The 71742-nt window shown below is 46.5% G+C and overlaps 3 protein-coding genes and 1 pseudogene across 3 annotated transcripts; 2 read left to right on the plus strand and 2 right to left on the minus strand.

Annotated features, from left to right (window-relative positions):
• Positions 1–4990: 4990 nt before the first annotated feature.
• On the minus strand, positions 4991–8068 carry LOC123398396 (probable serine/threonine-protein kinase PBL28). Its single transcript, XM_045092872.1, has 6 exons — positions 7502–8068; positions 7094–7392; positions 6765–6955; positions 5753–6223; positions 5532–5654; positions 4991–5410 (listed from the first exon to the last, which is right to left on the minus strand). Exons 2-6 carry the CDS (start codon positions 7161–7163, stop codon positions 5207–5209), a joined length of 1059 nt encoding a protein of 352 aa, XP_044948807.1. The 5' UTR covers positions 7164–7392; positions 7502–8068; the 3' UTR covers positions 4991–5206.
• Positions 8069–19913: 11845 nt separating this feature from the next.
• LOC123395591 (RING-H2 finger protein ATL48-like) lies at positions 19914–22239 on the plus strand. The gene is made up of 2 exons (XM_045090611.1): positions 19914–20104; positions 21851–22239. The coding sequence occupies exons 1-2, from the start codon at positions 19981–19983 to the stop codon at positions 22036–22038; spliced, it is 312 nt and encodes a 103-aa protein (XP_044946546.1). The 5' UTR covers positions 19914–19980; the 3' UTR covers positions 22039–22239.
• Positions 22240–22291: 52 nt separating this feature from the next.
• Positions 22292–22384, plus strand: LOC123400484 (annotated as a pseudogene).
• A 214-nt stretch (positions 22385–22598) lies between these two features.
• Positions 22599–31664, minus strand: LOC123395590 (CST complex subunit CTC1). Its single transcript, XM_045090610.1, has 16 exons — positions 30585–31664; positions 30366–30484; positions 30218–30292; positions 30037–30112; positions 29880–29942; positions 29506–29583; positions 29215–29415; positions 28250–28354; positions 27249–27509; positions 26813–27136; positions 26130–26729; positions 25969–26060; positions 24466–24661; positions 24173–24290; positions 23737–24065; positions 22599–23362 (listed from the first exon to the last, which is right to left on the minus strand). Exons 1-16 carry the CDS (start codon positions 31626–31628, stop codon positions 23198–23200), a joined length of 3846 nt encoding a protein of 1281 aa, XP_044946545.1. The 5' UTR covers positions 31629–31664; the 3' UTR covers positions 22599–23197.
• Between the last annotated feature and the right edge of the window lie 40078 nt (positions 31665–71742).

Genomic DNA, 71742 nt, shown 5'->3' on the forward strand with positions numbered 1-71742 from the left:
CTCCGTCTCCCCACTGTCGGAGACGTACTCGGCGCTGTCCACGCTGCCCTCCTGGCTGCCCTCCTCTTCCTCAGCTGGATTCCCATTCGAGACGGGAGAATACCAGTTGGTCCACTCCTGCACAAAGTACAGTCAACAACGTCAGACATCAGGCAGTGGTACAAGAAAAAGCGATAAATTTAAGAAGATTGAAAGCACTCGACAAGAGGTGCTCACCTCATTCGGAGGAGGATTATCGGCACGGAAGGGCTTCACCCGCCGGGCTCCTCTGGGGTTGTCGCATGCGCCTTTGATGTCGCGGACCCATGCTGTCACAACCTCCCCGGTCACGCATTCTAGATGAGTCCGAGTGGAGTCCTCAGGCCCCGTGTAGTGCCACATGGCGTGGTGTCGAGCTTGCACCGGCTGGATGCGCCGACCCAGAAAAGTCTCCAGCAAATCTGTGCCGGTGACTCCCTTGCGGACGAGATCTATCAGCGCGTCGACCAGAGGTTGGATCTGGATCTTTTCCACCTTCGAGAGTGCAAGCTGCCTGGGAGGAGCCGGTCGGTCTAGGCTGAAAGGTGGCAGCCCAGTTGCAGCATTCAGACAAGCGACGTCCTGGCAATAGAACCAAGTCGACTGCCAGTTCCTAACTGACTCGGACAACTGAAGAGGGGGGTAGCTACTTTTGGTTTTCTTATGGAAGCCTAAGCCCCCACAGAGCTGGAGGATATGGGTTTTGTCGTCCGACTGGATAAGTTTTTTGACAGTTTGGGACCTAGCGGAGAAGATGTACTTAAAGAGCCCCCAATGGGGGGGACATCCGATAAAGCACTCGCAAAGCACGACGAATGCAGCAAGATGGGCTATCGCGTTTGGAGGAAAATGATGGAGCTGCACCCCGAAGTGATTCATAATACCTTTGAAGAAGGGGTGGGGAGACAAGGAGAAGCCCCTGTACACGTGGCTGAGCAGCAAGACGCGCTCTCCCTCCTGCGGTGCCGGCTCCGTCTCGCCCTTCGCCGGCAGCCTCCACGACTTGTTGGCAATCATGCCTTGCTCCACCAGCTCCAGCAAGTCGTCCGCCGTCACCGTGGAGGGGAGGAAATCCCCCTGGATCCAACCCGCCGGCAGGGCCCGCTGTCGCCACTGAGCAGGGGCCGTCGCCTTCTTTTTCTTCTTCTGCGACTCGAGCTTGCTCGTCTGCCCCTTCGTCATGGTGAAGGCAGCGGATTCGCGGAGGAGGAGAGGAAGGAGGAGGCTTGGAGCGCGCAGGGAGCTACGGGAGAAGCGAGGCGAGTGCGAGTAACAAGGGCAACGCAACAAGAAATCCCTGCTGGAGAGGCTTAAATAAGTTTCCGACTGGGTCACTAACAGGTGGCCCTGAAATCTTATCCCCCGACCGGCTGCTGCGATATTAGTGGAGAAGATAAAGGCGCGGTAATCGAGGCGGCAGAAACTACTCGATGACGATGTCGTCATCCCCGCTGAGCGCGCGGCAACCGAAATTTGAGGATCCCAGAAAATCCGACGCTGTCAGCTGACCGGTCACATCGAAAGATTCCGCGGAAGCACTCGGTCCCTGACGGTTCGTTTCCCGGGTATATTCACTCGGATCACTGGTTGAGAGGATAAAATGGATCGAGGCAAACAACGCCAAAGTCACATCCAAACCAGTCGGATCCGTACTCCAGGCATCACTTCGTCGTTCCAACCCCGATCCATTCGGGGACTAATGATGGGGTTATAGTCCCAAGGTAGGGTCGTAGGCCTGCCCTATAGGTCCTACCCAAGGACTACCCTTCATAAAGGACAAGGCCCTTAGACAGTTCCGACTAAACTGAGGACCTCCCCTCATCCAGTCGGTGACGACTCCCCCATCATCCAGTCGGTGACGAGCATTCGGAGTGTATTAATCGTACCGACTGGATTCCACTCTGTACATCGTAACCTCCCTGGAGGGCAACGGTCATACGTTTTCTTACACCATTAGTAACGTAGGCATTTATTCGCCACTACTCCACCCCTGTCCACCGGACCGTTGTGAAGGGCAGCGCACTCAATATAAGCCGCCCTTCCCCACTGGTGCAGGGGTTGGCATTTACTGTAATCCTATATTCCACTCGACACTAAGCTCCCAAGAGCACTGAGACGTAGGGCTTTTATCTCCACCGTAGAGGGGCCTGAACTCATACAACCTTGCTGTAGCTAAGGCTCTGGCCATCCTTTCGTACCCTACACATCTACTGTCAGACTTATACCCACGACATGGGTAAACTCACGTCTCTCGATTACGACCAAACCCTCTCAGGCCGCCACATAGCTGTGATGGCTCCACACCTAAGTCCTTGCATGAGGACATGTGCCGTGACAAAACCATGACAACACTCCTACTTATCAAAAGGACTACGATTGATCCCCTATACTTGTGTGTCATTAGATCACCCCCCCCCCCTATCCGCAACCCACTCGTGCACATGCTTCCAAAAACTCTGTGTGATTGGGGATATAGACCATGTGAATATTTAGAATTGTATTGGTGATATGCAAACACGATGGCACAGGTTGCATGTGGTGCCCTTGGGCGGTCGCTGACGACTCAAAGGGAATTTTCATCTATTGCGAAGGTAATGTCCATCGAACAAGGGTGTTCATTGTTCTAGCAACAACGTACTTCATTGATAAGTAAGGGGTGCACTGGTGGTTCATTTGTGACATCTAGCACCAGGGTAGAGGCTCCAACGGTATCGTGAATTTTGCAGTATGACTCACGTCAGTATGGGATGGCAGTCATTGGATCCACGCCGAGACAGGGACAGAACCCTGAAGGTAGTCTCAATAGAGTACACGACCGAATGATATAAGATGGTGAGGCAGCCCTCACACAACGATGATCCCATGATATATGGATCACGCACAATGCTAGCAAAAAAGAATATAGGAAGATTTGAGTACAACACCGTACTACTCCCTAAGATACCTAAGCTCCACGATAACGTCCTCGGGAGGGATAATCACGCAATGTGGCACCACTGCCAAGTCCAAAACATACAAGGGTCTTCACGTGGAACCTTGACATGGATAGGAGCACCTCGACAACATCTTCACGAAGAGAGTGGCGCCCGTGGAGGTCACCGTCGGTGGTGCAAAAGAGTGGATCTTTAACTCAGTAGCTCCCCCATGCCATCATAACCATGCATATAAATGACATACCAGCAAGGAATTCAATATAATCTCATGAATAATTATAACATAAACCCACAATTCATCGGATCCCGACAAACACACCGCACAAGAGTGATTACATAAGATAGATCACCGCGGGATCGCGGTGATCATGGCAATGAAGAATATATATGTAGAGAGAGAGAGAGAAAGAGATAGACATCTAGGTACTAACTATGGACCCGTAGGTCTATAGTGAACTACTCACACATCATCGTGGGAGCAGCAAGGTTGATGTAGAGGCCCTCCGTGATCGATCCCCCCTCTGGCATGGCACCGAAACAGGGCTCTAGATGGTAATACCACGGAACAAAGACATGCGACAGTGGAAAAAGTATTTTGGGAGGCTCTCTGGGGTTTTGGAATATATGTGAATTTATAGGCCAGAGAACAAGGGCTGAAGAGCTGGGAGGTGGCCACAAGCCATCAGCGCGCGGTCACCCCCCCCCCCCCCCCTAGGCATGGCCTTTTGGCTTGGTGGCACCCTGTGTGCCCTCCGGTCTTCCTCCGAAGCTTCGAGGTCTCATTTTTGTCTAGAAAAAATCAACATAAAATTTTCGTGGTATTTGGAATTCGTTTGGTACAATATTCCTGAAAAGCCAAAAACATGCAGAAAATAGCAACTCGAACTTGGCACTAGGTTAATAGGTTAGTGCTTAAAATAATATAAATCAACAAGTAAATGCTTAAAAAGTATCCTAGAATAACAATATAATGGCATGGAACAAAAAAAAAATTGTAGATATGTTCAAGACGTATCATGAGGCACCTCGTGGAACCCGACGGGGTGGATCTGGGCAGAGCCCCTGCCGGTTGTCGCCTCCCCAGGACGAAACCACCATCGAGCTAGCCCTCCACGCCTGAGACGAAGCCCCAAAACCCGCCTCCAAGCTCGCCAGCGCACCGCTCCATCATCGCCCAATACTGCTGGCTGGCGTCGAGCCCCCACGCACGAAGAGGGGAACCCCCCCCCCCCCCCCCCCCCTCCCGGTGCGCGCGCCCCTCCAGCACCTGCCGGGACGAGGTGTGAGAGGGAGACATGGAGAGCAACTCTCATGGGTAGGATTTCCTCCTCGGACGCTTGAGGGGCGACTTGGGCGGGGAGGAAAAGGGAGCTCGTGTAGGACTAGTGTTAAAAGAATTAGAACCCGTGGAGGCAGTGACAATGGTCTAAGGTGAAAAGACGTTCCACCAATTTACTCGTATCTTTTTGTTGTGGTGAGGAGTGCTAGCGGATGCGACTATGCACATGACTATTCCACGATCTATCATCTATATGTTGATTAGAACGCTCATGTCCTCACCTTTGTTAATCGGGCTCAGCAAAGTCGAATTTGGGTTGTTAGCTTGTTGAAGACGGTGTTTACTTGTTGTTGTGTTCATATTTGTTGCTAGTTTCCACCATTAGGATCAGAGTCTTTGTCTAGGCTGTGTCAACAATGACACGAAGACGTTTATCTCATTTTGTAGACGTTGTTGTGGAAGAAGTAGACTCGGTTATATTTATTAATTTCATATATCTTTATAATGGTTCGACCGTGATTGGCTTTATTTTTAATAATTTACAAAATAAAATGACATGTGCTCGCAATAATACAGCCAGGGACACTAACCTTCTGTCCAAATCCAAAAGAATATGATATTAGTAACAAGTTGCTCCCTCCATCGATCGTTGACGACAGGGCAGATTTCTTGGGACACCGTTTTCTTTGGACATCACAAACTAAGCCCTCTCATTTCAGGACTTTGAAACAATCCTACTACTACCATCCACAAGAACGTCTAGCTCAACGAGAAGTTACTCTCTTCGATCCATATTAATTGCTGTTGATCTATTACAAAGTTGTACGTACTTAGGAGTACTAGATTATCGACAATTAATGTGAATCGGAGGGAGTACTAAAATTCTGTACAAATATCGCCATCCTCTTCCTCTTCCTCATGTAAAATCCCCAAGACTGAACCAAAGCAAAGATGCTCGGCCGTTCTCAAAACCTGCTCATATCTTCATGTTGGCGTACATGATGAGCTGGAGCTCCTTGACGCAGTCCTGCATGGCCGGCCGTCCGGCGCTCTCGAAGCAGACGCAGCGCGCGGCGAGGCCCGCGAACATGGACACCGACTCCAACGTGTACGACCCCTTGCCCATGTCCCGGTCCACCACCTTGCGCAGCTTCTTCCGGTCGCCCACCATCTGGTGTATCTGCAGAGCACGAGCCGGGCAGTTAGAATCAGCCGAGAGGGCCAGCAGCGCCGGGACGCCGGCGGGGAGTCCCGGACGATGCAGGTGCGGCAGCCGGCAGAGAGAGAGAGAGAGAAGATACCTTGACGATGAGATTCTGGTCCTGAGGCCCCTGGCTGAGATCGATGGCGCGGCGGCCGGTGAGCAGCTCCAGGAGGACGACGCCGAACGCGTACACGTCGCTCTGCAGCGTCAGCTTCCCCGTCTGCACGCGAGATGGAGTCCTCGTTAGTGCAACCAGTACCAGGAACCCGATCAGGACGGCGGATTCCGCAAAAATGGCGCAAGGGTCATGGCCATTACCAGCGCGTACTCCGGGTCGAAGTAGCCGAAGGTGCCGAGCACCCTGGTGGTGGCGTACAGGTCCAGGTCCTGCGGCATCAGCTTGGCCAGCCCGAAGTCCGAGATCTTGGCCTCGAAGTGGTCGGAGAGGAGGATGTTGCTGGACTTGAAGTCCCGGTGGACGACGGGGACGCCGACGGCGGTGGTGGAGTGCAGGTACGCGAGCCCCCTGGCGGCGCCCAGCGCGATCCGCAGCCGCTGCCCCCACCCCATCCTCACCTCGCCATGGATGCCGTTGAGGACGTCCTGCAGGTTGCCCTTGGGCATGAACTCGTACACCACGAACCGGTGCTTCCCGTCGGCGCAGTAGCCGATTAGCGTCACCAGGTTTGGGTGGTCCAGCCTGCTCAGGATGTCGATCTCCACCCGGAACTCCCGCTCGCCATCGGCCTGCTTCGCCGTCGGCAGGTCCATCTTCTTGATGGCCACAATCTTCATCGATTCACAACAACAAGAACACGTCGGTCATTTTCATGGTCCAAAGCAAAGCTCTCAAGAAACAATGTTGAAACTGTTGTACTGAAGTAGCTGGTGACAGATTTATCATTCAGTACTACTAATGATTTATCATTGGAATTAATTGGTGTTTGATCTTATTAATTTGACTGGTAGTTGGCAGATGCTTTTCTTGACAAGGATGCCATGAGCAAATGTCACACCACTCTGATCCTGGCTGTCTGCCGGACGTGATTATCACGTTCAGGTCAGGGGTGTGCGTCCTACAAACACTTAGATCAATAGGACAAATGCACACAACCAAAGAGGAAGTTCTCTTCCAAACAGAATCATTGGTGCTAACACTAATATAATCTGAAAAACGCACATAAAAAGCTAAATGACAAAAACGCCACATTCTTCTGAAATCAAGGGACGTATCTGCTTTCAGAGTGTTCAGACTCTGCCCATACTCGGTAATTTGAAAATTGTACCAAGAGACAAAACAAACAACAACATCTTCTGAAATTGAACGTACCTGCCCGTCTTTGAGAACGCCCCTGTAAACCCGGCCGAAGCCGCCCTTGCCGATGAGGTTCTTGTCACTGAACATGCCGGTGGCCTCCTCCATCTCCTTGAGGGTGAACACCATGGAGCAGCTGCGCTTCTTCGGCGCGGGCAGCGGCAGCGGCTCCTTCACCTGCCACAGCTCGGCCGTCTTGTACACCCCTGCAGAAGCAAAAAATCAGATGACCAAATTCCTCATGCCAAGCCTTAAATGTTACACTGAAGAAACAGATGATCATATACAGTGACAAATGACTATGCCGATAACAAAGTGAGAAGGAAACAAAGGGCTGCACTCACAAGGATTCAACTGGTCAAGCGATTTGCTTCTCCTCCTCTTGTTCCATGTGGAGACTATGTTGTTGAACATCTTCTTGCCTCTTGAGAGTTGAGATTACTGCCCGAAGCTTTCTGCGGTCTGCGCCTTCGTCGTTGTCGTCGCAACTTTTTTCCTTCTAACCAAAAGTATCCAATTCCAATATACCTTTCCTTGATCAATGGACTCAAATATATTCCTTGCTCCAGTCAGCCCAAGATACAGAGTCTCCCCTGCATCTCCTTTATAACAAAAGGCGCATGTGCTGGAAGAATGGCTGCCACTGCAAGTATCAGAAATTCAGAACCAGGCAGACAAATCAATCCCAGCGCCACCTAAAAGCAAAGCACATGATGAACAGGACAAGCATAACAACGGAGACGAGGCTGAACCTGAACCGGTCGAGAGACGACGCGAGGCTTCGTGGGACGGCACGGAGGAGATGGACGGGACAGAAGGATGAGAGGACGAGATCAAGGAGTGCGTGCAGTGCAGTACAGGCGTGTGGGATGGGATTCCGAGATAAAAACCTTGGAGATGGGCTGATCTCTTTGGAGTTACGTAGCTAGGAGACGAGACGCGCCACCTAAAGGCTCCTACTAGCGTTGGCAAAGAAGTAAAGGAATAGGCAGCAAGCAAGCATGCTTGGAGTAGCAAAGCGTGTGGAGGAGGAGGGTGCTTATGTGCCAAGAAATGCCCGAATCCAAATGGACGATGGGCCAGTGATCACTGGCCGATCAGCGGTGCGAGATTGCGATCAACTTTGCCGGCGAAGGGCGCGGCGAAGGCGGAAGCCGGGGAGCGGGAATGCGGGATTCGGGTGTCAGTTGTTTCTTGCAGCGGGGGGTGGATTGGAACTTGGAAGGAGGGTTCATTGGTTCATGGTTGGTGCATTGCAAAGAGGAAATGGTTGAGCGGAAAGAGAGCTTGGAGGGATGGTGAGTGATTGGGACATTGCGGGGGGGGGGGGGGGGGGGGGGGGGGGGGAAGAAACGCAAGGGCCTGATGGCGACCAGGGACTGAGGAGAGGGGAGGAGCGGTGGTAGAGGTGGCGGTGGTTGCGATGTAGCCGTTGCCAAAGAAGCTTTCTCTCCTCTGAACTCGTAGAAATCTTCACATGAATATAGTACTCGGTCATATCTCATATGCCACACCTTTTGAATCACAAATGCATATATAATAGTATTATTAATCATGAGCTCATATAGCTCATATAAGACCATGGAAGCATTGCAACCCAACTGGTTGATGGTTGTTATGTACTTTTGGCGTCAGTTAAAGGGGAGATTAATCTGATCCCAATCCTTGGCATGATTTTGACACGGTGAAACGACGGTTGGAGAGGGAGGAGTAAGTGTGCTGCTTAAGCATTTTATTTTCCATGCGCGATTTCGGTGATGGCAACGTGTTGTGGGGCGTTATAGGTGAGGTTTGGTGGTTGCCGAGGCTTCAGCGACAAATCACCAAACTTGCCACTTCTCGGAGAACTGTCAACAGGAAAACCAGAGGATTAGGCTAGTCAAGGCGAGCCCAAGTGTGGTTTGGTTGTGATCTTTGCATGGAAGTACATAGGGCCGGAACAACCTAGTGGCTCTGACGTGCTGATCGGTCATGTTAATAACGTTAGGTTTGGATGGATCTACCCATCTAGCGAGATGAGTTCCAGCAACCATATGTTTTAGCCGCTTGTCTCAAATCCGGCCTAGCATCATGTGCAAAGTTAGGTACTACCTACATCACATAATATAAGAGCGTTTTTTATATTAAATAAAGGCTATAATTACTGTCGAGAAAAACTATATATCAGTTTAAATTTTTTGTGGGGCTAAGTATCAGTTTACTTAAAAATATATAGAAAGCCTAGTCCGTAATTTTTAGAAAAGGAGGCTGAACACTGGCCTCTGCATTAAAATATCAATGCAACTTTTTTTATTAAATAATTCAACAAAGCCTTACAAAATAGAACAGCGATTCACCTGAAGCCATCTTACAAGTGTCGTCATACCTACAAGTTTGACAATGAAGGTAACCATGATCATGGTCGCTTGCCCTGGCTTTACATGTAGATACATCATTCAAACCGGAACACCGATTGAGTAGACTCTTAGCATGCGTGCGTGCACGCATACGCACGTTCTAAAAGTCGTCACCATCATCTTGCACGAAGCCATCCTCACAACATGAAACAACGCATAGACCATGGCCGGCCTATCGTTGACGTCACCACGATGCGAGATAACACCATCGCCCTGCACTCATCCATCAACATGAGTCTATCGTCGAGACCCCGCTGCGCCACGCCGTAGGGACTCGTCGTCTTTGACTCGAAAGAGACCACACCACTCCACCTCAGTACCCCCTCCGTTCATCACCTGTCCCAAGAAACAATGCCCACGGGAGTAAGAACGATGCCGCACTCTGTCATCGCCCGATCTGAAGTACTCGGATCTAGGGTTTCCTAGAGCAGCCCGGGCGAGAAATCGAGAATTGCATTAACGATGTCTTCCTCAAGATAACGACGCAAAGTCGGCCCGATTTTCACCAGCAGCCACACTTCCCCGAACCCATAGCCGTCTTGATCACCACCAACCACAAGGTCGGTGTCGCAGCCATCATCAGGAGCCGCCGCCCCGACTTGTGATCCGCACACCCCATAGGGATGCGGTTCTTTCCCATCTAGCATTGTCAACGCCAAAGAAAGTTTTGGCCGACATGCGCCTCATTTGATGAATTGGATGTTGCAGAACGTCGCATGGGAAACAAAAAAAATCCTACGCTCATCAAGATCAACATCTACGAGAGGGGGAGTGAATCTACATACACTTGTAGATCGCTAAGCGGAAGCGTACATAACACGGTTGATGTAGTCGTATGTCTTCACGATCCAATCGTGATCCGTCCCGATCTAGCGCCAAACGGACAGCACCTCCGCGTTCAGCACACGTGCGGATCAATGACATCTCCTCCTTCTTGATCCAGCAAGAGAGGAAGGAGAAGTAGATGGGATCTCAACCAGCGCGATGGCGTGGTGGAGCAATTCCAGCAGAGCTTCGCCAAGCATCTTCGGGACTGCGAATGAGGAAGAACGGGAGAAACGGGAGGGAGAGGGCTGCCTCAAGGGAGAGGACTTGATGTTTTCAGCCCTCCCCTCCCCTCCACTATTTACAAGAGGCAAGGGGTAGAGGGCGCATCCCTAACTCCTCCTCCAAGGGAGGGGGCGGCAGCCAAGAGGGAGGAGTCCTCCCTCCCCAAGGCACCTCCTAGGTGCCTTTCCCTTTAGGGTTTCCTATCCCTAGTGTGACAGCTCGATGCAGACGCCCCAGAAGATTCCCCTTTTCTTTCCGTTTTCGTCGTGTGGGTATTTTAATTTGTCGCATCATCATCGCATCATGCGCATCGTCAAGATTGCATCGGCATCTCCGTGTCGCCAGATTTGAAAACTTGCATCCGTTGTTAGTTGCTGGTTTTCGCCGTTGACCGTTCTGAGCCCGACCGCACTCGCGCGCGCCCGCGGCATCGTTCGAAACCCTGTTTTAAAAGTGAGCGCAAAACTTTCTCTGATCGAGCTGAAACTTGGCACGCGGTCGTGATTAGATATAGCTAGGCCGCCTGTCGAATTTCGTCGCGATCGGAGACCGTCTGGTACCCGAACGGTCGACCGTAGCGACACCGTATTTCGGTCTATCGTCGGACGTGTGTCGGTGTTTTAAAATTCGTTGCCGCGCCGCCTGTTTCCCCTCTCGTCTCCAGATATCAACACAACACGGCCACTTAGCACGTCCCATGTTCGGAATTGTTCAATTCCGACCGCGCGGTTGAAACCGGGGCGAAAAACTGCTAAACCTAGCCCCCTTTGCCTATTTAAGCACCCCTAACCTGCCCCTAACGGAAACCCTATCCCCTGCCTCGAAAACCGTAAACCACCTAACCCTAGCCTCAGCCGCCTCCACCTTCCACCTCCAGCCGCGTGGGCCTGCAAACCCAGATCCGGCCCGCCCGGGCCCGGATTGAGCCGCCAGCCCCGCTCGCCTCGAGCTCCAGATCACAGGTCCTCCCGATCCAGAGCCCCCTACCCCGCCTTCGCAGCCGCCTGCCACCACACCTCCGTCGAGATGCCGCCGTCGGCCGGTCACCGGCAAGCCGCCGGAGAGCCCCTCTTCGCCGTCGGCTACCGGTGCCCAGACGTTGGATCGCGTCGCCCTGCCCCGCCGCAATGCGCCTCCTGTCGGATCCGACCAACTGCTGGATCCCGCTACCCGGGCCAGCCTCGACCAGATCCAGTAGTCATCGGCAGCCCTCCACCGCCGGTCGTCGCGTCGTCTTGCTCCGTTGCCCGACCCCAGCCGTGCCGCCCTACGTCAGTGCGCCGGTCTGCCGCCGCCATGGTCGTACTCGAGCTGGAGGACGACAAGGCCAGCGCCGCCCCGCTCCCTGCCCCCAACCGTCGCATGGGCCGGCCAGCACCGGCGCCACGTGGCCCAGCTCTGCGGTCCAGCTCCGCGACCCACCTCCACCACCGCCGGCCTGCCCAGCCTCTCCACCGATCGGCCCAACAAGCCCAATGTGAGCTCTCCTGCGAGCCCCTCTAACCGTGCCCGAGCGTTGTGTAGTTAAGTTGTGCTCGCGCCGTGTTGATCCCATTAGAGGTTCGGCCCGTTAGTATTTTATTAGGTTTTCAGATTTATCATTTTCAGGGAAACGCTAGATTTTTAAACGCCCGTAGATTTTAATCCGTGCACGGGATCGCAGCGAATGATATATGAAACTTGTGTAGAATTCCGCGTAGATTTCGAATTACTAACTTGCATAATTATTTGAGGTAGTTTGAAGTGTCTAATGCATCATTTTGCGTGCTGTTTTAATAGGACACATCCCGTATTTAATTTTTGCGCAAGTCCGGATTGCTCGTATGCCTTAGATAAAATGCCCAAGTTTTAGGGACACCTTTGCCACATATTTTAGAGCGGTCGTTTGTATTTTTTCATGTAGGGATTGCAGGTAGTTTATTTTCCCGTGTATAGGTTATTTTCTCGCATTTATGTATGGCTTTATTTTGTGTTGCAAATCCCACATATTTTATGTGTTTCCGGGGTAGAAAAATCCATTGGATTTTTCAGTGAAATTAGTTTTAGCTTTCAAGTAAGTTAGTTCGTGCAATATTTTGCCATGTTGCCCTCTTGTTTAATTCGTAGGATTTATTCCGTGCTTCGTTTGAAGGAGGTGTCAACTAGAGAGTTGTTCTTGGGTGTTTAGTCTAGCCCCTGGTATTTTTGGTTGCAATAGAAATGCATGTTTAGGTGTGGTTTGATTGCTCTCAAGTTGCTAGAAATAGTGCTGATTTGGAGGAGCTGAAATATTTCTAAGTCTGGAATCTGTTATATTTTGTTGCTGTCTTGTTTTGCTTCTAGCTCGTGATCTGTAGTCCTTTTGAGGTTGGTCCAATGGAGTTAGTTGTAGCCCTTGTGTTTCTCTAGCATGCTGTAAATTTTCATGCCATTTGGAGTCCCGTAGCTGTAGGTTTTGCTGCTGTCAATATTGCTTCAGATCGAAAACTGTACTTTCATGAGGTGTAATTTTCACTAAGTCTGAAATAGTGTGTGCGATGCCATGTCGTGTCTTCTTTTCCTAGTGTTCCTTGCTGCCATGATAGTTGTTGTTAGTTGTTCGTAGTAGTTCTTCTTGCCCTCTTTCGTGCCAGGCCTTGCTTGAGATTATCGGAGTTGTGTAGCTCGTACTTGTGGGGCGTAGAATATGCTATGTGGCTGATTTTGGCAGATTGTAGAGATTTCTTGTTTTGCTCGTAGTTGTTGAACCGTAGCTCCGACTTGATCGTGTCCTACATGAAACTTGCTTAGAATCTCGTGTAGTTTCATTTTTCTCTTGCTGGTTGTTCGTTTTGAAGTGCTCGTGACCGTCGTTGCACACATATTGCATTCATGCCGTCATATCTTGTGGTGCTTGTATCTTTTGTTCCGTAGCTCCGTTGGAGATGTTCTTTATGTGTAGATTGCTTGAAATGACGCGTAGAATCACGTGATCCTATTTGTTTTGCTGTTTAACAACCAATTAAATGTGTTAGTTCAGATCTGGACAGAATTGTAAATTAACATGTGAGGTCGTTTCGGAGATGCTATAAGTCATTTCTGACCTCATTTAAAATGCCTAGATAGGTAGATTAATTGCGCTTCACCTCTTGCCAAGTTTAACCACATTTAATATTGCCGTGTATCTAATCGGGAGTGAACTAAATAATTCATATGTGGAGTTTCGTCAATATGCAACCCGTTGCATATTGAACTTCACTTAATGTGTAGTGTTTGATTGTGTGAATTGTCATGCCGTGACTTGCATGTATTCAACTGCTCATGCATCATATGTGTTATGCATCGTGTGGTGAATTCCGTGTGTTGATTTGTGTTTCCGGTTTTCCCCGTCTCGTTAGAGTTCCGCAAGCGTGTCGGATGTGAGGACCCGTTCGACTACGTCGGTTCGTATGCTTCACGGAGACATTCTTCTTCCAAGTGGGATCTCACGCAAGATGATCATTTCCCCAGATACCATTACTATCATTGCCATGCTAGTTTCATCGCCTCTATCGATTATGTCTCGTTGCCTACCACATGTTAAATATCAGCCTCTCAACAATGCCATGAATACCTTCAACCTGTTCGACCTAGCAAACCACTGATTGGCTATGTTACCGCTTGCTTATCCATGTTGTTAGCGTTGCTAGTTGCAGGTGCAGTTGCTTCCATGTGAAAACATGGGTTCCTTGTCATATCACCATATTAATGCTATTTAATTTAATGCACCTATATACTTGGTAAAAGGTGGAAGTCTCGGCCTTTCTAGCCTGGTGTTTTGTTCCACCTTTGCCCCCTTAGTTTTCGGCTACCGGTGTTATGTTCCATAATTGAGCGCTCCTAACACGATCAGGGTTGTTATGGGGACCCCCTTGATAATTCGTTTTAGATTAAAGCTGGTCTGGCAAGGCCCAACATTGGTACTATTTGCCCAACATAATAATTCTGTTAATTTGAAATGCATAGGGAGTTAGCGCTACCCGAGGAGTAATTCAACATAATACAGGGGGGCCAGTGCTGTTGGTGCTGGTCCAAAACTAGAGCCGTTTGCGGGGCCAACCCGGGGCAACTCGGGAGATTTCTATAAGGCCACCGTACGTTGTGCTTATCCGTCGTGTCCTCAGAACGAGATACGCGGCTCCTATCGGGATCGTCGACACGTCGGGCGGCCTTGCTGGATTAGTTTTACCTTTGACGAGATATCTTGTGCATCGGGATTCCGGTGATGCTTTGGGTAATCTCAGAGTTGAGGTTTTCCACTAGGGAATCCGACAAGATCGCGAGCTTCGTGATTGAGGATTTCTATGCGGCTTGTGGTAATTTATGATGGACTAGTTGGAGCACCCCTGCAGGGTAAAAATCTTTCGGAAAGCCGTGCCCGCGGTTATGTGGCAACGTGGAAAGTTTGTTTAACACTGGTTCTAGATAAATTGAAGTTAACTTAATTAAAATATGCCAACTGTGTGTGTAACTGTGACTGTCTCTTTCGTGAGTTCTTTCTCCGATCGAGGACACGGTGGGGTTATGTCTGACGTAGGTAGGTGTTCAGGATCATTCACTTGATCATCAGTAGCTCACGTCCGTTATGCGTAGATCTTCCCCCTCTTATCTCTTGTACTCGTAAGTTTAGCCACCAAATATATGCTTAACCGCTGCTGCAACCTCACCACTTAACCTTACCTCACCCATTAAGCTTTGCTAGTCTTGATACCTTTGGAAATGAGATTGTTGAGTCCCCTGTGGCTCACAGATTACTACAACACCAGTTGCAGATACAGGTAAAGGTTACTTGATGCGAGCGCGTTGATTGTTCATTCGGAGTTGCTTCTTCTTCTTCTTCATCGATCTATGATGGGTTCCAAGCCGGCAGCCTGGGATAGCAAGGATGGACGTCGTTCTTATTTTTCTCGTTTGATTTCGTCCGTAGTCGGACCCTGCTCTTACTCTTGATGATTATGTAATGTACTGATGTGACTCTGATGTAGCTTGTGGCGAGTGTAAGCCAATTCTATATATCTCTTCTTTTCAGTACATGTACTTGTAACGATATCCTTTCTTGCGACACGACGAGATGCGCTTCTATCCCTGACGAGGCCCTCGTGCCAAATTGAGGATAGGGTCGCATCTTGGGCGTGACACCTAGCCTCATGGGCACTTGGGGGCTAGCCCAACAAGGCTTGGACGCCTCCTTACAGCTCATCCACGTCCTAGGGCTGGAGGGACCCTTCTGGACCCCTCCGGAACCCTCTCGAACCTTCCGGAAGCTTCCCGGTACAATACCGGTAAAACCCAAAACTTTTTTGGTAGCCAAAATATGACTTCTCATATATAAATATTTATCTTCAGACCATTTCGGAGCTTTTCGTGACATTCGGGATCTCATCCGGGACTCTGAACAACATTCGGTCACCAACGTACATATCCCAATACTACTCTAGCGTCATTAAACGTTAAGCGTGCGGACCCTGTGGGTTCGAGAATCATGTAGACATGACCGAGACACATCCCCGGTCAATAACCAATAGTGGGACTTGGATGCCCATATTGGTTCCTACATATTGCACGAAGATCTTCATCAGTCAAACCACAATGCCAAGGATTCAATCAATCTCGTACGCGGTTTCCTTTATTCAGCGGTATGTTACTTGCCCGAGATTCGATCGTCGGTATCTCCATACCTAGTTCAATCTCGTTACTCGCAAATTTCTTTACCCCTTCCATAATACAAGATCCCATGACTAACTCCTTAGTCACATTGCTTGCAAGCTTCTTGTGATGTTGTATTAACGAGTGGGCCTAGAGATACCTCTTCGTCATACGGAGTGACAAATCCCAGTCTCGATCCATGCCAACTGCACAGACACCCTCGGAGATACCTGTAGAGCATATTTATAGCCACCCATTTACGTTGTGACATTTGATACACACAAGGCATTCCTCCGGTGTCGGGGAGTTTCATGTTCTCATGGTTATAGGAACATATACACTGACATGGATAAAGCAGTAGCAATAAACTAATACGATCAGATGTTATGCTTACGGTTCGCTCTTGTCCATCACATTATTCTTCTAATGATGTGACCCCATTATCAAATGACAACTGTGTCTATAGTTAAGAAACCTTAACCATCTTTGATCAACGAGCTAGTCTAGTAGAGGCTCACTAGGGACACGGTGTTGTCTATGTATCCACACATGTATTTAAGTTTCTGATCAATACATTATAGCATGGATAATAAACAATTATAATGAACAAGTAAATATGATAATAAGTAATTTATTATTGCCTCTAGGGCATATTTCCAACACCGGATCCGGTATCGTGTGATCATCGTCCTAAGCACTGCCACAAGGAGCCGCGTGGGCAGTCATCCCCAGCGGAGGGGACGCCACCACAGCGGTGTGGGAGCCACTACTCTAGGGTCCTTTGCAATGTTGTTTATTCTTTTCCTTCTTATTTGCTCCAATTTGCAAATTTCTATGAATAATTCTACAAAATAACTGAGGGATGCAACTGATAGGTGATAGATGAGGAGACTTATGCAAGAGTTTATGACATGTCGCAATGCCTTGCCCAATAGATTTTCCATGTAAGCATAATGTGTGTCGTCATGTTTATTTGGATCATTTGCTTCATTTGGACCATATGTTGTGTTTCAATTTGAATATGAATTTTTTTAGATACAGAGTTTGAAATTTTGTTGAAATGTTTGCATCATAAATATCAAGGTTTGAATTAATATATTATGGGGGTTTATGATTGCAAAAGGAAGTGAGAAATAGCAAAGTAAAACTTTCGGACACCCTCCCGAAGCCATGATCCTTTGGCAAATTCTTGGACGGTATTTTTCATAATGGATCAGTGTTGACATTAGGAACAATTTTTTCAATTTTTTTATTGCCTTTTCAGTTCATGAACCAAAAATGGATCTCACTCAATCTTTGAGGAACAAAAAAATTATCGTTATTTATGAGATGATTCACAATTTAAAGTTATCCTTTAAAATATAGAGTTGCTTATTACTATGATGATCCAAATTTTGTCTAAAATAAAATCTACTTTCATTTTTTAATCTTCTCATCAACATCCAAGCACATGTTCCAAGTCGCACATCCCTTTTTGACGGTGATGTGAATTTTAAGCGTATTTTTCATAGCATTCTAAAAATAGAGGAAAGCAAAAAATGCATGATTCAAGTGGTGTATCCACATGGTCCTATAGATTAGAACACTACATGAATTTGTATCAACAAGTTTTGACAACACAAAATAAACAACATGATTCTACCAAGAGATTTGAAAGCTTCTTTCAAAATAGAGTGGAGATAAATCACAAGGAAAATTTTCAAATGATTTCAATTACGCGTATCAAATGATCAACCTAGGAAAAATGACCAAGTATTTCAATTTTGAATCAAGGAACCCCCACGGTTGGGGTTTTCTAGATTTGAGACAAATGAAAATTAGCCACACAAAAAACTGTAAAGAAAAGAGAAAGTCATGCATTGTTGGGATGTCCATCTCCGCGTCCTAACCGAGCCACGGAAAGCTCCCGCGTCATGGCCAGGAGCTTTGGTGGAGGCAGCGATTGAAATTCGCGGTCTCGAACCTTGACCCACTCCCGAACCTCCACGACCATGTGACGCCCCACTCCAACCTACAATCTATTCAACATAGCATCCACATGGTGTTTTTTATTTTCCTTCTCCATCCATCCAATTTGTGAATTTCTATGAATAATTCTACAACCTAAGGAGTGGTGCAACTCGTAGATGAGGAGACTTGTGCGAAGAGTTTATGACATGTTACAATGTCTTGAGCATTAGAATTTCCATGTATGATCATGTTTTTCGTCATGTTTCTTTGGAATATTTGCTTCATTTGGACCACATGTTGTACCTGAATTTGAATATATTTTTTAATATTGAGTTTGAAATGTTTTCATCATAAATATCAAGGTTTTTATTTTATGGAAAAGCAGTTGAAATGGGGCTTGTGTTTGCTAAAGGATGTAAGAAATAGAAAAGGAAAACTCTTTGGGTATTAAGTTTTGGGATGGGTTTTATGACACCCTCCCAAATCCATGATTTTTGGCAATTAAAACTGGGATCTTTTTTTTAATGGATTAATGTTGACACTAGGAGCATATTTGTTTTGTTTTTTAGTTCATGAACCCAAATTGGATCTCATTCAAACCTTGAGGAAATTTATGAGATGATCCACAATTTATAGTTATCCTTTAGAATAATAGGGTTGCCTATTAGTTTGTTCCTCCAAAAGAACTTAAAAATCAATTCTACTTTAACTTTTAAATCCTCTCATCAACATTCAATCATCCGCATCTTCAGGTAAGATGATACAAGTCGCACACCTTTAAAGATGTAAATCTTATATTTCTTTCTTTCTTGACGATAATGTGAATTTTAAGCCCGTTTTTCGCATGATTCTAAAAATACAAGAAATAATAATTAAATAAAACACATCATTGAAGTGGTCTGTCCACTTGATCCTGTAGATTAGAACACCACATGAATTTGGATCAAAAGATGCTTGACAGCACAAAAGAAACAATTGAATCCTAGCAAGAGGTTGAAAATTTCCTTCAAAGTGGAGTGGCGATAAATCTTCAGAAAAAAAATTCAGAGGATTTCAATCATGTGAATCAAATGACCAATGTAGGAAAAATAACCAAGGATCCAATCCAAAAAAAATCCTTTGAATCAAAGAGCCCCACAGTTGAGTTTTTCTACATCCAAGACAAATGAGAATTAGCAACAAAAAAAGGGTAATTGTACTTGCCAAACGTTTGCAGTAAAGGGGTGGCAAGCAAACCATGTTTGCTGGTAGTTTTAGTTACTAGTAAGCATTGCACGTGTCGCACGAATAACCGTAAGAAGAAAGTGTTCCTTTGTCTTAAAATAATCGAAGTTCTACATTTATACAAAGTCAAATTTATTTATTTAATCAACTTTATAAAAAAATGATCAATGGACGCTACGGAATTTGCTTTCTCGCGAAGAAATTGTCATGTCTTGTGAAGAAACTGCCACCTCTCCTTACTCCCTCACAAGCCACAACTAGGGCCCTGTTTGGATACTCTAGCTTAGCTAGTGGTTAGAGTTAGTTTCTAGCTCATGATTAACCCTAAACTAACTCTAGCTAAATAGGTGTTTGGATGGAAGGGTTAGATTGACAATAGATGCATTTTATGAAAAGAGAAAAGTGATTTTTTAATGGACCCCAGGAGAACTAGCTCCAATTAGCATCTCTTGGTTGGTGGGAGAGAGAGAGAAAAATATTTTTTAATGAACCCCATGAGAACTAGCTCCAGTTAGCACATCTTGGGTGGGATAGTTTTTTGGGGTGGGTTAGATGCAACTAGCTTCAATCTAACCCTTATGTTTGGATATACTTTAGGGCTAGTTGAATCCAAACTAGCTCAAACTAACTCTATCCCATGGATCCAAACAGTGCCTAGAACTGACAGAAAATTGTTCGCAAATGCATCTTCCATGACGAACGTTCGTTAGCTAAGAGTGTCCAAAAGAAAAGAGAAGGGTCAAATCCCTCCGGGCTCCACCAGCTCGGTTGGTACGTCTGACGCCACATACGCGTTTCCCTTTCCCGACTAATTCCAAACAACCGGCACCCTCGGATCCCAATCGGACGGCCCTACAACCACCCCTGAGCATCCAAAGAGCGGCGGAACCCACCGGCGGCCTCCTGCCTGCAAACCGCTGTTCGGAAAAGCGTGTCGCCCTTCCTCCTTTTCCCCCCAGGCGACGCGAATGGAGAAGGTCTCCGGCGCCGGCGCCGCCGCAGGAAGCAGCGCGCGGCCACCGCCGATGCCGCAGCTGGACGACTTCCCGTTCGAGGGGAAGAAGGCCGTCAAGAACCCCTTCGTCCCCATCGGTACGCCCCGCGCGCGTCCCTCGCTGTGTTATAGGAGTGCCGGGATCGTGGATCGATCGATCGCCTCGTCGTAGGTTCGGCCGGGTTACTTTCTGGGTTCGGGGTCACGGGCGACGGGCCAGATTTTGAGTTCCTGTTTTACGATGTTAGGACAGCGATTGTTGGGATCTTTGGGCGGGGGTGGAGAGTGTGGAATCTATGGCTAATGTTCTTAAAAGATCGTTTGTGCTGTTTTACTGGTACTAGAGTTAAGAAAAATCTAGCTTCCCGTTCTTGGGCAATTACCACATTTCCCATTCCATGGTCAACGTACACGCTTCAGATTTATGGTGGATTAGATATAGACTAGAGTATTAGAGTAACTTCACCACTTCGGTATCAGTGTAGTAGATAACTTAAAATAACAATTAGTTCTTGGCAGATGTCTATGAATCACCGACTGATAATGAGAGTGTTGTAAATGTACAGAGTAGGACAATCATAATTTGTCATTCTAGATATGCATTGTGTGTATCAGCTGCTTTATTGGAAAAAGGAAAAAAAAAAGAACACAACACTTATATAGATCAAGTCACAGCATTACAATCGTTTTTGGCCAGCTCCAACACGCAGGGAGGAACTGAACCAACCAACACACCAGAACTGCTTTCTCTAGTACAGAACTTCGCAATTGAATGCGCTAGGATATTGCTGTGCTACGTCTCATGGGCAGTTTACCCTTTCTTGTGCTAATGCCTTTTATCTCGGTGAGGTAGTAGTCTAGATATGCTGAGCCCAAGAGTTCAGCTCAGCTGAACCAGCTCACTTCGGATGTGCGCCAAGAAAGCTGAGAAATGAACACAACACATGTCCAAGAGACTCGTGACCTTGATTTTTGGACGGTTCATATGTTTGTAATCTTATAAAGTTGGCTTCTCGAGTTCCTCTTTTTTCTGAGCCAGGGGAGAAGCAACTTGGCTTCTACATCTAATGTTCTTAATATGTGTAGCTGTGGAAGTATATCGTTACTTACTACTGTTACTAGGGTGTATCAGAAGATAAGCAATGGCCGTGTGACCATTGAACTATTTGGTGGAGATGAAATGAGAGAGGTGGGATAGTCAAGGGAAATCAGGCTCACTGTGCCAAAGATATACTATGAGAACTTCAGTCAATGTAGGACAGATGCAGTTGATATGATGTGCTTATGGAATAAAGAATAGATGTTTAAGGGGGCTTGTGCATTGCCCTGTGAATCACACTCCTCCTTAAGCATCATCTCAGTCATTCATTTTGAAGCTGAGATCTCCTTCAAAATTTAACGGGCCTAACTGCCTGACAGTCTATGGATTAGTTTGGCTTATATATGAAGCTGGAAGCTTCTTCAAGAGGTTGTTAGTTATAGAATACAGTAATTATATGTCAGATAGGTGTAAATGTATTGTTGTAAATGATTAGTTGCAAGTCCTAATAGCTTTCGAAACACTTCTGATCTTTTCATGTCTTGCTTTGCTCAAATCTAATTCAAAATTTCAAAATCTCATGTGAAGCTGCTTATTCTGGATCCTGCAATCATGTTTATTGTATGTATGTATGTGTCTACTTCCCGATTGAACATTAAGTAATAAGTATAACATTGCTTTATGTTTGCCCTTTGATGTGTGCTACTTATGCCAAAGCAAATGGAAACTTGGGCGGGGATAGACTACTAGGGGTGCTAATGTATCTATGTATAGCTTCAGTGTGTAACCCTACCTTCTATTTCAGGTGCATTGGTCACTGCGGGCGTCCTGACGGCTGGCCTGGTGAGCTTCCGGTATGGGAATTCTCGGCTGGGTCAGAAGCTGATGAGGGCCCGTGTGGTTGCTCAAGGTGTGACGGTTGCTCTGATGGTCGGCAGCACGTACTACTACGGCGACCAAATCAAGCTGTTCAAGAAAGAGTCTACCCCATGAACTTGATGAACTGGATAGTGATTTGTGGTGTACGAAAAGATTTATTCTTATGTACTGGAGTATCACCTAGGGCTCTGCTGTTCGATTGCCTCCCGGTCCTGGGGATTAACTATTGTCATTCACGCTTGGCATGTGGTTTCTAACTAGAAGTAATTTTGGCTCAATCTCCAGGCTAAAGAATAAATCTTTTTCTTTGTTGAATCCACCCCAGTTGTGTTACTTGTTGTGCTATGCAGTCAGGTATTTTTCTCTTGTTCCTCTGGGGGCATCTGGTTAAATTGGAATGATAGAAGATTAACATGTCCCCTGCACAGGGATGATACGCATAAATGTTTTCCTCATCCTGCCCCGCAGCTGAAAATGATGGCATGACATTAATGTGTTCTTTCTGTGCATCATGGTGGTGCGGAATGAAAATCATCACTAGGTTCGCCATCACTAGTAGGAGTTCCTTTGTTGGACCCAGCCCTTAGGAATGAGCTGATGAGTAAATTGGAGGTAGTGATGAACAATGCATTGATATCAATTATATCAGCAAAATGGAAGAAACACATTCACCGTTAAAACAGAAATTAAAATACAGATGCTCCTTCATTCGCTGCACGGTACACCTCAACTTCACAAAGAAGTGGTTCCAAACGATATAACTGGCTGGCACTGATGCTCATCGCATCCACACTTGAGTGCAAAGCGTGGATAGAGTTACCCTGACAATGAACATAACAAATATCCAACTATGCAACAGTTCATTTGCCATAATAATTTGGCAATTGTCATCCCGACTATACAAAACACTTCGCTAGCAGCAAAAGAAACCCTCCCCGTGGGAGCTCATCAAATGCCATCTTCCAAACGACAAAACAGATCCGCACATATGCACAAGCCTGAAGAATGGAATAAGCTTTTACATAACCCACCCATCTGTCAATTCAGTCATATGCCACCCTCCCACCAAAAAGAATCATCTATAACTTGCATGAGCACATGGTTCTCCATGTATACTTGCAGACGGAATATGCAGCCCAGAATATGTATCACCAGACTGGAAGTGACCACCCAGATGGGCAAAATACAGGAGATATGACTGGGTATTGACCCAGTGGACTGCTCGCCCCTCCTGTGTTCTTGACAAAATATTACGAGGAATCTGGGTATCTCTTCACTTGTCTAAACTGGCATACAGTCTCCGGGCCTCTTCCAAAGGATCCACTTGAACTATTTCACTAACCCAGAAATTCTGCATGTCATGCGCTGGATATACATCAGGAAGTTCCACATTTGATCCATTTATTGCACTTGCATCGAGGGCTGATGCGATAACATTCTGCAGAGGTGTTAAAACTCATTAAACGGCATTCATTCCAGCAATCCTAGAAGAGTAATAATAGATTCTCTCGTTCAACACCGCTCCGAGCAACAAATGCAGCGACTTTCTAGGTTGTTAGGAAGACAGACCATGCAACATATAATAGCATCTGGCGTTACCAAACTAATTGATGCATATAAAAGTCGCAACCAACAGACTGGTTACACAAACAACACTTTCATGTTCCTAGAGTATAATGGTGCACAACAATTCTAGTAGTACAATGTCATTATGCCTATATATCATATTGTTTGTTTGCTAACAACATATGCAACTAATGAAAGCTCAACCAAAGTTCTAATGTTCACTTGATAAAAGAAACATGAACTCACCAGAGTTCCGTTCCGACAGGCATTGAGGACGATAAATTTCAAAAGTTCCTCTTCCAGGCTACTTAAGACATTACCAACATCAGATAATAATTCTAGGTTCCGACAAGAGATGTCGGGAGGAATTCCATAGTTTTTCACAATGACTTTTTTGTGCTTCTTCAACATCTTTTCTAGGCAAGAACCGAGAGTATGTTGTATTTTTGCATTGTTTCTAGCTTTTGAACACTTCAAATTAACAGAAGCATCTAGAATGGCAATTTCCTGCAGTCTAAGCAAAAGTTCAGCCCTTGCATCATCGGCCCAGCAACAGCACAAAGATGTTCCATTATCTGTTAAAAAGCAGAATATGTTATATAGATGATGCCTTTGGATAAAATAACAAATTTGATTTTATTATAATGTTGCAGAAATACTTGAGTTGGCCTGCTCCTCTTACCGACAATAAACCCAGCTAGTGGAACTTTTACTTTTGATATTTTACCCCGGTTAACTGATTTCGAAATTTGAGAATCATTTAAACAACTGTCCAACACCAAGAAATGGACGGTAGATACCTGTATTAACAAAAAAGAGATGTCAAGTGCGAGAATGATTTGAGCATGAATGTCACAAACAACATCTGAACTATAATCATTAAGTGCTTATCAAACGTCAATGCGCCCAACAAGGTTAATAGGTGGAGCAACTGAGACCTATACATGGGCAAAATAAAAGCAGAATATAACCTACCCTGCAGTGGAATTGCATGGGCGTAGAGTCTTTAAAATGCTTCTGATGTGAGAGCAGACAAAGTGAAGCTGTGCTCAGTGAACCATCCTTTAAGCCATCAGACATGAGTTGGGAAGTGGCACGTTCTCTGTTCACTTCAATATGACCAATGGATGTAACTTCAATGTATGTTACTGGGGTTAAAAGTACTTCACCGCTGCAGCCGGAAAACAAAAATTTAGACAGCAAAAAATATGTCTTCAAATTTGCAGGACACAAAGTAGGTTGCGGCATTTCTTAAGATTCAGTTTCAATTTAGCACAATGTGGACAGGCCATCATCTCTATTATGAGTAATAGCAAGATGAATTAACAATTACAATTGCTTCCTCTGTTCACTTTTATAAGGCGTTGTAGACATTTCAGACAGCGTGCAAAACAGTTCAATTTCAGTTGTCTAAAACGACTTATAAAAGTGAACGGAGGGAGTATAATTCATCACATTTAACAAGAAACTTGATAAATTAACTTGATGTGTTTGGAAGAATAATGTACCAAATTATTTTAGCAGTTGTCGATAAATAGGTCTTTTACACTAAAATTCAGGTCAGGCCTCACATTAGCTAGCTGCATATCAAGTTCCTGCATATAGCATTTCCCATTCTACACAGATTACTTCCCTTACAAATAATGAAAAGTAAAATGATTGGTTACCTAATGACCACCTTCGCAAAAACCAAATAAAAGATGCGTCCTTTTCTACTGGTAATAGAGCACAACACCACTCTACCAAGGACATCTTCAGCTTAACCTCTAGTAGAAATCATGCAAATGCAGAAGGCCCTTTTTTTGTCATCCAAGTCCCAGCGTCAAATATACAAGCAAAAGATATAACTAAGGGCCTGTTTGGGACTGCTTCACTCCATCAAAATCAGCTCCGCTTCATCAAATCCACTTTAGAGCAGTTTCATATAGGAGTTGCAACCATTTCAAGAGAATGTTTGGCTCTCATTTAGCTCCAGCTTCACGGATGGAAAATTTGGTGAAAAGGATCTATTTGATTGGATGAGAGGTAAGAAACGAAGGGGTATCCACTTACTGGTGGCAGTGGTGGGTAATTTTCTTTCAACTCCAGCTTCTATAATTCTATGGAGCACCTCCTAGGGAGCTTCACAAAAAACAAGGAGTTGGACCCCAGATTCTAGTTTTTTTGCGGAGCGGTATATCGTGGAGCTACCCCGTTTGGCTTACGTTTTCTAGAGCGGAGCTGAATTTTCTGGAGCAGAGCAGTCCCAAACAGGCTCTAAGACATTTTGTTTACAACTAACTTAACACGAAAATGAAATATAAGATTTAGACAGCTCAAAATATGTCATTTCAAATTTGCAGGACACAAAGCATGTTTCAGCATTTCTTACGATCCAGTCACAATTTAACATTATGTGGACAGACCATCAGTACTATCAACATGATAATGAGATTTAAAATTTAATAGTAAACCAGTAATTAAAGGAGCACAACACACTGTGTCAAGAGGACGCGGTGGAATGTCACTGCTGCCCCTGGTCCTATGCCAATGGGATAACAATGTTTGCTTAAGTATCCAGAGAGACGCACCTGCAATGACTGCCATTAAATTGAATGCCAAACTAAGTACTAATTGAAAATTATAACCTAGTCACTTACAGTTTGATTATCATCAGCAACATGGATACATATACTTTGCTTGTCGTTACCAGGCACAAGTCTTCGCTCCTTACAGTCATGTGGATGGATATTTTCTACTTTCCCATGTAATGATATTAAATCTCCTTGAACAAGTTTTTGACTTTGCAAGTTAGAAGAACCAAAAGACTTTTTATGCATCATAATCTCAATGCATGAAGAGACACTAATAACTTCAATTGAGTAAGAGCCCAATCCATTCAATACATAGCACATGATGTCATATACTTTCCTCTTTTCGCTAACTGCTTCACAATAAAAATTCAAATGAAAATCCGAATATTGACAAAAGTCATTCCACGACTGTAGTAATTTTATCTCATTGTGGAAGGTATTTTTGGATAATGGCTCATCCATCCCCAATGAAGAAACTCCGGTAGACTGATCTACGGTACCCTGCTTGACATTTATATTGCCATTAAAGGTAATAGCAAGGCTCCAAATTTTATCTTGAGAATCCAGCGAAATTTTACCACCTTGAAAACATCCACAGCCTTTCACGGCAAACCTCAAACTATCAGTGGGGCATTCAAGAAGATAGTAGCCACCAATCCGCAGAAACTGTTGTTTGATCAGTAATTTAGTAATTGTAGCTATATATTAAGGTTAAATGTTGAAAGCAAGCTTCATCATAAAAACTATACCTGATACTTAAATGAACATCCCTCCTTGAACTCCAATAAGATCCTTGATGTGCAACCTTGTTCTTCACCAACGGTATCAATTAGAACAGTACCATCTGACCCACAGGGATAGCTAGACACAAGATTGCCAGAAAGACTGGTAGTTCCGAAGCTTAGGGAGCATGGAATGTGACATGGTTTCTCCATAGTCACTTTTGAATCAGAACGTGAACGAGTGCTTGCCATTTTAAAGCTCTCGGCATCTTGATCAGCAAACTTTAAATTGTATGGCACTATCACGCCCTCAGCATACAGGCCAGGACCTGGCATGTTCCTATGCTGAAACTGCAATAGCAAAATGACATAATGAGAACAGAGTCAATTAGTCACTAATTGTGGGCATGATGATGCTAAAAACGCCAAGATTATCAGCAGAACGCAAAAGAAGTTTACTCACATTATTGACTGCGGGAAAAATATGTGACACTTTCAGAAGGTGGAACAGCCTGGCGGAGTTATTAGTTTGCAAAGGAATTTGCGAGGGAGGGCCAATGTGGTTTAATTCACTCCAGTGCACTATAAGATAGATCTTGAGATGATGCACTCTTTTTCGGTATGAGAGCTGCTGAAACACAGCCTTACAGGATAGTGGATCAGCAACACCATAATGATCTAGGTATGCCACTGGGCCTTCAAGAGCTAGTTTGCAATCATTTATCTGGGTGGCAACAGGATAATCAGAATGCTGAACATATGGCACAACAAAATGGTTGAGAACAATGTTAAATAAGCTAGTACAGTATGTAGTTTATTTAGCACAAAGCAGAACACTTAAAAAAGCCTAACAAGCTCAAAAGGCTAATTGACTAATTGTGGAGGAAGACCAGTAGCACCATCTCTGCTACACTTTTTCATTTCAGTTTACATAAATGTGAGAAAAGTTAGTACAGCAAACACAAATGCAGAAACCGTAAATGTTAGGAGTTGCTGAGAAATTTTGTATGAGTTATTCTGCCATACTGTGCAAGACTTTTAATTTATAAAATTATATAATCTTGTGAACATGAGGTTCCCATCAAACTGTAGATGCTGTTCATCTCAGTTTACTGGCAACACTGTGTAGAGAAAATTAAACCAACAAATATGTGCCAAAAAAAACTCCTAGAGCTTGAATGCCTTGACCTTGATTAGGCAGGTTGACGCTTCATGATTTCCAATGATATTACAACAAAATCAAAATCCCATAAATTGTATTTATACGAGTTATTCTGTACAGAAACGAATACTAAAAAAATTGTACAGAACAGAGTTTTATTCATACCATAACATGTGTCGTACTATTTCTTAACAGTACTGACAATTTAATGTTAATTTAATGAAGCGAATTGATAACTGAACTGAAGTCACAGCATGCATCACTTTTTTGTGAAATGTCGTACAGTAAATTATGACAATCACCTCATAGATGCCATTCATGCAAACATTTGGCGGAAGATCAGGTATAATAACATCTATACATCCTGTGTCATCAACCAACTGCAGCCTCAATGGCAGTGAGGATATCTGTATGCATCAAAGACACGGTCAGCAAGTGCATCAAAATCCAAGATCTTAACATTAGGTCATGAAACCGAGTAATCTCTAACTTCTGCAGTAAATACAATTAATAAAATTAACTTGTTTTTTTTCCTTGAAGAAGACCCGAAGTGCGTGTCCTTTTGCATTACAAGAAAGCATCAAGATGACATGGGTCTTACAACACAACCAAAGAAAGGAAAAAAAACAGCAACAAAAACAAGCCTAGGCTAACCAAAACGAAAGGCAAAAGAAAGCAGAAACGATGAAACCGTAGACCTAGAGAGTCCATCTACAAGCCACGTCTTTATTTCAGAAAGCTTTGTGGGAAGTTGAAACTGAAAGACATTTACCATCTCCCAGCCGTATACTTTCAAAAGTCTAAAAACAAAATGACACTTGGCAACATGGTACCCTCAAATCAGTTGACATAATCTGTTTATAAACTTGTCTGCATGCAAATCATATTCAATAATAAGCCGGCAAAAGTAAAAGCATCTGCCAACAATAATACATGGATAGTTTATGACAAGCTTCTAGGATGCCACAACAAATGCAAAATATGAGTGTTCATCTATCTAAATAAATTGATTGAGCGGGTTTCCACCTCCAATTGGTGACATCAATTTTACTTCTGGTATGTTACAAGGACACTGGAAACAGACTCTTGCAGAAATGTAGGGAAAGGCTGCGTACAATAGACCCAAAGTGGTCGGACCCTTTCCCGGACCCTGCGCAAGCAGGAGCTACATGCACCGGGCTGCCCTTGATGTTACAAGGACAGATGGACTGAATAAAAAACAATGTGATTATTTTTGAAGAAGATGCCATAAAATTTTCAAAATAACCTTCATGCATCCCACTAATACAAGGCCCAGATCACCAGTTGAAATTATCCTTCTGCTAGTAACAGGATGGGAAACCCCACCACATAGAAACTTGTTAGATCCCAGGTTCTTGCCCAGTTCTTCCGCGTCATTCCAAAATCTGAGCATCATTGATATCCACAATGATTCCACCTTGCAGATAAAATTGGCGAAGGGTATTGCCTAACCAAAAATAATTGGCAAGTGAATAAACAAAACCAAAACAAATTTATTTTCATGCATACCGCGAACAATAAAAGGAGAAACTATTACCAATTTACAAGCTTCCAATATTGATCCTGTGCTTGAACCGCCACAATCATGATTGCAGAATTTCATAAGGAAATCATGCTGCGCAACCAGATTCAGGTAAGCAATTCACACGGAAAATAGATTTTGAACAATGAGAAAGGATTCCCGAAAGACGTTTATTCTACATATTCTATATATGTTTCAGGGGGAAATATTATGGTGAGACTGAAAGGCTAGTAGAGCAAATATATATTTTGTCGAGGCAATAAGAAAGGTTGACTAGATTACTTTACACTGTGAAACAAACAGCTGTTATGCACATGCAAAAATGAGCAACACTACATCATTTACTCGTTATTTGAAACACATCACACATGTACTGCTAATGAGCTTGCCTGAGGTTCGAAACCCTTTGAAGAGGGAACTTTAGCAGCATAGGTATGAACCAATCCTTGCTTCTGTTGATACCTTGCAGTTCAAGAGATTAAGTTAAATAAATTAGCAGGAAATACAATGGGGTAATATATTATTTACTCCAGTTAGCAAAGTTACATTTTTCGAGCCCCAGATCTCTTTCTTGGAATCTAACTTGAATTTCTGTTTAAAGCACGATGTCAGAAGTAACATCCTGGAAAATGATGGAACAAAAGATGAGCATACCATGAGAACAAATATGTCCCTTTTCAATCAGGTAAGCATATCATGGAGAAGTAGAACTATCAAAAATTCATACCAAAATTTACCAGGCAGCTCCAAAAAGTTAATAGACTTGTCCAAAAGACCATTATTCTCTGCCCTTGTATGACATCTGCACCAACAGCAAAAAATGTTGAGTGATGCCAGTAACATAAGATACTGATATGCCAAAAGTCATATCTTACTTCGAGTCCACCACGGAGAAAGCATTTACAGTAATGCTAGTTTTACTGCATGTTCCAAGTAGAACAACTGTCGTCCAAGCAAAATTTAGACGAACCACTCGAAATTTCTTCACAGAGATCTACAAAAGAACCAGAACAGTCACACGCTGGCATTTAAAGCTATTTAATCAAAAAGTGAAGAAATTGCAAACCAAGGTTCAAAACAAATTAGCAACATACAACAGCGCCAACTCGAAGAGAATGTGACGGCACAAGCCGCTTATCATCAATTAGCAGCCACGCGGTCTCATCCAGCTCAACCAACATACCCTGCATGTAGATTCCAGAGACAACCCCAGTGTACACTCCACTGCACTTCCCTGGCAACTCATCCAATGGTGGAACGCCCACATAGGATGGGCACCATGACACCATTGTTTCAGTTGATGACACCAACATGGTGTACGAGCCCTTCTTCCCAACGGAGACCATTTTTTTCTTCAGCCCCGTGACAGAAACCGGCCTGCCAATCAGTCGTGCCAGTACGGGCCGCCACCTGCTTGCCAAATCCACAAAGTATACGAACTTCTCCATCTCAAACTTGTGACCGCGGTGAGATTCTGGCTGTGATACCTTGCACTGGCGGCACCCACAGCACATCATCTCTGCTATGAAGCCGACCAAGTCACCCTTCTGTGTGGCATGCGGCACACTGAACACCACGCTCACCGACCTCACAACCCCAAAAATGCGGCCGCGGGTGGCTAAAGCAGGCTCCGCGTCCACGGAATTAAGCGGGATCGCTGTCAGGAAGCTAGGGCCGGGGACGGGGACCGGACCAGGAGCATCTGCCAGGCACCATCGGACTGCCTCGAGCACGCCGACTTCGTGCTGGCGGACGGGGGGAAGGTAGTTCCAGGCGAGGACGAGGATCTCGCGACCGATGGCGGCGGGGTCGAATTCGAGGAGGTAGCAGCAGACAGAGGAGGCGGAGGAAGGGTCCGAGAGGGACAGGCAGTGGTTGCGGCAGGCGTCGGCGGAAGGGAGGGAGAGGGTGCCGGCGAGGAGGACGGGGTGGGGGATTGGCGCGAAGGGGGCGGTGGTAGGGGCAGGATTCGTGGCGGAGAGCTTAGGCTTTTTGCGGGGCTGCGAGGTGGTGGCGGCGGGGAAATGAGAGGGAGAGGGGGAAAGAAGGGAGGATGCACCAGTGGTGGGGCGGCGGAGGCGGAGGAGGTCGGCGACGGCGAGCCGGCGAGGGGTGGATGCCTCCGGCGGCGGCTCCATGGTTAGGGATTGGGACTGGGAGGGGTGTGGGTTTGGGAGGGAGGGGAGATGAGTAGGCGGGAAGTGAAACCGAGAACGAGAAGTCGAGTGGCGGTGTGGGGCCCACTTGATCGTGGGTTGACTGGTCAAATGAGCTGGGCCTCGCGTTCACCTTCGACCTTCCATGTACGCTACCGTGTGGAGGATCGCCCATTTCTGCACACGGAGGTTAAAGTTGGCCAGATCCGGCCTGGCTTGTTATCAGGGCGGAGACGGGGGACGAGCAGGGGCCTGCCCTCCCTCCTCCAAACAATCGACAAAACCTGAAATACCTAATGTATATTTGATCAATATATACTAGTATGTATGTATTTGGTCTCCTCTATCAGTGTCCATATCCAAATCCTGGTTCCATCACTGCTTGTTCAAGACTGCGAGCCGCGGTGCAAACCAGTAGGTTGGCGCATGCTCGTCGAGTTTTCTATGTGCGGCTTCGATCATTTTGTTTATGGTAGTGTTTGCTTGGGATTGTGCTGCTACTTGGCGTTGGTGGCCTCGGATCCGGGGATTGTTGACGGAGGGGCCGACTCCGGATGAAAATCATGCATCGACTCGGTCGTGGTCGGCGGTAACGGCACCCTAGGGTGTCGTCTTCCTTCTTGAAGGTATCGTCGTGGAGTCGTTTGTCCTTCCTACCATATAGCGTGTGATCTCTGGGTGAACACCTAAGATCACGCAGTGCCTGATCGGGTGACGACAGTGACTTCAACATCGTTTCCTCTTTGAAGGCGTCACGTTGGAGATCCCGACGATAGGTTCTGATGATGTTCTCGATTGAAGGTGGAGTGTGGCTTTGTGATGCTGTTGGCGGGTCTTTTTTCTTTCTTTTCTTTTTTGCGCTCCCTTTTACAGTGCTTTCCTCCTTAGAGGGCTCTTGTAAAATCTTCTTTTGATCAATGAATTTGACAGTTTTGCTGCTGACATTCGAAAAAAACAACTTCTTTTCAATAAAAGATTAAAGGAAATCGTTTATCTCCAGCCGGATGATAATAGGGACACTTACGTCGCCTCGTCCTGGCAATGCGTGTCGTGGGTGGCGTGTCTCCATCGTTTTCCTCGTCTCCCACCACTCACCATTGAAATCTTATCTCCTTGTCGGAATCCACATCTCCTTCCACCGACGCAGCAACAGAAAGCCTTCATCGGTTACCGGCCCATCGACGGTAGCCACCACTGTAGGAGCTAACCAATCACCGGCGGATCTGCAGTGCAGTAAACTACACGCAGCCCGTTGAGCCGGAGCCCGTCGGCGCTACGTTGGAGCTCCGTCGGGGCTGCAATGGAGCTTGGCCGGAGTTGCAATGGAGCTTCGTCGGAGCCGTCAATGTTGTGTTGGAGCTCCGTCAGAGTTGCGATGAAACTCGACTGGAGCTGCGATGGAGCTTCCCCGGAGACGCAACCGCTGTGTTGGAGCTCCATCAGGGTTGCACTGAAGCTTGGCTGGAGTTGCAATGGAGCTTCGACGGAGTGTCGGTGTTGCGTTGAAGCTCTACCAGATCTGCTCTACCAGATCTGTAATGGAGCTCGTTGGACGCCCTCGATGCTGCGCTGGAGCTCCGCCGGGACTTCAATGGCGATGTGTTGAAGTTGTCACGCTCGCTGCTGCTATGATCCAACGGCAACTAGCACGCTTATCGAAGGGCTGAATAGGCGGATGATTTCTCTAAAATAACATTCGGTTGATTCGTAGTAGCCCCAAAGATTAAATCTACTTATTTATCTATTCATCTTCAATCACGACGGTACAACCAATATACTCTCAAAAAAATACATACAGATTCATAGCCCACCGGCAACGACTACAAGAACTAAAGCAAGCCGAAGGCGCGCCACCGCCATCGCCCCTCCCTCGCCGGAGCCAGGCAAAACTTGTTTTAGTATTCAATAGAGAAGTCGTCGTGTTAAGGCCCCATGGGACCAGAGCACTAGAACAACAACTGTCACCAATGAAGAGTAGCGTACATCGAAATAATTCAACCTGAAGACACACGAACGTAGACAAATGATGAACAGATCCGAACAAGTCTACCAAATATAGATCCACTGAAAGCACATCTCTGCACGCCCACCGACGGTGCTAGACAAACCACCGAAACAGGGGCTAGGCGGGGAGAACATTTTTCCATCTTCATGGAGCCGTCGTCATCTCGCTTTCTGAGCATAACACAAACCCGAACAAAGCTTAAAGTAACATCTAAAAATGGAGCCCTCTCACCGACTAGGGTCGGGATCCACCACGCCTCCATGGCCCTAAGGCCACCGGAGACGAGGCAGACCAATAGTGATGCTGGCGGGAGGCGAAGAAACCTAAACTTGGGAGAGGAGGCGGCGGCCACGTGAGTATTCTTTACTAGCAGTAGAGACTGTACGTTGCAAATGGAAAAGTAAATATCGCATGATGCTAACCCAATAACCATGAGTAAGACCTAAATAGGTGTTGTCAAGACGTATCTCTTGGTATAAGATGAGAAATCTGTTTTTTTCATGCAAGATTTTGCTGAGGCGTGCATGCACTATTATCAACGGTTTATTTCATCTTCAGTTCGGCTTTGATGAGTTGTTCATTGCATTTCGGGATGGTATTGGTACGAAAGAAAGATGGATCATGCGCTATTGATTAAGATTGCACCTTAAATAGAATTTCAAGATTATTTAACACATAAAATAACATCATATTCATGTTCTACACGTTTTCTAATCGAATTTCATATATACCATGGTAAAAATGGAGTTAGGGTTTAAAAGATATGAATATTTTTAAAAGGTATTATTTGTTCTAAATGGACTGCAGGTTAATTAGAGAGATAATAGGGGATTTCCGTTAAAATGAAAAAATAATCCCTTTATATCACTTAACGGTGGAGTGAGGATTATTTACCAAAAAACAAAGGGTTTTTTTGTAAAACAGGAAAAGACGATTCATTTTGTCATGAGGTTGGGTACAAAGATTGAGCACAAGAGCTGAACTAGGGTTTGAAGATGAGATGGTGCTAGTGAAGATGTTGATGAAGATAGTCCCCCCACGATGAGAGGAGTGTTGGTGATGACGATGTCTTTGATTTACCCCTTCCAGAGCGAGGTTTCCCTAGAGGAATCGCTTCACCGAAGAGCAAAGGTGTTCCGCCTTGAGACAACGATAGTTGGTCTCGAAAGACCGCTCTCAATTTTTTCTAGGGTAGATGGCTTCATATAGGAGAAGATGGAGAACAATGGGCCTCTGTAGGACCCAAAATCCACTAGGGCGGGGAACGTGTGACAGCCTGAGACCGACGGCCCAGAAGATTCCCCTTTATTTCCGTTTCTGTCGTGTGATTATATTTCGTTCGTTGCATCATCGTGTAGTTTGCATCATGGCATCATGCATGGCATCATGTCAACTGTGTTTTGTCGGTGTTGCTTGTTGCTCCGTGTTGTTGGGTCTCAGTGCCTTGTGAGTGGCGTTGTCTTGTTGGAGTGATGAGAGTGGGTGCGTGAGAGCCACCTCAAACCCTGTTGCACCGTGGACCTAAACCTTCTCTCCCCTCTTATTTCATTTTTTTTGGGGTTGCGTAAAAAAAATTCGGTTTCAACCCCCTTTAAAAATTCGTCTTCTTTTAAATAAAAGTCCTTTTATTAAATGTGGGGCAACCCCTTGGGTTTCCTTTATTTATTTTTCCTTTGGTTATTTTCTGAAACAGTCTCATTTCTTTTCTCCTTTAAAGAGCCTTTATTTTAGTCTCTAAATAAAAGGGGTTTGATTTTTATTCTTTTGTAAGAAAAGGGTTTATTTATTTCTTCAAAGGTTTTAGTTTTTATTCGTTTAAAAATGCCAATCTATTTTAAAGTTGGGGTGTATTTTTAAAGGAGTTTAAAAAAGGCATTTTTTATTTTGTTTAAAACCTTTTTCTTTTGTGTTTGTTGTCTGATTTATTTATTTTTTTAAAAAGAGCAAAGAGTGAAGGGAAGGGGCCAGGCCCAAGCCTCCCGGTAGCCTAGCACAGGCTCTCCCCAGCCCCCGACCCATCTCCCCCCGCGCCGTCGTTCTTCCCCAGCTGTCGATCCCCTTCTCCTCCCTATTGATCCCCTCTCCCTCTCAGCCCCGCCGTCGCCGTTCCATCCAAGCCCCTGCGCTGCAACTCCCTTGCCCGACCGCGCAGCCGCCCGCCATGGCCCCCGTCCTCCTGCCGTGCCCGCCTGCGCTCCCCGCCGCCTGCACTCCCCGCCACCGCGTCGCGCCCCCTCGGCCTCGCCTCGGCTGGCCTCGAGCTCGCCAGTCCCTGCCGAGGTGCCGTCGCCAGGAGCTGCTCTGCGCCTTGCCGAGTAGCCGCTCTAGGGCCCCGTGGCCTCCTCCTTCCTCCCCGTCGCCCGCCTACGCCCTCCGGCAGCGCCGCGCGCCGTGGTTCCGTGCCGGTGCCCGGCCTGCGCCGCACCGCGCCGCCTTGGTCCCGTGCGGAGCCGCCTGCTGCGTGTGATGTGCCGTGCTGTTAGTGAAAGGATCGATATGGTTGACTAGAGGGGGGTGAATAGACAACGACCACTTTTTAATTAATCTTAGCAAGTTAAGGTAAACAACATATGGGTTCACAAATATTATGACAATGAGGTGAACCCTAATGGAGCTAACAACGAGAGCTATTAAGACAAGTAAGATATAGTTAACAACATAAGCATACACAAAGTGAAGGTTAGAGATAACCACAAGTGGAACCGATGGAGACGAGGATGTGTTACCGAAGTTCCTTCCCTTTGACAGGAAGTACGTCTCCGTTGGAGCGGTGTGGAGGCACAATGCTCCCCAATAAGCCACTAAGGCCACCATATTCTCCTCACGCCCTCGCACGATGCAAGGTACCGTGATTCCACTATAGGTGCCCTTGAAGGCGGCGACCGAACCTTTACAAACAAGGTTGGGGCAATCTCCACACAAAGCTTGGAGGCTCCCAACTAGACCACGAAGCTTCACCACAATGGAATATGGCTTCGAGGTGACCTCAACCGTCTAGGATGCTCAAACACCCAAGAGTAACAAGATCCGCAAGGGATTGGTGGGGGAATCAACTTTTCTCTTGGTGGAAGTGTGGATCTAGGCCTTCTCAACCAATCCCTAAAGAATCAACAAGTTTGATTGGCTAGGGAGAGAGATCGGACACTTTTGAGCTTGGGGCGCAACAATGGAGCTTAGGAAGGTAAGAGATGAGGTTCCACAGCTAGAAGAACCCTTTATATAGTGGGGGGGAATCAGACCGTTTTCCCACTATGTGCCCGAGCTCCAGCGGTACTACCGCTGGCTGCAGCGGTACTACCGCTGACCAGGGGCGGTACTACCGCCGACTAGCGGTACTACCGCTGGCCCCAGCGGTACTACCGCTGGCCCCCTGGTAGTGCAAAAGCACTACCCCCGCCAAGAAAGTCTTCGCAAAAAGGTCCGTCCACGAACAACCGCTAGGCAGGCGGTACTAAGCTCCTGGAGCGGTACTACCGCTGACCAGGGGCGGTACTACCGCCAGCCAGCGGTACTACCGCTAGGGCCAGCGGTACTACCGCTGGGGACCATTTTGCAAGGAGGAAAGAAACACAGTGGCGGGGGCCGCTCCAAAGATGAAGGTAAGGAAGAATATGTGAAGTGTGCGCGTGCAAAGATAGATTCCACCCAAACCTTTCCACTACGGTTCCCCTCTTAATAGTACGGCTTTCCTATGACTCAAAAGAGAATCGTAGAGAGCGTCGTGCTTCCGTTCCATGAATGAGGAGGCGAGTCATCTTGTGCCGTTGACGTGTGTTATCTGAAACCTTAACACACACGGTTAGTCCTTTACGGTACTGTCATCAATCACCAAAATTACTTAGGCATAAACTATGCCCCAACAATCTCCCCCTTTTTGATGGATTGATGACAATACCGGATTTGCACAGAGAATAATATGAGAACAAAAAGATAGAGATATATGACAATACGGGGCATATGACTCACAGCATATGATGGAAATAAATCTCACATAAGTTCATGTCTCACAAACGAAAGCAAACTAGAAGCAAACCAAGTTCGAAGCAAATCACGAAAGAAAGCAAAGCAAAGTTCGACTCTGAAAGCAAGTAAATCCAGCTCCTAGACTCTCTCCCCCTTTGGCACAAGACACCAAAAAGGGGCACACCTAACGCCACAGGTGGTTACTCCTCATCCTCAGCATCGCTAGACTCGTCGGTACCCTCCTGATCGTCCTGCTCCTCCTCTTCCGCCTCATCGCCAGACCACTGGTACCCTTGAGCCTGCATCCAAGTAGCCTCTGGAGTGATGTCGTCCTCTGATCCGCTGGAGATGTCAACATCAAGAGTCCCTAGAACACGCTTGTGCCTCTGGCGGCTCTCCTTCTGAGCCACGTGCGTCTGGTACTGACCCTTAGCCTGCATACAGAATAGAGTCTTCATCTTATCCTGCAGTTTGATGGCCCAAGATGGCATGGCAGAAGAGCTGGACTGAGAGGCGGTTCCTCTGTCAGCAGCAGTCTCTGTGTCAGTATCCATGTGCTGAGAGGAAGTTGATGGGTTGGCCCATTTATCCTTGACGCGAAGCTTGACAGGGTCATGCACAATGTAGTCAGACTGAATGTAGAGCTCCTCCTGCGGATAAGTATCTTGCCACTTCTGACGAATATAAGCGAACAGATAGGGCCCGTAGATGGGAACCTTATGCATTATGATGCAGTTCCAGAGCTCCGTGAACATCACATCAGAAATATCAAGAGGGGCAGACTCCTTAGTCATAGCCTCCTCACAGAGCAATAGCATCTCAACCAAAGAGCCATGAACCTCGTCGAAGTTACCAATGCGAGGGAAGAGGGTGTTGCGGAAGATCCGATGCATGATGTCCAAATGCTTGGGGAGCACACCCTTCCTCACATAGAGTTTCTGCAGTCTGTCCTTGGCTGGGGGCCTATCAGTGGGGGCTGCAGCATGAGGAGGCAACCCAAGTGGAGTGTCAGCTCCCTGGCACTCAACCTTGAGGAATGCCATGAATTCACGCCAGGTACCTGTCATCTTCTGAGTCCTAGTCATCCATACCATAGAGCGCTCTTCATCAGGAGAGAAGTGGACCGTGACATAGAACTGGGCAACAACAGTGGGGTCAAAATCTGTCTTGAAAGTGATGATGTCCTTGATGCCCAGTTTGTCAATCAGAGAGAGGGCATCACCAAAATAGTCCAGGTTCCGCTGAAGATGAGCAAGGTCAATCCATTGAACAGGGACATAGTTCTTCTTGAAATGCATGACAATATCACGGTAGATCCTGCAGTGATCCTTTGCCCAAACATGGTCAACATTCTTGATCACAGCCTTCTCTTTGAGATAATGGTTCTGAGTGCGGAACCGCAGAAAGTCCTTGGGGGGCATTGTGCGGACATTGATCCCCTTGTCCTTGCTCGCGGTCTTCTTGAAGGAATGCCTTTTGGGTTGCAGACCTGAAGTGGCAGACCCCTCTGGAGCTTCTGGGTTGCGATAGTGCTTTGACTGTGTGTCCCGTGGGGGGGTTCGAACGGCGAGAACCACCTGTGACACAAAACACACAGCGAAAAGAAGCGACAAAAAGAGTCAAGGCAATGAACTAGACAAAGCAGAAAAATAAACACTCATTGCCAAGCACATGAAAAGAATGCACAGTGAATCCTCCTGGCGGTAGTACCGCTACCCCTGGCGGTAGTACCGCTGGGGGTCCTAGCGGTAGTACCGCTACCCCTGGCGGTAGTACCGCTGGGGTTTGATTTTCAGATCTAACAGATAAAATAGACCTCATGCATAGGGCTACACGATTTTTACGAGGGGTATGAGATGTATATGAACACTAAGAACTCCACCACAGCCCTACTCACAAGAGGATCACAGGTATCACCGAAATAAGTACATGCCTAGGCAAGAGAGAGCAAGTTTTAGATCTAATCCAAATATAGTTCAAGTGCTTGATCTAAAACAAGTAAACCTAGGGCATGGCAAAATAATCAGCAACGATTCATAGGACCTACACTCCCCTCAAATATCTCCTTCATGCCATCCAAGAACAAGGCACAAGATCAAAGACATGGATCCAATCCCCCAATGCTCCTAACCCTAGAACAAGAACATCAACCAATAGAAGAAGGGGAGGAGCTTTACCGGGATTCATGGCCCTTGGAGGAGGAAGGAGAAGTGGAGCAACCCCTCCAATCCAACGGAGAGAAGGAGCTCCACGAAACGAGATCAAAACAGGGGGATTTCGGGCTAGGGGAGGGAGGAGTCGCGAGGAAGAAGAAAGAGCCTGGGAAAAACGGGCTCCCCCTCCTTTATATAGCCCAAGGGGTATGCGCCAGCGGTAGTACCGTTATGGACGTAGCGGTAGTACCGCTGGATGCAGCGGTAGTACTGTTGGGGTCCTGGCGATAGTACCGCTCCCCCTTGAGACAGCCCTAAAAATTTCCTAGCAGGTCGTGTTAGATGGGAATCCTGGCGGTAGTACCGCCATCCCTAGCGGTAGTACCGTTGGGGTCCTGGCGGTAGTACCGCTACCCCTGGCGGTAGTACAGCTGGGGTCCTGGCGGTAGTACCGCTACCCCTGGCGGTAGTACCGCTGCAAATGTCACAACGCGGTCTAGGATAAGAGAAGAATTTGGGCAAATGACAAGTAAGTAAAAAGATATAGCACCTATAAATATGTACTGACTTGTCATTGTATATTCTTTCTTCTATACGAAAGAAAGGTGGGAGGGGCGGTGGCCGAGGCCACCTATGTTTGAGACAATGGTATGACACCGCGAAGAATTATCCTTGGGTTCATGACCAATGCTCGTCTTTGAAGCACAAGTGCCATTTGACAATGGCTAAAGTGAAAGACTAGATTGATTTATGCATAATGGGGGGAGGGAAAGTTCATTGAGAGAACAACACTCCCCCTATGTCCATGCCTACATCTAGACCAAGATGGAATACAAAGTGAGGTGCAACATGCCTAGTTTCAATCCACATTACTTGAATCAATGATATTTAGCTCATGCCTTAACTCCCGGAACCTTGCTTCATCTAGAGGCTTAGTGAAAATATCTGCAAGTTGCTCTTCAGTGTGGATGAAGTGAACCTCAATATCACCTAGCTTGATATGTTCACGAATGAAGTGATGGCAAATACCAATATGTTTGGTTTTGCTATGTTGCACTGGGTTGAGGGAAATCTTGATAGCACTTTGATTGTCACATAGAAGAGGCACTTTGTCACAAGTGACACCATAATCCTTTAAAGTTTGCCTCATCCATAGCAATAGAGCACAACAACTTGTAGCCGCCACATACTCAGCTTCGGTGGATGATAAGGAGACGCAGTTCTGCTTCTTTGACGACCAACTTACCAATGAGCGACCAAGGAATTGGCATCCTCCAGACGTTGACTTCCTCTCCACACAATCTCCTGCCCAATCTGAGTCAGAATAGCCAACTAGATTGAAGTTTGCTCCTTTGGGATACCGAAGGCCAAAGTTTGGGGTATGAGCCAAATATCGAAAGATTCGCTTAACAACCATGTAATGGCTTTCTTTTGGTGCGGATTGAAACCGTGCACATATCCCTACACTCAACATAATATCCGATCTAGATGCACAAAGGTAAAGGAGGGATCCAATCATGGAGCGATATACCTTTCGATCCACTGCTTTACCATTGGGATCACTGTCAAGCTTGCATCTTGTTGGCATGGGGAACTTGACCGGTTTGACATCTTCGAGCTCGAACCGTTTGAGCATGTCTTGAGTGTACTTGGCCTGTTTGATGAATGTCCCTTCTAGACCTTGTGTAATCTCGAACCCGAGGAAGAACTTCAACTCTCCCATCATGGACATCTCAAACTTCTCAGTCATTAGTGCAACAAATTCTTCATTGAAGGAAATGTTAGGAGAGCCAAAGATAATATCATCAACATATAGTTGGCATATGAACAAATCCCCTTTAACCCTCTTAGTAAAAAGAGTGGGATCTATCTTCCCAATTTCAAACCCACGATCTTGTAACAACTCAGTAAGATACTCATACCACGCACGTGGGGCTTGTTTAAGGCCATAGAGTGCCATATTAAGTTTGTACACATGATTGGGGAGCTTGGGATGTTCGAATCCCGGGGGTTGTTTGACATAGACCAACTCATTCAAAGGACCATTAAGAAAGGCACTTTTCACATCCATTTGTTGTAATTTGAAGTTATGATGAGAAGCAAATGCAAGCAACATGCGAATAGATTCTAGACGAGCAAAAGGGGCAAAGGTTTCACCGTAGTCGATACCCTCGACTTGGGAGTAGCCTTGAGCCACCAATCTTGCCTTGTTTCGAATCACAATCCCATTGACATCTTGCTTGTTCTTGAATATCCATTTGGTCCCGATGACATTATGTTCCTCCGTTGGCCTAGGCACTAAATCCCAGACTTGGTTGCGCTCGAAGTTGTTAAGTTCTTCGTGCATGGCCATAAGCCAATCCTCATCATCGAGCGCTTCCTGTACCCGTTGAGGTTCACAATACGAAACAAACGCGTGATGCTCACAATAATTCCAAATCTATTGACGGGTGGATACTCCCCTTTTTAAACTGCCAAGTACATTCTTCATAAGATGTGACTTGACTCTCAGCTTGTTCGCAGTCTTGGCTGCTCGACGCTCCAAGAGTTCTTCATTAGATAACGGGGGAGCATCGACTTGTTTCCTTTGCTTGCCCTTGCGTCTTGAGCCAGCTGTTGGTGCTCCAGAAGGGAATTGTGAGACAGACTCCTGATCATCTTGTCCTTCGACTTGAGCAGGTTCACTAGTTTGTTCTTGTATTTGTGGTTGCTCTTGATCTTGATCCTGTGCTTCTACTTGGTCTGGATCTCGGGGTTGCACTTGATCTTGATCATGAGCAGGTTCGGAGTCTTGGGGTAGTGCTTGAATATCCTGAGACACATCATCATTGTTGGGCAATTTATCTTGACCTTGAGCTTGTTTATTTTGTTGAGAGTCTTCTCTTTGTTCATCGGAAGCATGTGGGGCTTGTGGAGGTGATGGCTCCACTTGAGTAGAGCATTGTCCTTCTCCTTCGGCCACAAGGGGTTCCTCAATGGGGAGTATTTGACCAATCCCCATTCTTCTTATGGCTTGGGGAGGAATTTCATCACCTACATCACAAAGACCACTTTGCTCCACTTGGGAGCCATTATTTTCATCAAACTCTACGTTACACGTCTCCTCAATTAGTCCGGTGGAGTTGAGGACACGGTAAGCATGAGAGTTTGTAGCATAACCAACAAAGATACCCTCATGTGCTCGAGAATCAAATTTAGCTAACCGTGCACCTTTCTTAAGAATGAAACACTTACAACCGAATACCCGGAAGTACTTGAGATTGGGTTTGTTTCCAGTTAGAATCTCATACGGAGTCTTGTTCAAGCCTTTGCGGATGTAGAGCCGATTGGATGCATGACATGCTGTGTTGATGGCCTCTGCCCAGAAGTTATATGGAGATTTGAATTCTGCCATCATTGTCCTTGCAACGTCTATCAAGGTCCGGTTCTTCCTTTCTGCCATGCCGTTTTGTTGAGGGGTATATGGTGTAGAATATTGGTGTTTTATTCCCTCATCACCTAGAAACTCATCTAAGGTGTAGTTCTTGAACTCGGTGCCGTTGTCACTTCTAATCATCAAGATCTTTGCTTCATGTTGACGTTGCGCTTCATTAGCAAAGTTGATGACCGTTTGTTGAGTTTCACTCTTCTTTTTAAAGAAATATACCCAGATATATCTTGAGTAGTCGTCAACAATTACTAAGCAATACTTTCTGCCTCCAAGACTATCAAATGATGGAGGACCAAACAGATCCATATGGAGAAGTTCCAATGGCCTCTTAGTGTAGATAAGAGTCGTTGGACGATGAGCAGTTTCATGAATCTTTCCTTCAATGCAGGCACTGCAAACACGATCTTTAGCAAAGCTCACATTTGTTAGTCCATGAATATGGTCCCCTCTCAGAAGACTTTGCAAAGATCTCATATTGACATGAGCTAAACGGCGATGCCAAAGCCAGCCCACGTCAACTTTAGCCATTAAACATGTCGCAGTCTTAGTGGGTCGCTTTGAGAAGTTCACCACATAAAGACCATTTTCGACATGTCCAACATAGGCTACTTTAAGAGTCTTGCTCCTCAGGAGAACCACAGTATCAAGATTAAAGAATGTGGAAAAACCCATAATTGCGAGTTGACGAACCGAAAGTAAATTGTAGGCAAGTGACTCAACAAGCATGACCTTCTCAATAGATAAATCTTTAGAGATGACCACCTTACCAAATCCCAATACCTTTGAAGAGGATGCATCGGCGAATTGGACATGGGTGGGCATAGATGGAGAAGGATGCACATCCACCACTAAGTCCTTGCTTCCGGTCATATGATTTGTTGCTCCACTATCGAGCAACCATGACACCCCCCCCCCCCCGGAAGCAAACTCCTGCAATAGATCAAGGCTTGGTTTTAGGTACCCATTTTTTAATGGGTCCTTTCATGTTAGAGACAAGGGTCTTAGGAACCCAGATAGCCCATTCAATATCCTCATCATAGGAACCAACAAATCTGGCATAAACATGCCCATCACTAGCACAACATAAGACATAAGAAGAATTGAATTTGTCGGTTGTGTTAGTAGGAATGGTTTTGCCCTTCTTGAGGTTTCCATAGTCCACCTTGTTCCTGTTCACCTTTTGAGTCCCCTCACCCTCTTTGACAAAGATGTCCATGAGGGTGGGAGATTGTTTGATCTTGTTCCTCCTTTTACCTTTTGACTTGGAGGTAAGTCCAAGTCCCTCCTTTCCTACAACACCCTTTTGAGTGCTCAAGAGGTCGTTCAGACTCTTCTCACCTTGTATGCATGCCGCAAGGCCCTTCTCAAGTTTCTCCTTTAACTTGGCATTTTCCTCCACAAGATGTACATGCTCACAACAGGGGTTAGTGGCACAAGCATTATCAATTAACACAAAGGGAGGGCAAGTAGAGATCTCCTTGGTAAGCTTTGCTTGGAGTTGATCATGAGACTCTTTCAGAGAGAAATGAGCACCTTTCAAGACCTTGTGGGCCTTGTCAAGTGTGTCAAACTCCTCTTTGAGTCTGTCATGCCCAACCCCAAGAGCATACTTTTCAGACTTAAGCATACGAGTAAGAACAACATCATGATCTAGTTTCTTTTGCATTTTAGCGCAGTCATCGTTATATGACTCCTCAAGAGCCAAACGAAGAGTGCGCTCCTCTTCTAGAGCATTAAATAATTCGGAAATTTCATCGGCATAGTCACGACTGTGTCCCTGAAGCTCGGAGATGGTCTCCTCATGAGACTCAATGAGGTCAGTGGCCTCACCCAGTTGTTCCAAGAGAGCAACAAAGTGCTTCTTGGGTTCTCCCTTAATAGTGCACATAAACTTGTCTAGATCATGCTCATTAAGTTCCCCAACATCACTATCTTCAACGCAATTTAACAATGAAGGGGCAGAAGCAATGTTGGTCTTAATGATGGGAGTTACCTGATTGATACCTTTTGCCATGAGGCACTTGGTGATGTGCTTCTCGTTGGGGGCGTTGAAGAGAGAGACCTTCTGGGGAGAGGTAGTGGCAATAGCAACAGTTGCCGTTGCCACTGTATCATCATCATCACCATCATCATCTGAAGGATACTCTTCAAGGGCCACCATCCCTTTTGGGTGAGGTTTCTTCACAAAGTTGTTCTTGATTGGAAATGATTTGGTTTTGTCTTTGCGAATGAGCTTGCCTCCGTTGTCTTCCCTTTTCTCATAGGGACATTCGGCCACGAAGTGACTCACGTTACCACAGTTATAACATGTCCTTACTCGTTGTTTGGGTTTGAATCCACTCGAGTTGTTCTTGGTGAAGATGGGTCTTGAGTTCCTATTGTTGCCCTAGAATTGCCTTGATGCAAGAGCCATGTGCTCATGATAGGCATACTTTGTGTCTTCAGGGCAGCCCTCCTCTTCCTCATCATCTTCTTCTTCTTCAAGCATTGCTTTTACTTTCAACGCAAGGTTGGGTGAAGTTTTCTTTGATCGAACACGAGCAAGAGCATTGTCGGCTATTTCGTTCATGATTGACATTGCAATAAATTCATCCAACACCTCACTGGAAGACAAGGAGTGGAAGTCTGGCCGCTGACGAATGACAGATGACATGGCTTTGTTGAAAGGCATGATGGCTTTAAGGAACTTGCGCTTGACCCATGTATCATCCACATCCTTGCTCCCATGATCCTTGAGCGCCACAGCAATAGCAGTCACCCTCCGATAGAGATCACGAGGGTCCTCGTCTTCCTTCATCACAAACTCATCGGCCTTATCAAGTATCACTTCATAGTTGGATCGTTGAATGCTTGAGCTTCCCTTGTACAACACCATAATATGCTCCCAACTATCCTTGGCCAAGGTGAATGGACGCAAGTGAGGAAGATCTTCAGGTGGCACTGCAGGCTGGAGAATAAACAAAGCAGAGTGATTGTATTGATTGTCTGCATCTTCTCTTGGAGTGAGGTTGCTTGGATCATGAGGATAATATCCTTGCTCGATGATTCTCCACAAGTTTGTTGATCTGTGATTCAAATGAGACTTAATAGAAAATACCAGTTAGCAAAGTCACCTTTCACAAGCTTAGGAGGAGGACCAACAGGATTAAGACGAGGTGCGGGAACGGATCCTCCATAGACCATGGGGGTGGAACTGAGGCATATGTTCCAGTCCCATCCTTTTCGTGAGATGAGGAAGGTCGCATACCTTTAGCCGCTTCCTTAGAGGAGTTGGCCTCCGAATCGGTGACGATGGGTTTAACCACTATAGCCGGTTCGGGTGAACTTTTAAATCCCTCAATTAACTCTTTAAGCATGGTCTTGACTTCGTTCGTCAAGGACGTCTTGAGGGCGGCCATAGCCGTATTCAAGTCGTCCCTTGTGACCGAAGTCAAGTCCATGGCCTCGGGTTGCCCATGGTTAATTCCCTCTTCGTCTTCCATACTCTTCAGGTGGTTAAACCCTTAATAAAGAGACGCGGCTCTGATACCAATTGAAAGGATCGATATGGTTGACTAGAGGGGGGGTGAATAGACAACGACCACTTTTTTAATTAATCTTAACAAGTTAAGGTAAACAACATATGGGTTCACAAATATTATGACAATGAGGTGAACCCTAATGGAGCTAACAATGAGAGCTATTAAGACAAGTAAGATGTAGTTAACAACATAAGCATACACGAAGTAAAGGTTAGAGATAACCACAAGTGGAACCGATGGAGACGAGGATGTGTTACCGAAGTTCCTTCCCTTTGACAGGAAGTACGTCTCCGTTGGAGAGGTGTGGAGGCACAATGCTCCCCAATAAGCCACTAAGGCCACCATATTCTCCTCACGCCCTCGCACGATGCAAGGTACCGTGATTCCACTATAGGTGCCCTTGAAGGCGGCGACCGAACCTTTACAAACAAGGTTGGGGCAATCTCCACACAAAGCTTGGAGGCTCCCAACTAGACCACGAAGCTTCACCACAATGGAATATGGCTTCGAGGTGACCTCAACCGTCTAGGATGCTCAAACACCCAAGAGTAACAAGATCCGCAAGGGATTGGTGGGGGAATCAACTTTTCTCTTGGTGGAAGTGTGGATCTAGGCCTTCTCAACCAATCCCTAAAGAATCAACAAGTTTGATTGGCTAGGGAGAGAGATCGGACACTTTTGAGTTTGGGGCGCAACAATGGAGCTTAGGAAGGTAAGAGATGAGGTTCCACAGCTAGAAGAACCCTTTATATAGTGGGGGGGGGGGGGAAATCAGACCATTTTCCCACTCTGTGCCCGAGCTCCAGCGGTACTACCGCTGGCACTCCAGCGGTACTGCCGCTGACCAAGGGCGGTACTACCGCCGACTAGCGGTACTACCGCTGGTTGCAGCGGTACTACCGCTGGCACTCCAGCGGTACTACCGCTGGCCCCCTGGTAGTGCAAAAGCACTACCCCCGCCAAGAAAGTCTTCGCAAAAAGGTCCGTCCACGAACAACCGCTAGGCAGGCGGTACTAAGCTCCTGGAGCGGTACTACCGCTGACCAGGGGCGGTACTACGGCGAGCCAGCGGTACTACCGCTGGCTGCAGCGGTACTACCGCTAGGGCCAACGGTACTACCGCTGGGGACCATTTTGCAAGGAGGAAAGAAACACAGTGGCGGGGGCCGCTCCAAAGATGAAGGTAAGGAAGAATATGTGAAGCGTGCGCGTGCAAAGATAGATTCCACCCAAACCTTTCCACTACGGTTCCCCTCTTAATAGTACGGCTTTCCTATGACTCAAATAAAGAGAATCGTAGAGAGTGCCGTGCTTCCGTTCCATGAATGAGGAGGCGAGTCGTCTTGTGCCGTTGACGTGTGTTATCTGAAACCTTAACACATGGTTAGTCCTTTACGGTACTGTCATCAATCACCAAATTTACTTAGGCATAAACTATGCCCCAACAGTTAGCCTGCCTTGTGCGGTGCCCCCGTTCGCTGTAGCTGTTACCTTGCTGCTGCGTGAGTTGCTGCGATGGTTGCTGCTGCCTGAGTTGCTTGTGTGTTATTGTTTGCTGTTGCGTTTGCTGCTAGCCCGTTTTGCTTGTGCCGCTTCCGTTTGCTGCTGCTGTAGATGCTATAGACTGCTTGCTTGCTTGCGTTTGCTGTTGCTAGTTGCTGCAGGTTGCTTGCTGCTAGTGCTAGTGCTAGTAGCTTGCCTGATGGTAGTTGCTTGCAGTAGTTGATGTAGCTGTTGCTGTATGCTTGCCATTTTGTTGCTAGCGATGCCTTGCTGGCTGTTGCCGACGCATCGTGCTGCTGCTTGTGCCGATGCTCTTGCCATTGCGTGCCGTTGTGCTGCTTGCTGGCTTTGTTGTAGATGCCAGTTAGATGTAGATGCTAGGCCAGGTTGCTAGTTGCTGGCGGTTGTCTGCTTTCGCTAGCCGTGTTGCTGTTGCGTCGCCTGTCGTCGTCGCATGCACCATCCCCGCCGCCGTGGAATCGACAAGACCGTGTGTACAACTACGTCCTCGACGACCCCTGGAACATGTTCGACAACCGATGCGAAGACCGTGTATCGACGACAAGAGAACGACTACCGTCGACGAGACCCGAGTACCTCGACTTCCAGGACGTCCGCTATGAACCGAACCATTCCGATATGCACGCTTCAAAGGTATACCGATGGAACGTGTCGTGACCATGTGCATGTGATGTATGAGATGTATGTATGTTTGCACCGTATGTTCGACCGTTGCACGTTGTCCCTCTTATGTTGTGCCCGACACATGGGAACCCGGTAGCGGGATCACCCCATTCTTTGTTTAGCTTCCCGCACACGCTCCCTATTTCGTTGGCATGATATCTCGACGAGTTATCGGGATAGGAACGTTGGCGTGGCTTCGTTTCCGTCTTGCCGCCATGGTTCCCTCTCGCACGTCGTGGCGACACATGTTTCTTTCTCCTCTTGCCGTGGTGTTGAAGAACTCGCATGCATGACGCATTCATGGCATGATATATGTGTTGCATGTTTCTTGTGACGTAGCTCCGATCTATGCTCCGCGTGTTAACCGTCTAGGATGCCTTGTAGGATCACCGCTTCACCCCTTGCCATGTTAAAAACATTTAATCTTGCCGGTAAATTAACGGGAGTGAATTAAATAATTAATCGTGGAGTTTTGTCGATATGTAACCCGTTGCATGTCGAGCTTCACTTAATGTGTAGTGTTTGCGTGAGGTGATTTGCCATGCCATCCCTTGCATTTTAACCTAATCATGCATCATATTAGGGTGTGCATCATGTCTCGCATTTGTCGTGGTGAATATTTGTGTTGATGTTTGTTTCCGGTTTGCTCCGTCTTGATAGAGTTCCGCAAGCGTGTCGGAATGTAAGGACCCATTCTACTGCGTGGTTCGCCGACTTCTCGAAGTTGTTCTTCTTCCAAGCGGGATCTCAGGCAAGATGACCATTTCCCCAGATACCATTACTATCATTTCCATGCTAGTTTTATCGCTTCTATCGATTATGTCTCATTGCCTACCACATGTTAAATATCAGCCTCTCTACAATGCCATGATAACCTTCAACCTGTTCGACCTAGCAAACCACTGATTGGCTATGTTACTGCTTGCTTAACCCTGTTGTTAGCGTTGCTAGTTGCAGGTGCTGTTGCTTCCATGTGATAGCATGGGTTCCTTGTTATATCACCATATTTAAATGCTATTTAATTTAATGCACCTATATACTTGGTAAAAGGTGGAAGGCTCGACCTTTCTAGCCTGGTGTTCTGTTCCACCTTTGCCCCCTTAGTTTTCGGCTACCGGTGTTATGTTCCATAATTGAGCGCTCCTAACACGATCGGGGTTGTTATGGGGACCCCCTTGATAATTCGTTTTAGATTAAAGCTGGTCTGGCAAGGCCCAACTTTGGTACTACATTTGCCTAATCACCTAATAAAATTGCATAGGGACTTTCCGGACCCCGAGGATAATTTAATCAACCCCCGGGCCAGTGCTCCGCATGAGTGTTGGTCCACCCACCTAGCAGTCGGCGGTGCCACCTCGGGGCAACTCGAGGTTTGGCTACCGTCCACTATGCATAGACGGTGTGTCCTGAGAACGAGATACGCGGCTCCTATCGGGATCGTCGACACACCGGGTGGCCTTGCTGGATTAGTTTTACCTTTGACGAGATATCTTGTGCATCGGGATTCCGGTGATGCTTTGGGTAATCTCATAGTTGAGGTTTTCCACTAAGGAGTCCGACAAGATCGCGAGCTTCGTGATTGAGGATTTCTATGCGGCTTGTGGTAATTTGTGATGGACTAGTTGGAGCACCCCTGCAGGGTTAAATCTTTTCGGAAAGCCGTGCCCGCGGTTATGTGGCAACGTGGAAACATTGTTTAACACTGGTTCTAGATAACTTGAAGTTAACTTAATTAAAATATGCCAACTGTGTGCGTAACCGTGACTGTCTCTTTCGTGAGTTCCTTCTCCGATCGAGGACACGGTGGGGTTATGTCTGACGTAGGTAGGTGTTCAGGATCATTCATTTGATCATCAGTAGTTCACGTCCGTTATGCGTAGATCTTCCCCCCTCTTATTTCTTGTACTCGTAAGTTAGCCAGCATATATATATGCTTAGCCGCTGCTTCAACCTCACCACTTAACCATACCTCACCCATAAAGCTTTGCTAGTCTTCATACCTTTGGAAATGAGATTGCTGAGTCCCTTGTGGCTCACAGATTACTACAACACCAGTTGCGGGTACAGGTAAAGGTTATTTGACGTGAGTGCGTTGATTGTTCATTTGGAGTTGCTTCTTCTTCTTCTTCTTCATCGATCTAGGATGGGTTCCAGGCCGGCAGCCTGGGATAGCAAGGATGGACGTCGTTCTTCTTTTCTCGTTTGTTTTCGTCCGTAGTCGGACTCTGCTCTTCTTCATGATGATTATGTAATGTACTGATGTGACTCTGATGTAGGTTGTGGCGAGTGTAAGCCAATTCTATATATATATATCTTCTTTTCAGTACATGTACTTGTAACGATATCCATTCTTGCGACACGACGAGATGCGCTTCTATCCCTGACGAGGCGTCGTGCCAAATTGAGGATATGGTCGCATCTTGGGCGTGACAGAATGTCACATGGGAAACAAAAAAATCCTACACTCACCAAAATCAGTCTATGGAGACTAACATCTACGATAGAGGGGGTGCATCTACAAACCCTTGTAGATCGCTAAGCGGTATAACGCGGTTGATATAGTCGAATGTCTTTGCAATCCAAATTGCAATCCGTATCGCGATCCCATCACGATCCGTCCCTATCTAGTGTCGAACGGATGACACCTCCGTGTTCAGCACACGTACAACTCGATGCATTCTCCGCCTCCTTGATCCAGCAAGCGAGGGCGCAAAGGCAGATGAGTTCTCCGACAGCAAAACAACGTGGTGTGGTAGTGGTGTGTGACAGCCCGGTGCCGACGTTCCAGAAGATTCCCCTCTCTTTCCGTTTTCGTCATGTCATTTATTTTATTTGTCGCATCATGCGCATCATCGGCATTGCATCGGCATCTCCGTTGCCGCCCGTTTTCAAAACTTGCATTCGTTAGTAGTTGCCGGTTCTCGTCGTCGTCCGTTCTGAGTCCGACCGCACACGCACGCGCCCGCGGCACCGTCAAAACCCTGTTTTTTTGAAAGTGCGTTTAAAACTCCCTCTGATCGAGGTGAAACTTGGCATGCGGTCGCGATTAGATGTAGCTAGGCCGCCTGTCGAATTTCGTCGCGATCGGAGACCGTCTGGTACCCGAACGGTCGCCCGTAGCGGTACCGTATTCGGTCTACCGCCGGACGTTTGTCGGTGTTTTTAAATTCGTGCCGCGCCGCCCATTCTTCCTCTCGTCACCGGATATTCCCTCTACACGGACGCGTACCCATTCCCGCGTTCGGAATCGTCCGAATCCGACCCCGCGGTTGGATCCGGAACGAAATTCCGGTTAAACCGAGCCCCCCGTTCGCCTATATATAGACCCCGTCTAGTTTTCGGACAGCCACCCCCCTAATCCTCCTCGGGATCCGCGCCCTAACCCTAACCCTAGCTGCGCCGCCCCACCTCTCTCTCCCCTGCCGGCGCCGCCGGGCCCGCGAGCCCATGCGCGGCCCGCCCGAGCCCATCCGAGCCGCCGCCGGCTCCTTGCAGTCCCTGCAGCCTCCCGTCAGCCGCCTCGCTGCCGAGCTCCTCCCTCGGTCCCGCGCAGATCCCGGCCGCCTCCCGCGTCAACTGGCGGCCGCCGCCATGGCCCAACCCCGGCCGCTGCTCGCCGAAGAGCCGCCTCCCCGAGCCGCCTGTCTTGAAGAAGACCCCGCGCCTGTAGCTCCATTGCCCGTCGCCATTTTGCTCGCCAGCACCGCCGTGTGCCCCGGCCGCCTCCGGGAATGGGCGGATCCGGTGATCTCCGCCGTGGATCCGGCTCCTCCCTCCGTTCTCCGGCCTCTCCGCCCGGTCTAGGGACCTCGCCGGCGCTGCCCCTTCTCTGGAGCGAGGAGGACGATGACGCTCCCAGCACCGTGGCCGTGACCGCGTGGGCCAACGCCAGGAGCGCCGCGGCCCAGGTGGCCAGCAGCCGGCCCAGGCTGCTCCTCCCTCCCGCGGCCCAGCTGCCGCCTGGCCCAGCTCCACCAGCGGCCCGAGAGCCCCCCAAGGTGAGCACTTCCCCCTTCCTCTATCCCTCGCCTTGGCGCGTATTAGATACCCTGCGCCCATGCACTATTCGGCCCGGTGGGCAGATTAAGCCTGTCAACCTTTTTTTTAGGTTTTCGGATTTTAACTTAATTTCAGGAATTAGACGAATATAGTTTCGCCCGTAACTTTTGTTCCGTTAGTCGGATCGAGGTGATTTTTATATCGTTTTGGGGTAGCTTCGCGAGTAGAACCCGATTATCCAACGTGCATATTTATTTAACGCTGTTTAGAGTGCCTAATGCCTCGTTTTACGTGCTGTTTAACTAGGATCCATTCCGTAGTTAATTTTCGTGCGTATCCGGATAGCCCGTATGCCATAGATTTAATTTCCATGTTTTAGGGACCATATTTCCGCGTATTTTAGAGCGGTCACTCGTATTTTTCCGTGTAGGGTTTTGCGGTAGTTTATTTTCCCGTTTAGAGGTATTTTCTCGCATTATTGTGTGGCGTTATTTTGTGTTGCAAACCCCACTTATTTTATATGTTTTCGGGGTAGAAAAATCCCATGGATTTTTCTGTGCAATTAGTTTTAGCTTTTGAGGAAGTTAGTTCGCGAGATATTTTATCGTGGTGCCCTTTTGTTTAATTCGTAGGTTTTATTCCGGGCCTCGTTTGAATTAGTTGTCAACTGGAGAGTTGATCTTGGGTGTTTTGTTTAGGCCCTGGTATTTTTAGTTGCAATAGAAATGCATGTTTAGGTGTTGTTTGCTTGCTCTCAAGTTGCTTGAATAGTGCTGTTTCGGAGGAGCTGAAATATTTCTAAGTCTGGAATCTGGTATTATTTTGTTGCTGTCTTGCCTTGCTTGTATCATGTGATCTGTAGCTCTTTTGAGGTTGGCCCAGTGGGGCTAGTTGTTCCCCTTATGTTTCTCTAGCATGCTGTTAAGTTTCATGCCATTTGGACTCCTGTAGCTATAGGTTTTGCTGCTGTCAATATTGCTTCAGGCTGAAAACTGCACTTTGACGAGGTGTTATTTTCACTAAGTCTGAAATAGTGCGTGAGATGCCATTTTGTGTCTTCTTTTCCTAGTGCTCCGTGCTGCCATGCTAGATGTTGTTAGTTGATTGTAGTTTTGCTTTTTGCCCTCTTCCGTGTCATGCCTTGCTTGAGCTAATCGGAGTTGTGTATCCGTAGTTGTGGGGCGTAGAATATGCTATGTGGCTGATTTTGGCAGATTGTAGTGTTTTCTTGTTTTGCTCGTAGTTTTTGAACCGTAGCTCCGATTTGATCGTGTCCTACACGAGACTTGCTTAGAATCTCGTGTAGCTTCATTTTCTCTTGCTGTTTGAATGTGTTGAAGTGCTCGTAGCCGCCGTTGCACACATTTTGCATTCATGCCATCATATCTTGCGGTGCTTGTAACTTTTGATCCGTAGCTCCGTTGGAGATGTTCTTTACGTGTAGGTTGCTTGCCTTGACGCGTAGAATCACGTGAACCTATTCGTTTTGCTGTTTAACAACCAATTAAATGCATTAGTTCAGATCTGGACAGAATTGTAAATTAACACGTGGGGTCATTTCGGAGGTGCTATATGTCATTTCCGACCTCACTTAAAATGCCTAGATAAGTAGTTTAATTTCCGCTTCACCTCTTGCATGTTTGAAAACATTAATATTGCCGTGTAGATAATCGGGATAGAACTAACTAATAAACGTGGAGTTTCGTCAATATGCAACTCGTGCATATTGAACTTCACTTAATGTGTAGTGTTTGATTGTGTGATTTGTCATGCCGTGACTTGCATGTATTCAGTAGCTCATGCATCATTTGTGTCGTGCATCGTGTGGTGAATACCGTGTGTTGATTCCTGTTTCCGGTTTTCCCCGTCTCGATAGAGTCCGCAAGCGTGTCGGATGTGAGGACCCGTTCGACTACGTCGGTTCGTCTGCTTCACGGAGTTGTTCTTCTTCCAAGCGGGATCTCAGGCAAGATGATCATTTCCCCAGATACCATTACTATCATAGCCATGCTAGTTTTACCGTTGCTGCCGTTTATGTCTCGTTGCCTACCACATGTTAATTAACAGCCTCTCAACAATGCCATGTTAACCTTCAACCTGTTCGACCTAGCAAACCACTGATTGGCTATGTTACTGCTTGCTTAACCCTGTTGTTAGCGTTGCTAGTTGCAGGTGCAGTTGTTTCCATGTGAAAGCATGGGTTCCTTGTTATATCACCATATTAATGCTATTTATTTTAATGCACCTATATACTTGGTAAAAGGTGGAAGGCTCGGCCTTTCTAGCCTGGTGTTTTGTTCCACCTTTTCCCCCTTTAGTTACCGGCTACCGGTGTTATGTTCCATAATTGAGCGCTCCTAACACGATCGGGGTTGTTATGGGGACCCCCTTGATAATTCGTTTTAGATTAAAGCTGGTCTGGCAAGGCCCAACATTGGTACTACATTTGCCTAATCACCTAATAAAATTGCATAGGGACCCGCCGGCACCCGTGGACTATTTTAATCAACCCCCGGGCCAGTGCTCCTCATGAGTGTTGGTCCAAAACAGAGCAGCTTATTAACGCTATCCGGGGCAACTCGGCGTTTGGCGTGGTAACCATCGCTCATCCATCGTGTCCTGAGAACGAGGTACGCGACTCCTATCGGGATCGTCGACACGTCGGGCGGCCTTGCTGGATTAGTTTTACCTTTGACGAGATATCTTGTGCATCGGGATTCCGGTGATGCTTTGGCTAATCTCAGAGTTGAGGTTTTCCACTAGGGAATCCGACGAGATCGCGAGCTTCGTGATTGAGGATTTCTATGCGGCTTGTGGTAATTTGTGATGGACTAGTTGGAGCACCCCTGCAGGGTTAAATCTTTTCGGAAAGCCGTGCCCGCGGTTATGTCGCAACGTGGATACTTTGTTTAACACTGGTTCTAGATAACTTGAAGTTAATTTAATTAAAACTTGCCAACTGTGTGCGTAACCGTGACTGTCTCTTTCGTGAGTTCCTTCTCCGATCGAGGACACGGTGGGGTTATGTCTGTCGTAGGTAGGTGTTCAGGATCATTCATTTGATCATCAGTAGTTCACGTCCGCTATGCGTAGATCTTCCCCCTCTTACTTCTTGTACTCGTAAGTTAGCCACCGAATATATGCTTAGCCGCTGCTGCAACCTCACCACTTAACCATACCTCACCCATTAAGCTTTGCTAGTCTTGATACCTTTGGAAATGAGATTGCTGAGTCCCCTGTGGCTCACAGATTACTACAACACCAGTTGCAGGTACAGGTAAAGGTTACATGACGCGAGCGCGTTGATTGTTCATTTGGAGTTACCTCTTCTTCTTCTTCTTCTTTGATCTAGGATGGGTTCCAGGCCGGCAGCGTGGGATAGCAAGGATGGACGTCGTTCTTCTTTTGTCGTTTGTTTACGTCCGTAGTCGGACCCTGCTCTTACTCTTGATGATTATGTAATGTACTGATGTGACCCTGATGTAGCTTGTGGCGAGTGTAAGCCAACTCTTTATATATCTCTCCTTTTCAGTACATGTACTTGTAACAATATCCATTCTTGCGACACGACGAGATGCGCTTCTATCCCTGACGAGGCCTTCGTGCTAAATTGAGGATAGGGTCGCATCTTGGGCGTGACATGGTGGTGGAGCAATCTCAGCAGGGCTTTGCCAAGCGTTGCCGCATATGCGTTTTGGAGGAGAAAGAGATGTAGGGAGAGAGGGAGGGCTGCACCTATGCATTAGGGTGTGGCTGCCCTCCCTCTCCCTCTCTATTTATAGGAGGAGGGGGTAGGTGGGCCGCAGCCCTATACCCTCCTCCAAGGAGGGGTTGATGTCTACGCACACTTCTATTCTTGTAGACTATGTTGGGCCTCCAAGCGCAGAGGTTTATAGGACAACAAAAATTTCCCTCAAGTGGATGACCTAAGGTTTATCAAACTCGCGGAAGTAGGAGGTTGAAGATGGTCTCTCTCAAGCAACCCTGCAATTATGAAACAAGAAGTCACTTGTGTCCCCAACACACCTAATACAATGGTAAATTGTATAGGTGCACTAGTTCAACGAAGAGATGGTAAAATATGGGTGATAGGTGTGGCAAAGCAAGGTAATATAAATATGTAATAAAAATTACAGCAAGGTAGCAAGTGACAAAAGTGAGCATAAACGGTGTAACAATGGTGAGAAACAAGGCCTAGGCTTCATACTTTCACTAGTGGCAACTCCCGACAACATTAACATAGTCTAATCACATGATATTTCCACTAAAACATGCAATGGAGACGTACTCGGAGGTCATTCCTTTGTGATCAAGAGAGGACGAGAGTTATGTAGGGATACAAAAGCACACCTCAGAGTTCATAGTTCTCATCTATGGATTTCCCAATGTCACCGTGGCGTTGATTCGCGCTCTACAAGCAAGCAGGTGGCCAATGTGGAGGAAGAGGCGCCGACTGCTCAGGCTGGCTCTCAACGGCAGCGGACCGGCAAGAATACCTAGCAGCACAAGCTCACCTTTGAGCAAATGCTCAACGCGCCATGCAAGATGCACACTGGGGCGAAGCCTGTTGGAAATATGCCCTAGAGGCAATAATAATTAGTTATTACTATATTTCCTTGTTCATGATAATCGTTTATTATCCATGCTATAATTATATTGATTGGAAACACAATACTTGTGTGGATACATAGACAAAACACTGTCCCTAGTAAGCCTCTAGTTGACTAGCTCGTTGATCAAAGATGGTCAAGGTTTCCTGGCCATAGGCAAGTGTTGTTACTTGATAACGGGATCACATCATTAGGAGAATCATGTGATGGACTAGACCCAAACTAATAGACGTAGCATGTTGATCGTGTCATTTTGTTGCTACTGTTTTCTGCATGTCAAGTATTTTTTCCTATGACCATGAGATCATATAACTCACTGACACCGGAGGAATGCTTTGTGTGTATCAAACGCCGCAACGTAACTGGGTGACTATAAAGATGCTCTACAGGTATCTCCGAAGGTGTTCGTTGAGTTAGTATGGATCAAGACTGGGATTTGTCACTCCGTATGACGGAGAGGTATCTCGGGGCCCACTCGGTAATACAACATCACACACAAGCCTTGCAAGCAATGTGACTTAGTGTAAGTTGCGGGATCTTCTATTACAGAATGAGTAAAGAGACTTGCCGGTAAACGAGATTGAAATAGGTATGCGGATACTGACGATCGAATCTCAGGCAAGTAACATACCGAAGGACAAAGGGAATGACATACGGGATTATATGAATCCTTGGCACTGAGGTTCAAACGATAAGATCTTCGTAGAATATGTAGGATCCAATATGGGCATCCAGGTCCCGCTATTGGATATTGACCGAGGAGTCTCTCAGGTCATGTCTACATAGTTCTCGAACCCGCAGGGTCTGCACACTTAAGGTTCGACGTTGTTTTATGCGTATTTGAGTTATATGGTTGGTTACTGAATGTTGTTCGGAGTCCCGGATGAGATCACGGACGTCACGAGGGTTTCCAGAATGGTCCAGAAACGAAGATTGATATATAGGATGACCTCATTTGGTTACCGGAAGGTTTTCGTGCATTACCGGAAAAGTTTCGGGCTCATCGGTAGTGTACTGGGAGTGCCGGGAGGGGTGCCGGGGACCATCAGGAGGGGTGTCACGCCCCAAGGGGTCTCATGGGCTATGGGAAGAGATAAACCAGCCCCTAGTGGGCTGGAATAAGTTCCCACTAAGGCCCATAAGGTTTGAGAAGGAAAAAACACAAGGTGGAAAGAGTTTCCAAGTGGGAAGGTGGAATCCTACTCCAAGTAGGATTGGAGTAGGACTCCTCCACCTCCAATTTCGGCCAAACCTTTAGGTTTTTAGGCTGCCTCCTCCCCTCCCTCCCTCCTATATATAGTGGGGTTTTAGGGCTGATTTGAGACAACTTTTGCCACGGCAGCCCGACCACATACCTCCACGGTTTTACCTCTAGATCGCGTTTCTGCGGAGCTCGGGCGGAGCCCTGCTGAGATTAGATCACCACCAACCTCCGGAGCGCCGCCACGCTGCCGGAGAACTCATCTACCTCTCTGTCTCTCTTGCTGGATCAAGAAGGCCGAGATCATCGTCGAGCTGTACGTGTGCTGGACGCGGAGGTGCCGTCCGTTCGACACTAGATCGGAGCGGATCATGGGACGGATCGCGGGACGGTTCGTGGGACGGTTCGCGGGGCGGATTGAGGGACGTGAGGACGTTCCACTACATCAACCGCGTTTCTTAACGCTTCTGCTGTGCGATCTACAAGGGTACATAGATCAGAAATCCCCTCTCGTAGATGGACATCACCATGATAGGTCTTCGTGCGCGTAGGAAAATTTTTGTTTCCCATGCGACGTTTCCCAACAGTGGCATCATGAGCTAGGTTCATGCGTAGATGTAATCTCGAGTAGAACACAAAAGTTTTTGTGGGCGGTGATGTGCGTCTTGCTGCCCTCCTTAGTCTTTTCTTGATTTCGCGGTATTGTTGGATCGAAGCGGCTCGGACCGACATTACTCGTACGCTTACGAGAGACTGGTTTCATCGCTACGAGTAACTCCGTTGCTCAAAGATGACTGGCGGGTGTCGGTTTCTCCAACTTTAGTTGAATCGGAATTGACCGAGGAGGTCCTTGGATGAGGTTAAATAGCAATTCATATATCTCCGTTGTGGTGTTTGTGTAAGTAAGTTGCAATCCTACTAGATACCCATGGTCACCACGTAAAACATGCAACAACAATTAGAGGACGTCTAACTTGTTTTTGCAGGGTATGCTTCTGATGTGATATGGCCAACGATGTGATGTGATATATTGGATGTATGAGATGATCATGTTGTGATAGTTAATATCGACTTGCACGTCGATGGTACGGCAACCGGCAGGAGCCATAGGGTTGTCTTTAAACTAACGTTTATGCTTGTAGATGCGTTTACTTATTGCTAGGACGTAGCTTTAGTAGTAATAGCATGAGTAGCACGAAAACCCCGATGGCGACACGTTGATGGAGATCATGATGATGAAGATCATGGTGTGACGCCGGTGACAAGAAGATCGTGCTGGTGCTTTGGTGATGGAGATCAAGAAGCACATGATGATGGCCATATCATGTCACTTATGAATTGCATGTGACGTTAATCCTTTATGCACCTTATCTTGCTTAGAACGACGGTAGCATTATGAGGTGATCTCTCACTAAAATTTCAAGACGAAATTGTGTTCTCCCCGACTGTGCACCGTTGCGACAGTTCTTCGTTTCGAGACACCACGTGATGATCGGGTGTGATAGACTCAACGTTCACATACAACGGGTGCAAAACAGTTGCACACGCGGAACACTCGGGTTAAGCTTGACGAGCCTAGCATGTGCAGACATGGCCTCGGAACACATGAGACCGAAAGGTCGAGCATGAATCGTATAGTTGATATGATTAGCATAGAGATGCTTACCACTGAAACTATTCTCGACTCACGTGATGATCGGACTTGAGATAGTGGATTTGGATCATGTACCACTCAAATGACTAGAGAGATGTACTTTTTGAGTGGGAGTTCTTAAGTAATATGATTAATTGAACTAATTGTCATGAACATAGTCTAATGGTCTTTGCAAATTACGATGTAGCTTGCGCTATAGCTCTACTGTTTTTATATGTTCCTAGAGAAAATTTAGTTGAAAGTTGATGGTAGCAAACTTTGCAAACTGAGTCTGTAAAGCCGAGGATTGTCCTCGTTGCTACGCAGAAGGCTTATGTCCTTAATGCACCACTCGGTGTGCTGCACCTCGAGCGTCGTCTGTAGATGTTATGAACATCCGACATACACGTTTCTGATGACTACACGATAGTTCAGTACAAAATACTTAATGGCTTAGAAGCAAGGCGCCGAAGACGTTTTGAAACGTCACAGGACATAAGAGATGTTCTAAAGAGATGAAATTGTGATTTCATGCTTGTGCCCTTGTTAAGAGGTATGAGACCTCCGACAAGATTCTTTGTCCACGAAGTAGAGGAGAAAAGCTCAATCATTGAGGGTGTGCTCAGATTATCTGAGTACGACAATCACTTGAATCAAGTGGGAGTTGATCTTCCAGATAAGATAGTGATGGTTCTCCAAAGTCACTGCCACCAAGCTATGAGAGCTTCGTGATGAACTATAACATATCAAGGATAGATACAATGATCCTTGAGAGATTCGCGATGTTTGACAGTGCGAAAGTAGAAATCAAGAAGGAGCATCAATAGTTGATGGTTAGTAAAACCACTAAGTTTCGAGAAAGGCAAGGGCTAGAAGGGATACTTCATGAAACGACAAAGCAGTTGCTGCACTAATGAAGAGACCCCAGATTAAGCCCAAGCCTGGGACTAAGTTCTTCTGTTACGAGGGGAACGGTCACTGAGGCGGAGCAACTCTAGATACTTGGTAGATAAGAAGGCTGGCAAAAGTCGAAAGAAGTATATTCGATATACATAATGTTGATGTGTACTTTACTAGTACTCCTAGTAGCACGAGGGTATTGGATACCGGTTTGGTTGCTAAGTGATTAGTAACACGAAATGAAAGCTATGGCATAAACGGAGACTAGCTAAAGGCGAGGTGACGATACGTGTTGGAAGTGTTTCCAAGGTTGATATGATCAAACGTCGCAAGCTCCCTCTACCATCGGGATTGGTGTTAAACCAAAATAATTGTTATTTGGTGCTTGCGCTAAGCATGAACATGATTGGATCGTGTTTATTGCAATACGATTATTCATTTAAAGAGAATAATGGTTACTCTATTTGCTTGAATAATCACCTTCAATGGTTTATTGAATCTCGATCGTACTGTTACACATGTTCATGATATTGGTGCCAAAAGATACGAGGTAACGATGATAGTACCACTTACTTGTGGCACTACCACTTGAGTCATGTTGGTATAAATTGCATGAAGAGGCTCCATGCCGATGGATCTTTATACTCACTTGATTTTGAATCACTAGTGACATGCAAATCATACCACATGAGCAAGGCCTTGTTTTCATTGAGATGAAACAAGATAGTAACTTGTTGGAAGTGATACATTTTGATGTATGCAGTCCAATGGGTGTGAGGCACGCAGTGGATATCATTATGTTCTTACTTCAATGATTATTTGAGTAGATACAAGAGTATTTCTTAATGAATCACAAGTCTGAAATATTGAAAAGTTCAATTCTGTTTCAGAGTGAAGTTCGTCGTAACAAGAGGATAAACTGTCTACGATATGATCATAGAAATGAATATCTGAGTTACGAGTTTTGGTACGCAGTTAAGACGATGTGGAAATAGTTTCACAATTCATGCCACCTGGAACATCATAGTGTGATGATGTGTCTGAACGTCATAGCCACGCACTATTTGGTATGGTGAATGCTATGATGTCTCTTATCGAATTACCACTATCGTTTATGGATTATGCATTAGAGACAACCACATTCACTTTAAATAGGGCACCGTGTATTTTCGTTGAGATGACACAGTATAGACTGAGGTTTAGAGAAATCTAAACTGTCGTTTCTTGAAAGTTTGGGGCTTCGACACTTATGTGAAAAAGTTTCAGTCTGATAAGCTCGAACCAAAGCGGATAAATGCATCTTCATAGGATATCCTAAACAGTTGGGTACATCTCCTATCTCAGATCCGAAAGCAAAGTGTTTGTTTCTAGAAACGGATCCTTTCTCGAGGAAAGGTTTCTCTCGAAAGAATTGAGTGGGAGGGTGGTAGAACTTGATGAGGTTATTGAACCATCACTTCAACCAGTGTGTAGCAGGGCGCAGGAAGTTGTTCCTGTGGCGCCTACACCAATTGAAGTGAAAGCTGATGATGGTGATCATCGAGCATCAGATCAAGTTACTGCAAACCTCGTAGGTTGACAAGGTCGCGTACTATGCAGAGTGGTACGGTGACCCTGTCTTGGAGGTCATGTTGTTGAGCAACAATGAACCTACGAGTTATGGAGAAAGCAATGGTGGGCCCGAATTCCGAAAAATGGCTGGAAGCCATGAAATCTGAGAGAGGATCCATGTATGAAAACAAAGTGTAGACTTTGGAAGAACTACTTGATGGTCATAGGACTATTGAGTAAAGATGGATCTTTAAAAGGAAGACACACGATGATGGTGAAAAGTCACTATTAAAAAAAGCTCGACTTGTCGCAAAGATGTTTCCGACAAGATCAAACAGTTGACCATGATGAGACTTTCTCACTCGTAGCGATGCTAAATATCTGTTAGAATTATGTTAGTAGTTGCTGCATTATTTATGAAATATTGCACATAGGATGTCAAAACATTGTTTCCTCGACGGTTTCCTTGAGCAAACATTGTATGTGATACAACCAGGAGGTTTTGTCGATCCTAAAGATACTAGCAAGTATGCAAGCTCCAGCGATCCTTCAATGGACTGGTGCAAGCATCTCGGAGTTGGAATATACACTTTGATGAGATGATCAAAGATTTTGGGTTTGTACAAGGTTTATGAGAAACTTGCATTTCCAAAGAAGTGAGTGGGAGCACTATAGAATTTCTGATAAGTATATGTGGTTGACATATTGTTGATCAGAAGTAATGTAGAATTTCTGTGAAGCATAAAAGGTTGTTTGAAAGGAGTTTTTCAAAGGAATACCTGGATTGAGCTACTTGAACGTTGAGCATCAAGATCTATGGAGATAGATCAAAACGCTTAATAGAAGTTTCAACAGGAAGCATGCCTTGACAAGTTTTTGAAGGAATTCGAAATAGATCAGCAAAGAAGGAGTTCTTGACTGTATTGTAAGGTGTGAATTTGAGTAAGACTCAAAACCCGACCACGGCAGAATAAAGAGAATAGACGAAGGTCGTCTTCTATGCCTTAGCCGTAGACTCGAAAGTATGCCATGCTGAGTACCGCACCTGATGTGTGCCTTGCAGCAAGTCTGTTAAGAGGTACACAGAGTGATCCAGGATTGAATCACTGATCAGCGGTCAAAGTTATCCTTAGTAACTAAATAGACTCAGGATTTTTCTCGATTATGGAGGTGGTTAAAGAGTTCGTCGTAAAGGGTTACGCCAATGCAAGCTTTGACACTAATCCGAATAACTATGAGTAGTGAAACGGATTCGTATAGTAGAGTAGATATTTGGAGTATTTCCGAATAGCACATAGTAGCAGCATCTATAAGATGACATAAAGATTTGTAAAGAACACACGGATCTGAAAGTTTCAGAATCGTTGACTAAAACCTCTCTCACGAGCAAAACTTGATCAGTCCCCATAACTATATGGGTGTTGGGTTCGTTGGAATCACATGGTGATGTGAACTAGATTATTGACTCTAGTGCAAGTGGGAGACTGTTGGAAATATGCCCTAGAGGCAATAATAATTAGTTATTATTATATTTCCTTGTTCATGATAATCGTTTATTATCCATGCTATAATTGTATTGATTGGAAACACAATACTTGTGTGGATACATAGACAAAACACTGTCCCTAGGAAGCCTCTAGTTGACTAGCTCGCTGATCAAAGATGGTCAAGGTTTCCTGGCCATAGGCAAGTGTTGTTACTTGATAACGGGATCACATCATTAGGAGAATCATGTGATGGACTAGACCCAAACTAATAGACGTAGCATGTTGATCGTGTCATTTTGTTGCTACTGTTTTCTGCGTGTCAAGTATTTGTTCCTATGACCATGAGATCATATAACTCACTGACACCGGAGGAATGCTTTGTGTGTATCAAACGTCGCAACGTAACTGGGTGACTATAAAGATGCTCTATAGGTATCTCCGAAGGTGTTCGTTGAGTTAGTATGGATCAAGACTGGGATTTGTCACTCCGTATGACGGAGAGGTATCTCGGGGCCCACTCGGTAATACAACATCACACACAAGCCTTGCAAGCAATGTGACTTAGTGTAAGTTGCGGGATCTTGTATTACAAAACGAGTAAAGAGATTTGCCGGTAAACGAGATTGAAATAGGTATGCGGATATTGACGATCGAATCTCAGGCAAGTAACATACCGAAGGACAAAGGGAATGACATACGGGATTATATGAATCCTTGGCACTGAGGTTCAAACGATAAGATCTTCGTAGAATATGTAGGATCCAACATGGGCATCCAGGTCCCGCTATTGGATATTGACCGAGGAGTCTCTCGGGTCCTGTCTACATAGTTCTCGAACCCGCAGGGTCTGCACACTTAAGGTTCGATGTTGTTTTATGCGTATTTGAGTTATATGGTTGGTTACCGAATGTTGTTCGGAGTCCCGGATGAGATCACGGACGTCACGAGGGTTTCCAGAATGGTCCAGAAACGAAGATTAATATATAGGATGACCTCATTTGGTTACCGGAAGGTTTTTGTGCATTACCGGAAAAGTTTCGGGCTCATCGGTAGTGTACTGGGAGTGCCGGGAGGGGTGCCGGGGACCATCAGGAGGGGTGTCACGCCCCAAGGGGTCTCATGGGCTATGGGAAGAGATAAACCATCCCCTAGTGGGCTGGAATAAGTTCCCACTAAGGCCCATAAGGTTTGAGAAGGAAAAAACACAAGGTGGAAAGAGTTTCCAAGTGGGGAGGTGGAATCCTACTCCAAGTAGGATTGGAGTAGGACTCCTCCACCTCCAATTTCGGCCAAACCTTTAGGTTTTGAGGCTGCCTCCTCCCCTGCCTCCCTCCTATATATAGTGGGGTTTTAGGGCTGATTTGAGACAACTTTTGCCACGGCAGCCCGACCACATACCTCCACGGTTTTACCTCTAGATCGCGTTTCTGCGGAGCTCGGGCGGAGCCCTGCTGAGATTACATCACCACCAACCTCCGGAGCGCCGTCACGCTGCCGGAGAACTCATCTACCTCTCTGTCTCTCTTGCTGGATCAAGAAGGCCGAGATCATCGTCGAGCTGTACGTGTGCTTAACGCGGAGGTGCCGTCCGTTCGACACTAGATCGGAGCGGATCATGGGACGGATCGCGGGACGGTTCGTGGGACAGTTCGCGGGGCGGATCGAGGGACGTGAGGACGTTCCACTACATCAACCGTGTTTCTTAACACTTCTGCTGTGCGATCTACAAGAGTACGTAGATCGGAAATCCCCTCTCGTAGATGGACAGCACCATGATAGGTCTTCGTGCGCGTAGGAATTTTTTTTGTTTCCCATGCGACGTTCCCCAACAAAGCCGGCCACCCATACCCTCCGACAATGCAGCTTCGCACAACGACTGTCTCGAGGTGAGGGTCTGCCGTCTCCCCCGGCGGCGACTGCAGCGCCTCGCACTCCGGCTCCACCACCGCCGCCTCCTAACAATGGCCGTCTCAACGACCAGTACCCCGAGCAAGACGGGGCCTACATCGTCTTTACTAGCGAAGGTGGGACAAGCACAACCAGCGACAACGTCGGCGCGAAGTAAATGCCACGGTCCCCTTGGTTCACCAATTCATGCATTGGTACGAAAAGCCAATCACATGGAGCCGAGCTGACCATCCCGCGGTGATGCCAAACCCTGGCTCATATGCGCTCGTCCTTTACCCCACCTTTGCCTCCAAGAAGCTCACCTGCCGGTTCTCCCGCATGTTGGTCGACGACGGCATCAGCATTAACATCCTCTACCGCAACACCTTGCTTAAGCTCGGGCTGAAGGAGAAGGACCTCCAGCCGACCAGCATTGTCTTCCACGGCATTGTGCCAGGACAATCATGCTCGCCGATTGGCAAAATCCAGCTGGATGTCCTCTTTGGCGACAAGGCGCACTTCCACTGCGAACCGATTTGGTTCGAGGTGGTGGATCTCAACAGCCCCTACCACGCGTTGCTGGGCAGGCCGACTTTGGCCAAATTCATGGCCATCCCCCACTATTCCTACCTCAAGATGAAGATGTCGGGTCCCAAGGGCATCATCACCATCGTTGGCGACTACAAGAAGTCGCTCGAGTGTGCACGCGACAGCAGCCGTCTGGCCGATGCCCTGGTGATCGCTGAGAAGAAGAGGCAGATCGACCCGCTCGTGGCTCAAGCTACCGAACAGCCGGCGATCCCTACTCCATCGTCCCAGTCGGCCGGCGAAGGCTCATTCGAGCCGGCCAAGGAAACCAAGCAGGTGCCACTCGACCGTGTGAACCCCAAGCAGTGCGTCACCATTGGTGTTAATCTCAGCGCTAAATAGGAAGGCGAGCTCGTCGACTTCCTCCGTGAGAATCGGGACATCTTCGCATGGTCTCCAAAGGACATGCCGGGAGTTTCAAGGAAGTACGCCGAGCACAAGCTTCATGTGCGTCCGTATGCCAAGCCAGTGAAACAACCCCTGCGCCGCTTCGCCGAGGGGAAGCGACGCACATTAGGAGAAGAGATCGCCCGACTGCTCAGCCGGCTTCGTAATGGAGGTTTTCCACCCGGGCTGGTTGGCCAACCCAGTCCTAGTGCTGAAGAAAAACAAGACATGGCGAATGTGTATCGACTACACAAGCCTGAATAAGGCGTGTCCGAAATACCCTTTCGCTTTGCCCCGGATAGATCAAGTGATCGACTCCACATTCGATTGCGAATTGTTGTACTTTCTAGACGCCTATTCAGGCTACCACCAGATCAAGCTGGATCCAGCCAACCGACTGAAGACCTCCTTCATTACGCCCTTCGGGGCCTATTGCCACACCACCATGACGTTCAGTCTGAAGAACGCTGGTGCCACCTTTCAGCGCTACATGCAACAATGCCTCCTGCCGCAAATTGGCAGGAACATCCTCATCTATGTGGATGACATCGTCGTCAAGACCAAGCAACATTTTAGTCTCCTTGAAGACTTGAGAGAGATGTTCGCCAATCTGCTCGAATACAAGATCCGGCTCAATCCGGAGAAGTGTGTCTTTGGAGTTTCAGGCGGCAAGCTCTTGGGTTTCTTCGTGTCAGCTCGCGGCATCGAAGCTAACCCTAAGAAGATCGGAACCATCGAGCAGGTGGTGAAGCCGACTCGAATCCTCGACGTCCAGAAGTTCGTTGGTTGTCTGGCGTCCCTTAGCCGGTTCGTGAGCCGGCTGGGCGAGAAGGCGCTTCCACTCTATCAGCTGATGAAGAAGACGACCAAGTTCGAGCCGAACGGCCAGGCGGACGAAGCATTCCACGACCTCAAGTGCGTCATCTCGACACTGCCAATCTTGGTGGCGCCGGCTGAAAGAGAGCCCATCCTCATCAACATCGCGGCAACCACTCGCGTGGTTAGTGTGGTTATGGTAGTGGAGTGCAAGGAGGAGGGCAAGGTGCTGTTAGTACAATGCCCTATCTACTACCTCAGTGAGGTCTTGTCCGCCTCCAAGCAAAACTACCCCCACTATCAAAAGACGTGTTATGGTGTCTACTTTTCAACCAAGAAGTTGAAGCAATACTTCGAGGAGCATGCCATAACTACGGTGAGCACTGCTCCACTCTCACAACTCATGGGCAACCGTGATGCCACGGGCCCTGTTGCCAAGTGAACCATCTCCATGGCCGACCACGACACCCGCTACGAGCCGCGCACTGCCATTAAGTCCCAGGTGATGGTCGACTTCCTCGTCGATTGGGCTGAAACCCAATTTCTGCCACCTCCTCCAAACTCCACTCATTGGCGGATGCACTTTGACGGCTGATACGTCCATTTTGCATCAGGCTTTCATGTTGGTATTTATTGCTTTTTGGGCTGTTATTTCACTTCACGGTAGAATCAAGGAAAAAAATAGCGCGCTATTTGAAATAGTGCAACCTTCAAAAAAACGCTATGAACGAAATAACGTGCTAATAGCGCGCTATTTTGCAAAATAGCGTGTCACAAAACATTGTTCAGATTTCAGCATATAGCAACACAAATGACAAATTTCAGCAGCTAAAACCGAGGAGGCGGCAAGAGGCGGCAAGAGGAGAGGAGGCTGCGAGCGGAGGAGGCGACAAGAGGCGGTCGACCGTGGCTGGATGAGATGGGCGAAGCACCAGTGGCCGTCGTTGCCGCCGTCGCTCGGTAGGTTTGGTTAGAGATTTATGGTTCGCTCGGTAGGTTTGGTCGTCACTATAGGTTTGGTCGCCGCTGGTTAGGGTTACTGGGCTGGAAAGCCCAAAAGAATAGTGGGTTCATGATAAATTCGTCTAAAAAAATAGCGCCGCGTCAAAAAAATAGCGTCGATGCGCGCTATAGCGCGAAATTGCCGTATTTAGCATGAATAGCGTCGTAGCGAGTGAAATATGCACAACGTAGTGTTTAGTTTTCAAATACGCTATTAGCGTGCTATAGTGCCGTCTTAGCACGCTATTTTTTTCCTTGGGTACAATACTTATGCCTTTTCTCTCTTATTTTGCAAGGTTTACATGAAGAGGGAGAATGCCGACAGCTGGAATTCTGGCCTGAAAAAGGAGCAAGTTTGAGATGCCTATCCTGCACAACTCCAAAAGCCGTGAAAATCAACGTGGATTTTTTTGGGAATATATAAAAAATACTGGGCCGAAGAAGTGCCAGAGGAGCGCAACCAGGGGGCCACAAGCCTGGTAGGCGCGGCCACCCCCTGGCCGCGCCTAGGGGGCTTGTGGGCTCCCTGCTGGCCCACTGGCTCCCCTCTTCTGCTATATGAAGGGTTTCATTCCGAAAAAATCAAGAGGAGGATTTTCGAAGGATTCGCCGCCGCCACGAGGCGGAACTTGAGCAGAACCAATATAGTGCTCCGGCAGGGCGATCCTGCTGGGGAAACTTCCCTCCCGGAGGGGGAAATCGTCTCCATCGTCATCACCAACACTCCTCTCATCGGAGGGGACTCGTCACCATCAACATCTTCAACAGCACCATCTCATCTCCAAACCCTAGTTCATCACTTGTAACCAATCTCCGTCTCGCGACTCCGATTGGTACTTGTAAGGTTGCTAGTAGTATTAATTACTCTTTGTAGTTGATGCTAGTTGGATTATTTGGTGAAAGAGTTCATGTTCAGATCCTTGATGCTACTCATTACCTCTCTGGTCATGAATATGATTATGCTTTGTGAGTGGTTACTTTTGTTCCTGAGGACATGGGATAAGTCATGCTAATAGTAGTCATGTGAATTTGGTATTCGTTCGATATTTTGATGTGTTGTATGTTGTTTTTCCTCTAGTGGTGTTATGTGAACGTCGACTACATAACACTTCACCATTATTTGGGCCTAGAGGAATGCATTGGGAAGTAGTAAGTAGATGATGGGTTGCTAGAGTGACAGAAGCTTAAACCCTAGTTTATGCGTTGCTTCGTAAGGGGCTGATTTGGATCCGCTAGTTTAATGCTATGGTTAGACCTTGTCTTAATTCTTATTTCATAGTTGCGGATGCTTGCGAGAGGGGTTAATCATAAGTGGGATGCTTGTCCAAGTAAGGGCAGTACCCAAGCGCCGGTCCACCCACATATCAAACTATCAAAGTAACGAACGCGAATCATATGAACATGATGAAAACTAGCATGACAGAAATTCCCGTGTGTCCTCGGGAGCGTTTTACCTCCTATAAGACTTTGTCCAGGCTTGTCCCTTGCTACAGAAGGGATTGTGCCACTTTGATGCACCGTTGCTACTTTTCTTACTTGTTGCTTGCTACGAATCATCTCACCGCACAACCACTTGTTACCGATAATTTCAGTGCTTGCAGATATTACCTTGCTGAAAACCACTTGTCAGATCCTTCTGCTCCTCGTTGGGTTTGACACTCTTACTTATCGAAAGGACTATGATAGATCCCCTATACTTGTGGGTCATCAAGACTCTTTTCTAGCGCCGTTTCCGGGGAGTGAAGCGCCTTTGGTAAGTGGAACTTGGTAAGGAAACATTCATATAGTGTGCTGAAATTTATTGTCACTTGTCACTATGGAAACTAATCCTTTGAGGGGCTTGTTCGGGGTATCTTCACCTCGAACAGAAGTACAAAGAGTTGCTCCTCAACCTGCTACACCTACTGAAAATATTTGCTTTGAATTTCCTTCGGGTATGCTTGAGAAACTGCTGGCTAATCCTTTTACAGGAGATGGAACATCACATCCAGACTTGCATCTAATCTATGTAGATGAAGTTTGTGGTTTATTTAAGCTGGCAGGTTTGCCCGAGGATGAGGTCAAGAAGAAGGTCTTTCCCTTATCTTTGAGAGATAAGGCGTTGACATGGTATAGGCTATGTGATGATACTGGATCATGGAACTACAATCGGTTGAAATTTCATCAAAAGTTTTATCCTATGCATTTAGTACATCATGATCGGAATTATATTTATAATTTTTGGCCTCGTGACAGAGAAAGCATCGCTCAAGCTTGGGGGAGGTTTAAATCAATGTTATATTCATGCCCCAACCATGAGCTCTCGAGAGAAATTATCATTTAGAACTTCTATGCTCGGCTTTCTCATGATGATCGCACCGTGCTTGACACTTCTTGTATCGGTTCTTTTATGAAGAGAGATATTGACTTCTGATGGAATTTATTGGAGAGAATTAAACGCAACTCTGAAGATTGGGAGCATGATGAAGGTAAGGAGTCAGGTATGAATTTCAAGTTTGATTGCGTTAAATCCTTTGTTGAAACAAATACCTTTAGTGATTTTAGCGCTAAGTATGGTCTTGACTCTGAAATAGTAGCTTCATTGTGTGAATCATTTGCTGCTCATATTGATCTCCCCAAAGAGAAGTGGTTTAAATATCCTCCTCCTTTATAAGTCAATGTAGTTAAACCCAATCCAGTTGAAGAGAAAGTCATTGCCTATAATGATCCTATTGTTCCCAGTGCTTACATTGAGAAACCACCTTTCCCTATTAGGATAAAGGATCATTCTAAAGCT

This window comes from Hordeum vulgare, chromosome 5H (genome assembly GCF_904849725.1).
Source record: "Hordeum vulgare subsp. vulgare chromosome 5H, MorexV3_pseudomolecules_assembly, whole genome shotgun sequence".
NCBI lineage: Eukaryota > Viridiplantae > Streptophyta > Magnoliopsida > Poales > Poaceae > Hordeum > Hordeum vulgare.

Coding starts and splice junctions, on each gene's coding strand:
- LOC123395591 (XM_045090611.1), top strand. CDS start 19,981: ATGGAGAAGGTCTCCGGCGCCGGCGCCGCCGCAGGAAGCAGCGCGCGG. Junction 20,105..21,850: donor GAACCCCTTCGTCCCCATCG/GTACGCCCCGCG, acceptor CTTCTATTTCAG/GTGCATTGGTCACTGCGGGC.
- LOC123395590 (XM_045090610.1), bottom strand. CDS start 31,628: ATGGAGCCGCCGCCGGAGGCATCCACCCCTCGCCGGCTCGCCGTCGCC. Junction 30,293..30,365: donor TTCTCCGTGGTGGACTCGAA/GTAAGATATGAC, acceptor CTGTTGGTGCAG/ATGTCATACAAGGGCAGAGA. Junction 27,137..27,248: donor TTTTTCCCGCAGTCAATAAT/GTGAGTAAACTT, acceptor TTGCTATTGCAG/TTTCAGCATAGGAACATGCC.
- LOC123398396 (XM_045092872.1), bottom strand. CDS start 7,163: ATGTTCAACAACATAGTCTCCACATGGAACAAGAGGAGGAGAAGCAAA. Junction 6,224..6,764: donor GCGTTCTCAAAGACGGGCAG/GTACGTTCAATT, acceptor GAATCGATGAAG/ATTGTGGCCATCAAGAAGAT. Junction 5,655..5,752: donor TCGACCCGGAGTACGCGCTG/GTAATGGCCATG, acceptor TCTCGCGTGCAG/ACGGGGAAGCTGACGCTGCA.